Source organism: Aulonocara sp. 'chitande type north' Nkhata Bay, linkage group LG2 (assembly GCF_057382095.1).
Source record: "Aulonocara sp. 'chitande type north' Nkhata Bay isolate Kocher_YH1m ecotype deep benthic linkage group LG2, A_spYH_male_GT1.1, whole genome shotgun sequence".
Lineage (NCBI taxonomy): Eukaryota > Metazoa > Chordata > Actinopteri > Cichliformes > Cichlidae > Aulonocara > Aulonocara sp. 'chitande type north' Nkhata Bay.
This window is the reverse complement of record NC_141345.1, coordinates 19,891,977-19,964,065: the sequence shown is the minus strand read 5'-3', so window position 1 is coordinate 19,964,065 and position 72,089 is coordinate 19,891,977. Positions and strand designations below refer to the sequence as shown.

Sequence of the window (72,089 nt, the reverse complement as noted above, 5' to 3'; positions counted from 1 at the left end):
ATACAAGACTAAAAGAAAACAAACAAAGGATTTGGGATATGACAGGGTACCTGAACACAACACTACATGTGGTAACTTTTTACACTGTGCAAGTTGGGACGACAGCTCGTCATGAGGAAGTTGATACTGGTAAGAGCCATATGAAAAATCAAGTCTGGGCTCCTGCTGTCACTCTTTTGTCACTGTCCTATTTTCCAAAGAATGGCAGAAACAGTGAGAGAATGTTTCTGCAGAGAATGCTGCAGATGGATGAGAAAATAAGGTAGGTAGGGTATAAGAAAACGAAATCATGGTGGACTACAATCACAAAAAAGAGATGCTTACAAAAAAAGCTTTTCACACTGGATAGATTCAATCTGGGATATCACTGTGGTCAGTGTGTTTGTTGGCGTCATTGTGAAAAAGATTTAAGAAGCTAGTGCCCTTCCTGTCTAAATCACCGAATCGGCTACAGCATCTCAACTCTGTGGCGCTTTTGCGTGTCTCTCAGTCACAACTGCATCTCTGTATATGAGAGAGAATTGCTATTAAAACTGTCCTCATCAGTCTGGGTTGCAGACAGTGGCAACAAAAGGGCCACTCTGAAATGTGTCAGCCCAGAAAGGCTAGAAATACAGTTGATAAATGCAATCCAGCAGAGTTAAGTGGCAGATATTAACCACAATTGCTGGCCCATATTACTTGTATTTGAGATAAAGTTGTCTCTGCTCAGTGAATATTCATTGTTATGTCTGTATTGTTTTCTACATCTAATAATTTGGGTATGATAGCCCCATAGGCGTTGGGTGGACAACGTGGGTTGGGAAATGCACAGGAAAAAACAATCAACAATCCAGGGAGTGATATGTTTAATAACCCAGGATGTGCTTAAATGCCCATTTTTCCTGCTAAAATACATGCTTAAAAATGTCATGATAGTAATCACACAGAAAGAAAGCAAAACGTGTGCTGTGTGCCCTTTTTATTTCCACAGGAATCCATTTATCTACAAAGATAGCTGACATCCTCATACAAGTGTTATACAGTGCTAACAGTTCAAGTGCCAAGACCAATTATGTGTTGTTTCCTTGACGAAAGGAGCAGCTTTGCAGTTTGCCATGCTTTCCCAACATACCCCTTCCGTGCCAAAGTAATGTGTCTCTAAGTTGCGGGAGCCATTTAACCTGTCAAGGCAAGAGTTTCGTTGTCTGTTTGGAAGCAATCCAATAAATTAGGCAGAGACGAACCCTCAGCCAAGAAATCTGATACAGCTCTCTTTTGCTAAACGTACAAAATTGTCAGTCTAGTGTAGATGCTGACATGTTTGTTTCCCCCCTTATATGCTCACTCTACACAGCCTCCAGCCTTCTCCTTTTCAAGTCTCACTTCACATGAGTGGCTCTCTTTTTTTTTCGCCCTAAGGTGCAAAAAAGCCAAGTGAACACGCACAAGACGTTGACCTTTAAATCAACAGCATAAATGTTGACTCTGTCTTGTTATCATTACCACAAGACAACAGAAAAACCACGAACGTCTCGCTATTCACAGTGATGTGCGGGTTCCATCACCGAAGTGTAGACATTAAAATCACCGCTAGGTGTTTGCAAATACGAGTGAAGGAAAACTGGAAATCAAGCCAGTAAAAGCTTCGTAGTTGAAGGCATGTTTTCTATCAGGATACAGCTGCATTTTTTTATTAGTACAGCACGCAGGACACGGTGCAGCTCGCAGATGTGTAAATCAAGACTACAAGCACTTAGTGTGTTGACAGTGTGTTGGGAGACACTTGTGCTTCAGAATCCCACTTTAATGGTTTTCCATATGAGGCCGTATATCTGCGGCGTTAAAGTCCTTGTCGAGGGCATGCGTGTGAGGTTTTCCGTGGGTTTTCATTACACAGCTTTAGTTGTAAAAGGCCTTCGTGCCAGAGGCTTCCCTGATTGAGAAGGCGGCTTCTTTTACGGTCCGAAGCGCTCTGAACTTTACGAGAGCGACAGAGGCCCTTCCGTCCTATGGCTCCCGGCTGAAATATCATGTTTGTTTATCTCTGGAGAGAATTTATTCTGCTGATTCATTGGCTGGCACTCCTGCAACGGCTGAAGGAATTCGATTTTCTCTTTATTTATTCGCTTCATTTTTCCTCCTGTGGAAGAGCAGTCTCTTGTGTGATACCACGGGAAAACTTCCTTCCTCCTTGCTCCGGTCCCCTGAGAAATGAGATTAGAGAGAGGAAGGGAAACGGGAGATAGAGGACAAGGGACATAATAGAGTTGTTATTCATTGTAATCTTGCTTCTCCTGTAGTTGCTTTTGAATTCACCTTCAAAATAGCCTATTATATTAAATAAATACGTCAATATAGCAATTCATCAGTGATCAAATTTGAATAAAAGAGCAGTTAAAAGGAACATTCTTAGACTTTTTCGGAATATAACTGAATATATATTGTGCTCCACAAAAGGATACAAAAATAGCCATCTTTTTCTTGGCAGGGGTTGGAACACATAATTCAGATGCATTGACCAATATATTACAATTACATAGATGCTAACAAGCAAACCCCGACTACCATGAACATCTATTCCAACCTATTATGGAGGTTTATAATTTGAGACGGATATGACTTGATGTGGTTTAAAATTCATTCAAAATGACATTGAGAAATGATAAACAATGGGGTGTGCATATATGTGAGCTGGCGAAACAGAAAAAAATGTAAAAAATAAAACTGTTCCTCCGACAGGTGCAGGTCAGCCGCTTTGAATGGCTTCAGAGAGAAGTTAGTCTAACTGTGAAGTGGCTTACAGACCTGTGAAATAAAATAAGTCAAGGATAGTAAAGCAGGAGGCTTGCTGTGAGTTACAAATCCAACACATTTCAAACTCAGGCCTCTCTAAATCCCTCTGTCTGGACTCTGTTGACGACAGGATACCAAAGCATCCGGAATGTACAATCGATATCCCCCCGCCAATTTGTCTGAAATGGTTTGGTTCAGCAGAAGGACAAGCCCAAAGTGCTGGTGTCAGGGCTGCAGGGGAGAGCGCGACACACCTTTGTCATTTTCTCACTCTTCCTGCAGTTTTTCACGCATCCGATGTGCAATCAGCTTGACGTGTGACCACTTGGCATCATGTGTCACATGGACAGCCCTTAAACCGCGGAGAACAGACCCCTTGCACGACACGCTCCCGGGAAGCAAGAGAGGATAGACTTTACATGCAGGTCACATGGTCCCGGCATGTCTCCTGCCTGGTTCAGTTCCACCTGGAGTCACAAAGCGCTGCATTATCGAGGAGGAGCCAAAGTAACACTTTATTTTTGTGCCAGAAAGAATAAGGTTTCTTTTTTTTTCTTCCTCCACCCACACCCATAACGTGATGCTGTTTTGTAGCACAGCTGAAATATGGCATCGCAAATCAGCTAAATAATAAACGACATGCTTGTTCCGTATATAGCTGTCAGTTAAATATGTAATTTATGACATAGCAGGTTTTTTTCTTGCCTGGAAATTACAAAACTCTGAAAGACTCTCTAAAGCATTTTTTTTCTGCAAAAAGAAGACTGGTGATAAAGAGATTAAGGCAGGTTAGGGAAGAATGTCAGGAGTGATTTATGACAGGAGGATGCCAGCAAAAGTGAAGGGGAAGGTTTACAAGATGGTAATATTTAGCTTTGTGATATAGGCTGAGGTGCCACTGTCCTTTTGTCTGTGGCACGGGGAGTGACAGCGAGGGTTAGCAATGAGTATATCACAGGGACGACGATATTTTGGTTACTTTAGGGACAAAGTAAGAAGGTGAGGGAGTGAGGGAGATGCAGGGGAAGCATCTGATCCACTGCACAGCCCCCCCCCCCCCCCCCCCCCCCCCACACACACACACACACACACACAGGAGCTTGCTGAATAACAAAAAGATCCACACTGCCTACTTTTGATGAAATATTTATGGCGTTAAATAATGATACAAGGTGATAGACATCAATGAGGGTTTTTGTTTTTCTCTGGAGGGAGCTCAGAATCTCCTTCCCTGAATGAAGCGAATGTCATGCTCTGTTTATTATGACAGAACAAACTGTTCACGACAGAGATGAGAGGAGCTGATTCTCCGCAGTTGCCGCAGGTCTCTACGCAACTATTGATAATACTATATTCCTATTAATTTATCCCCATGTACTTCTTTGCCGGCGGTGCATCACCACCTCTGGTCAAGAATTACCGAAGCTCCATATGCTGTGTCATGTGGAAACACTTTAGCATCAGAATTTGTGCCGTCTTCCTGCTGGCTCCAGCAGGAATGCGACAGATTAATCAGCGTGTCCTCTGCAATTATTGGAGCAGTAGGGGTGACTGAAAATTTTGGCTCTCGGTCCAGAGCTTTCACAAAGTTGATGTGCTCCTCTGAATATATATTTTTTATTTAAAAAAAAAAGTAATTACAGCTCTTAAATGGATTTTTTGCATCTACACTTCGTTAAGTAATATCTTGAATTTAAAACTGGTGACGATATAATCGCAATACATGACGAAAAGTTTTGTTTGTGAATCGTTCAGGTGTCTGAGTTTCTGGCTAGTCCTTTGCTAGGATGGATTTAGCAAAATGAAACAAATCTTCATGCATCTGTGCTCTCTCTTCTTTTTTGATCTTCATTTCATTGTAAATCCAGTGGCAGGAGATTCTGGTTATTTAATGTTCTATGAGCCAAGTACCTGTAGTTGGACTGTAATTGTACCCCAGGGACAATTCCACTGTTTCAGCTAGGTAAACGCTTTGTGGCTGTAAGCCTATTGTGAATTATATCAAAGCAAATTAGATTAAAGCAATTGGATTTTCATGGTAAATTACTCTTTACCCCTCAAATGACCCACTGAATGAGAGAACAGAGCCACAGGCTCAACTAAGTAACTGTAAACTACTATGTGACGCTGTTAGCTTTTATCAGCGGACATGAGAAGGAGAGACGGGACTATTTATTTTAAAGATGTGTTCGCTTCAGTGGGCTCATTTATAAACAGATTTTAAAAAAGAGACCGTTTATGGTTCATGTAGAGGTGTTCTTGCAAAGTCGTCACGGTTTCTCGTGACAAATTTAACAAGACGGATAGTTTATTTTGATGAAAAATAAAGAAAGGAAGGGGGAACTTATTTGTTTTAGGATGAAAAAGTGGTTATAGATGCACCACTTGATCAACAAGCAACATGAGAAAGTAATACGCCATGAAAGTGACTTTTCATTTGCTGGCAGCACACATAACCACATTACACGCTAAACACAAGAAAAGCAGAAGGACAAAATTAAGGGTTGTTTTCTCTGATGGCTGCCGATCTAATTTGCATGACTTTGCATAATATAGTCCATAAAGGCAACGATAGTTATAACGTGACAGGCAAATCATATTTTCCTTGATAGGGAGTCAACGGTAATTTTAACTTTTGATGCAGGGTATAAATAAAGTCTTCCCCGGTTTGGGACGGAGCACTTGTACGACAAAGGAAAAACAGAGAAAAAGACAGCCTGACACCTTGGTTGAGTTGTGATCATATCTTTAGCACCTCTCTCTCAAGGTCTACTGATTGAATAACTGAAGTTAATAATGTCTGTTGCCATCAAGTCAGCCAGAGCAGTCTTTAACATGTCATTAACAAAATTAGAAACTGAGAATTTAACTGCAGTGAAAAGTGGATGGGTGATGAGATTCTTTCATTCTGTATAATAGCTGTGGCCCTGTTAGCATTTCATATGCAGTGACATTTTTGTTAAAATTAACACCTTCTCGCTGTTCACTGTATCCTATCTGCATGTAAAAAGGGCTCTTACTTGTTCTACAATATTTGTACAATGTAAGCCAAGTTCGCTGTTTTCTGAAAAGCTGATGCTCGTTTCACTTGTTTAATTTCTTCCTCTTTATCGGTACGAGTCTATCTAAAACAGACAACACGGATGTGTGCATGAGATCAAGACCATTTGGTGTCTTGGTGAAAAACAGAAGACTAATTACCTCCTGAAATAATTTAATGTCAGCCCTGGTGTGGGCTCTCCTCAGCAGGACAGCTGAACAGGCCCAGCCCTCTGCTGGGAGATTCATCTCTGTCAGCTTAGATAAACCTGCTGGCCATCACAGAATTGGCACACACACCCTATTCCTGGACAGGCATGATGAAGCTGTCCTAGCTTGCCTCCACTTGAAAAAGACAGGAGCCGTAAATGAACACGAGGTTTCATTACAACTCCCCTTTGAAACACTTTGGAGGTGCATCTGTGTGTGTGGTTTTGTTTTTAATTTTTCCTTTTTGCAAATCACCTTCGTGCTTTTCAGGCATAACCGTCTGCCATCGCTCTCTGCATTGGTCCTCGGAGATGTCAGCTCCGGGTAAGTATGGATTTCCATGCTATGGTGCAATCTTTTTCAGTTCCCAGGTAGGTAACCAGTGGTACTTGAGTGCAGTCCTAGGAACATCTAAGATATTGTGTAGAAAACTCTTTGGGAATTAAAAAAAAAAGTTTATATCTGTAAAGAATTCAGATGCAAAAGCCTCTAAACGCCATCTCAACGAAAAAGGAGACAACAATATCAAGCAAAAGCTCTTGGTGCATAGGATACCATAATCAAATGCTTTTGATTTAAACCCTGTGAAACCCTACACTGAGCCTTTTCCAAAATGAGAGCTGTAGGCAGAAAACTGCCACTTTTCTCTATCAACAAAGGCATTCACCAATGTGATGTGAATCGGGTCATGTCTGTTATACACATCTTAGAACACAAACATGCACAAGGACATCAGTTATTCATCGCTAGCATCATCTGACCTGCTCAGTGTTTCTCTTTGATCACTACCTTTTAGTCTAAAGCACATGTATTAAGTGGCTACGCTGCATTATTTAAGACCAATAACTAAAAGGCACTGGGTTGCTGATTCATCCCTCTCACTTCAAGGACAAGCTTTTATGAGGTTTGAGAATATTTGATCTGAAGAAAGAAACATAAAGTCAATTTTTTGTTGCACTTTTGTAATGAGATTTATATGCAAGGTTTAGTTATGATGACAGTTTGACGAAATCTCTGAATAAAGCACAGTCAGTTTTTGCTTGCATATAAATCAGGCGCATAAAACATTTACAGGAACAGAAGCTAGCTGTTGGCAACGCAATTTTTTTGTTTTCTGGTCTAAGTGAAAATGCAAAAGAACAAACCTCGATGGTGCCTCGTTGACTGTTTGGGCAATAAGTAAAAGTAGAAACAAAAAAACAAGGTAAAGACTTTGGATTCTGTGGTTGATGGCGCAAGAAATTCAGTCATGCAGATGTAGCAGCATTTAAAAAAAAACATTGCTATCCATTCATTTGAGAGAATAGCATCTTGCTTTTTCTTTAATATCTCTCTCTTCCACTTAGTCTCTGGGTTTTTCACCCTTTTGTGCATTTCTTAAAGGTCAGACGAACTACCTTGTCTCTGTACTCGCGCACTCTTTTGTCAAATGTAGGGACTTAGAAAACACAGAGCTTTGACAATGCGACCACTGTGTTGCTTTTTTTTCCTTTAAAGCTGTTCTTTCCTGCTGTCCTTGGAGCTCCAGTTTCTATCAAAAGTTTACTTTCTCGGACCACATTACATGACATCTTAGTTTCGCATCTGCACTTTATGAATTTCTTCTTACTGAGCTCTGACATAGCAGTTTTCAAGGATACACAAGCCTATTATATCAATATATTCCAGTAAACAAAGGTAATCATGTCTTTTTTTCTTTTTTTTATTTCAGATCTGAATATTTCACAATTGCCTTTGGCTCAGCAGTTAGATCTCACAACATTATTTCCCCGGTGCATGATTAAAAGTCTTTCATGGGATACTTGGAAGCTGGGCAGAGACAATAACCTGGATTGCATTTCATGACACAAATGAATTTACCCTTTCTTTTCCAGCAGAGGAAGAATGACTCTCGCTCCATGGCACGCTAGCACGTAGAGATATACAGGAAACGTGCCTCAAGACTCCATGCCATGAAATTGAATTCTTATACTGCATGAATGAATGAAACAGATTCAAGCAGATGTCATTCAAATGCGAGAGGCCGGAATTTGAAATAACGCCCGCTGTCAAACACCGACCTATTCATCTACCCCACACCTCTTCATCTATTTATCCTCTTTCTCTTCTCTCCACAATTCTGTCTCTCAGTCTTTTTTCTTCTTCTTTTTACCAAAGAGTCCTTATTCCACGAATTAATCCCTTCATGAACAGCACACAGACGGCAAAAAGAGAGGAATTGAGAGGGTGAAGGATGATAGAATCCTAAGGCTTTAAGGCGAACAGTACTACAGTATCTAGGTGGTGTAGAATGAGCTCCATTATTGCTCTTGGGGCTCAAATTGAAAACATTACTGCTCCTATTCACAGTCCTCAGACACAGAGGATGGTCTTTATTTCCAATCTCAGTCTCCTTTCTGGTTGAGAGAGCACCCACCCTGTGTGTGTGTGTGTGTGTGTGAGATAGAGAGAGCGAGAAAGATTGTGTGTTTTTGACTTCATGACTGCATCTCAGTAAAGTCATCGCTGCCAATGCTGGTCATATAAGTGACCTCTCCTCAGCCTTTCTCATTACCCTCCACCACCCACAGATGGAGATCTCAGTGCATTTTGAATACCCGCTTTAACGTCACTAAAGCTGTGACATTAGACGCGGGCTCTGCGGCGTTGACCTTGGGGAGCTAGGACAGCATCAGTATGCATTGTGTTTCCCTCAGAAGGACATGGTGCTATATAATAGCTGGTTGTAAATGAGTGAAATCACATATTACTTTAAAAGACTTCAATAAATGAATGATTGTGTGTGGAGGTCTCATGTCTTTGGCTTTCAAGTTGCTTTCCACCTTTTACTCTTTAAATAAAAGCGCTTCCAATCTCTGAAACATGGTGTTTCAAAAACATGAACTTTGCATTTTCAATTTAAACAGAAAACTGAAAATCTGTCTAATCAGAGAAAAGACTAATAAATCTTGAGGAAAATCATGCATGCTCTCTCTCTCCATCTCTCTCTGAGGTGCAACACTTGCCAACCTGTCATTTTGCTCATTTCTGAAAGGCTGTTTAGCTAAAAACACTTCACTGGAAGTAGAAAGGTCACATCTCTCTCATCCTTCCTCCACCCTTGTTTCAACCCCCTCCCACCCCGCTTTTATACAGGGGAGGCTGCCAGATTGCTTTAGCCTTTTTAGCAGAGCTAGCTGACAGACAGACAAGGCGCTGACAAGGTCACTGTGAGGAAAAGCAGTCATGATGGAAATGCCAGCTTTAAGCAAATACACCACCGTGAAACCAGAATTTACAGCACAAACTTTTCAGAATGATCATCAATAACTGTGATTTAATCAAAAACTAAATGCATCCAAAGTATATTTAGTTATATGCAGCTCAAACTGTCTGTTTGTTATCTGTTTAGGAGTCCTGTTGGTGTCGCCTCACAGTACTAGTACACCATTGATGATTACACAGTAAAAGGTGCTCTGTCTCTCACAGTCAGCAGTGGTCTGTTGTAGTGCAGGATACTGAATCATTTACTGTAATCTAATGCAAAAGTGTTGCAGGGTAATGTGATTCCTTTTGTTGGGTAATCCAAAAGTTATTGCTAGATAACAGAAAAAGTAATCCTAAAAGTATTTGCTCTTGATGTTTAGGTGTCTCAGTGGTTCCAAAATATCACTATTAGGCTTTAGAGATATTATAAATCAACAAATGTTATCAACCACAGTTAGGTTGTTCCCAATGAATGCACAAAGTCCCTATTAATAAGCTTAGTTGAAATGGGGTGAATGCCATTCCTTGAGCCACTTTTCATTTATTCGTATTTTATTTTGAAGAGGCCAGACGTCTTTGTATATTTAAGTGGTCTGGAGCAATAGTTCTTCAGGCCTTCTGAAGGTCTTTCAAAGCCTCTGTGTGGACATTAGCTGTTTTTCCACTAATTTCCAGTCCAGTCCTTTCACTTTTTCAAAGGAATTTTTGTTTGTTAGTTTATTAAGCCTCTTAACACTGACCTATGAATATTCAAGCATAAAAAAACACCTCAAGGGATGAATCAGTTTTGTGTCTATACATAACAGACAATTTAGCAAAGCATCAATTTTAAATGGTATCTTTAGGCACTTTGTTACTAACAGCTTGTTACAAAAACACATAGTTTGTTCCCATGTCTTTGGTTCAATCTATGAAAAATGCCAACGATAACACAGTTTGACAGGCATAAAATAGCATTTTGCATCAACAAGGTGATTCCTAAAGAGCTATTAGCTATTTTAGAAAACTTGGTATAACTCGTCATGGTGTGCAGTGAGGAAACTGGACAAGTGGAGGACAAAGAAATAAGTGGATGGACAACTATTTACAGTGGTTGAACAGTTATCTGAATGTCATGTCCTTAAAAAATAGCAAAAGAAATTCAGCAAAGACCTGACACAGGAGCTGAGAGATGCAGCTGGCCTTTCAATTGATCCATCCTGTTCACTGAACACTTGCAGAAATGGCAATAAGCCATTCTGAAGGAAAGGGAGACAAAGCTGAGGTCAAATTACACAAGAACTCGACTGAAAATTAGTGGCAATACGTCTTCTGGAGTAATGAATCCAATTTGGAAGTTTGTGGTTCAATCAATATGCAATATGATTTGTTCCATCATGAAAAACCATGGTGGAAAACATTCCCAATCCCACTCAGCCAATACATTAAAATCATACCTGGATAGAAAAACACACAGTGAAACACCAGCGGTCATGGTTCGGCCTCCCGATACAAAAGAAATGTAAGAGCATTTTGAGAGATAACAGAAGTAAAGGCAGCCAACATCTAAACAAGAGCTTTGATTGTCCTTCAAGAAGCCTGGGGAACTTTTCCTGAAGACTACTTCAAAAAATGACAAGAAAGTTTCAGGCTGTTCTGAAGAATAAAGGTGGTCATACCAAAAAACTGACTTTAAAGCACTTTTGGATTGTTTACAGTATTATTTACTGTATATCTATGTATGTTTGCAGATGTTTCAGTCAATTGCTAGTTCCCATTTCCCCATGAAGGAATTAGGAGTGGCTCGAGACTTTTACACAGTACTGTATCTTTGTGAATGGGGGTCACATTTTCCCTTCTCATCACATCGATTTATATACATATATGTATGTATTTGTTACTACAAATACTCTTGACAGTTATAGAATGATCGCGTCTGATTTTAAGCAAGCATGCATTGAATTTTAAACTTTGTCATTTAGAGATACTTCTTGATATTTAGAACCTTGGAAAAGTTTGGTGGAGCCGCTATAGTTCACAGTTCAGAAAACAGACTACTAAATGGCACCGCCATTAACTTTTAAAACTTGGATAACCCAAATATTTTTCTGTGACAGTTTCACTGCATTTGTCACTCTTCAGTCACAGATTTCTTGTCATAATTTAGAAATTCTTCATGCTTGTCTGGCAGTCAGTAGCCGAAAGAGGCACGTCCTTATTGGGCCCTAAAGCAAAAACACAGTTTGCGAAGGCTAAGCCCCGCCGAGTGACAGCTTAGATAGAAGTGCGCGCTCTAGAAGACAGACTAATTGGGCTGAAAGGAAGATTTGCATTAAGAAATGGCAAAGGTGTTGTGCAGCCTAATCACATTTAATCAGAGAAAGGGGAAAAAAGAGAGAAGAAGAGCATCTAAAACAAGATTAAATTATGCCGTTAAGAGTCTCTTTCACATCAGCAAAACGACCTCCATGCCATTTTTCCTTTTTTATTACACTGCTGAATTGAGACTGATTGTAAAAGTGTAGTTTGCTGTTCTTGAAAATAACCTTCAGTGCAATTGTACTCTGATCCACAACTGTGTTTTATACTCTGCACAAACAAAATAAAGTGAATTACAGTAAATCAGTCAGTGCCTGAGACAAGTTAGTGAAGGAGGGCTGTGTGGGGTGTATCACTTATGTGTTTTACAAAGTTACACTTCTCCTTGGAAGGGGGAATGTTTCCCACAATGAAAAATGATGTTAACACCTATCTGTGGGCAATAGCTAATAACCTTTGGAATGCTCTTAAGAGAGAGATTCTATTTTATTGCCCTGCTTTTTGGCATCTCTGATGTTTCGGGGGTTTAAGGCAACATCATTCACTGCACAGCAGAGGTGTTAAAGGACTGAACAGATGTGCTGGCATTGTAAAAGAGGGCGAAAGCTGACAAAAAGATAGATGGCGAGATAAGAAGGGTGAAAGAGAATGATACAGTAAAGACAGAGAAAGACTCGAAAAAGACAGAGAGATGAAGCGGCACAATGCCAGTCTATTGCCTTACCTTGTTATCTTCATCCCACTCTGTTCCAGATTTATCCACACTTCAGACAGGCATCAAATCCATCACAGCTTCCTGTGTTTTGTCCTCTGGCCAATACACACCACTGACAAACATCAAACAACATTAGTTGTTAAATACTTTGTAGTAACTTGTACTTGATTCATAATGTCATTAGGGGCTCCAAACAGGAAATCAATTCATGTAATCAACAGCTATCCTAGTGTGCTATCTCATCTTTCTCTGTGCTAAATGAGACTGAATTATTGTACTCACACACGCTGGCAGAAATGTTTGGATTGATTTTTGAGGAAACCTTATGTATGATGCAACATACTGTTATCGATCAAAATCGCTGTTTTAGACATGTAAGGCAGACAAAACCATTAAAATGAAATGTGTTGTTCATACAGGCTGCATTACAATAGTGGGTTTGCACACTGGTTTTATTAAGCATACTCTGCCGTTGTTATTTTTCAGTTGAACGATCCCCTTTCCCATAAACAAACTGAACTTGCTATACGCTGTCAGAGCCTCCACAGCCATTGTGGTGTGGCAATGCAAATAAACTGCGAATCTGTGACGTTCGTGAGTTCACATGCATTATTTGTAAGAAGGAGATGGAGCGTGGTGTTCATATATAGCCATGTCAGAGTGCATTAGAGAAAGTTTCACTCTCCCGCTGATGAAACATTCGTTTAGCCATGGAGTCGAGCCTGTTTTACTGTGAGGCAAATGCAGTGCTGCACAGGTTGAAAGATACAGTTGTGATGATCACGGGTGGAGCGCAGTGTTATGTAAGCTTTGCTGGGAGTCAGGATGTCTGTACCCAATGAAAAGAGCCTTAGGGGATCCGCTGCTTTTTCCCCCTTTCAGTATAACAGGAAGGTAAATTATTTAAACAAATTTTCCCCTATACATTGCCTGCCACATAAAATGGTCCAATATCCAGTTTCAGGTATGAAGAAGTGTCATTTGACTCTATTTGAACAGTTAAGGTCAGGCAAGTGGACAGAAAGACGAAAGGTGGCGCTCAAGCATCCGTCCTTTGGGCCTCTTACTTAACAAGTGCTCTTTTTTCAGTTTCTGTTTTATAATTTTAGATTTTAATTTGAAATTTTGCTCATGGCATCAATTCCCAATTAAAACCATGCAATGCTAAGCAATTGTGTTTTTTAGAATTCTGCTGAACCACACATGCTCGGCCCCCTTCTGCAACTCTCTTTGTCACAGTCAGCTATACTCATTCGAATTCCCTGAGGAGCACTATCTTGTCTCTTCCCTGCTGATACTGGTGACACACAGGTAGCAATAGCATTTGCCCTAGACTCATCTGGTTGTCACTGGTATGAAATTAAAAAACTTAGAAATGCTGCAAACCAAATGTAAGCAATAACCAACCAACATTAGCTTATAAAAAGCAAGCCAGTCTAATTTAAAATGCAAAAGTCAACTCCGTTAGGCACTTTGTCTGAAAACAGAAAGAATTAGGTGATCATTAGTCTGAGCAAATATTTGGATATTGGAATAGTTTGCCATTGACCGTCTAAAGTCCTGCATGGCAACTTGTCCAGAATTTCCAGAAATCTAACAGATTGTTCTTTATTTCCATTGCTTACAGGCGATTATTAGATTATTATGAACTCACAAGCACACACTGTGATGAGAAGACAGTGCACGCATGCAGTCGTGGTGTGTGGGCAAGTGTGGAAAGTGTCCGACGATGTGGGCGCTCCACGAGACACAAGTAGCAGCATGTCGCCCGTGTGTGAGTCTGACCTGCTGCGGAGAGAAAAACAACAGACAGAGATGATGGAGTCAGTTTGTGCATGATGTCCCAATTAGTTTGGATAATTTGCACACCGCCACCTGACTGAAATATTACCACGCAGTCAGAGAGTGCAAAAATGCAAATGCAAACTTAATTGCACATTTAAAGACAGCTTGTCAGCATCAGTCAGTTATTTATATCATTTTTTTCCACCTTAAATATTGTAAGTTATTTTAATTTTCAATTAACCCTCATTTATCCTGTACAGTACTGAGTATTGTTTATGTCATATGTTTACAAAGGACAGGTTAAGAAAACAGAAAGGGCTGGCAGCACAGGGCAGGAGCTCAAATGTCCCAGCGTTTGTGTGTGCAACTCCTCTGCAACTGTCATTATTTCAGAGAATGGATCCATGTTTGTCTTTGTGGGCTGCTGTTGCTGTTTAGGTTTATGTAAATTCTTATTGTCATTTGCTTACACTCTTCACCTGTTAACATCTACACATTATAGTTTGATTGGCATGCACTGCTCTTCATTTGGAAGTAAATGCTGAAAATACAGCCAAGTCCTTAAAACTTCTATGAGCGAGAATTACGATTTTTTTTCAATCACCATAGGAAATAAATAATTACATCAAGCTGGTCACATTATGTACTTGAATCAAAGCTCTAGTACTAGTTTCAATACCAGAGGTCAGCATACACTCAACTGCCACACATTTCCAGGTGATCATGGGAATGTACTTAAATGCTCTGTGCACTATTTTGTTCCCTTGCCCGCTCACACTACCAGTCTGAAAGCTATTATATGCTTAGCCTTACCGCCACTGCTGTTACGGTTAATGCCCAAATAAATTTTTGCATATACACTATATTTCCAAACGTATTCACTCATCTGCCTTACACATATATGAATTTAAGTGGCATCCTGTTCGTTTTTTTCCTTTTTTTTTTTTTTTTAATGAAAGGTTATGTCGGTCCATCCTTTGCAGCTATAACAGCTTCAACTACAGGGAGTGCAGAATTATTGGGCAAGTTGTATTTTTGAGGAATAATTTTATTATTGAACAACAACCATGTTCTCAATGAACCCAAAAAAGTCATTAATATCAAAGCTGAATGTTTTTGGAAGTAGTTTTTAGTTTGTTTTTAGTTTTAGCTATTTTAGGGGGATATCTGTGTGTGCAGGTGACTATTACTGTGCATAATTATTAGGCAACTTAACAAAAAACAAATATATACCCATTTCAATTATTTATTTTTATCAGTGAAACCAATATAACATCTCCACATTCACAAATATACATTTCTGACATTCAAAAACAAAACAAAAACAAATCAGCGACCAATATAGCCACCTTTCTTTGCAAGGACACTCAAAAGCCTGCCATCCATGGATTCTGTCAGTGTTTTGATCTGTTCACCATCAACATTGCGTGCAGCAGCAACCACAGCCTCCCAGACACTGTTCAGAGAGGTGTACTGTTTTCCCTCCTTGTAAATCTCACATTTGATGATGGACCACAGGTTCTCAAGCTCATCTTTGATGATACCAGCCCAAACCAGTACTCCACCTCCACCTTGCTGGCGTCTGAGTCGGATTGGAGCTCTCTGCCTTTACCAATCCAGCCACGGGCCCATCCATCTGGCCCATCAAGACTCACTCTCATTTCATCAGTCCATAAAACCTTAGAAAAACCAGTCTTGAGATATTTCTTGGCCCAGTCTTGACGTTTCAGCTTGTGTGTCTTGTTCAGTTGTGGTCGTCTTTCAGCCTTTCTTACCTTGGCCACGTCTCTGAGTATTGCACACCTTGTGCATTTGGGCACTCCAGTGATGTTGCAGCTCTGAAATATGGCCAAACTGGTGGCAAGTGGCATCTTGGCAGCTGCACGCTTGACTTTTCTCAGTTCATGGGCAGTTATTTTGCACCTTGGTTTTTCCACACGCTTCTTGCGACCCTGTTGACTATTTTGAATGAAACGCTTGATTGTTCGATGATCACGCTTCAGAAGCTTTGCAATTTTGAGACTGCTGCATCCCTCTGCAAGATATCTCACTATTTTTGACTTTTCTGAGCCTGTCAAGTCCTTCTTTTGACCCATTTTGCCAAAGGAAAGGACGTTGCCTAATAATTATGCACACCTGATATAGGGTGTTGATGTCATTAGACCACACCCCTTCTCATTACAGAGATGCACATCACCTAATATGCTTAATTGGTAGCAGGCTTTCGAGCCTATACAGCTTGGAGTAAGACAACATGCATGAAGAGGATGATGTGGACAAAATACTCATTTGCCTAATAATTCTGCACTCCCTGTATTCTAGGAAGGCTTTCTACAAGGTTTAGGAGTGTTTATGGGAATTTTTGACCATTCTTCCAGAAGCACATTTGTGGGGTCAGACACTGATGCTGGACGGGAACGCGTGACTAGAAGTCTCCACTCTATTTCATCCCATAGGTATTCCACTGAGTTGATGACAGGTGTCTGGCCAGTCAAGTTCTTCCACACCAAACTCACTCATCTGTTGGAACAGGAAGTGGCCATCTCCACAAATTATCCCCTAATTTTAAAATTGTCCAAAAATGAATGCTCAAGAAATCCCCCTAAATCCACCCTTTTCACTTCTCAGTCAAACCCCTCTCCTGACAACCAATTAAGTCCAGCGGTGCTATGCTTTACATCACTACATCTTGAATTGTGCATCATCTTCCATCTTCCACCTCAGAGATCTGAGCTGAGCTTGACAAAAGGAAGTTTCCACATGAGGAATGTGGTGAGGCAAACATTTACAGCTGTCATCCCTTTCAGTCTTGCCATTTCCATTGCATTTTAGGATCTCATAAGATGATGTAACAGTTTTATAACAGCTATAGCAGAGTTTTTAATATAACCACGGACAATAGAGGTGATTTCTCTGTGATTTCTTGTATTTTGCTTAGCTGTACTAACTTTAAATGCCCGTATTTAAACGTGGAAAGGCAAAGATAGCTGTAAACTAACTAGTGACCTTATGTCTGAGAAGCACCAACTCTACCTACATGTAATGGTTTAACATCATTAGGGCATCTCAGTGAGTGATAAATCCCCCACCTAGGTGTCACTTTTATCTGTCGCCGAGCTCTTCAAGGTTATCTCAAACACACGACACAAAGTACTCCCACCCAGCAAAACTGAAGAAGCAGAAAAAGAACCTAAACCATCAGTCACCAATTCTATTTCCCAGCTCGGGGAGGTGGTACAGCCGGAGGGGAGGAACAGTGACTTACACACCTCCACTTAGCCCCAGCTGAGGGCCCCCCACCACCCCTGAGATAGAGTTACCACAGGGGGGCACTTGGAGGCTAAACGCCCTTCTTCAGCAGGCCCCTTAGGGCCCCATTGTACATTCGTCCCTCAGTGGGAGACCTTGCCACTGCAATCTCCAGCCAATCATCTTCCCCAGAGACAGTCTCATTTGTGTAGACCCTGAGTGAACTTTATGTGGATGTGTAGCAAAATTCACAAGCCAAGGACTTGTTCAATAGTGGCTGGTACATTAGATATCTGAAGAAAGGTTTGATATCCTACAGTGTGTCACGGCTTTGAACAGGAATGAAAGGCGAACTCCCTAATATTAAACTGCTGCGGGCTTGTTAGTTGGTTTAACATCATCAACTGAGTCACATTAAATGTGCCATTTCACGTCAGTGATTCACTGCCTCTAATTTAGGACTATTCCCTGCTGTTTGTCATTACATGAGAGATTTATCAGTGACAACATGGGTTAATAGTGGCAAAGCATTGCCTTTCTTAAGGGAACACGACTTTGTGTAGGAATTTGGCATCAAACCATAGTTTTGCTTTTTGAAAAGGGATCTGACCCTGCAGGCTGTGCACCCTGTGGCCTCCAGCAAAAGGGCAAATCTGTGTGGCTTTTCTCGGAGATAGAGTCCTGAGGCAGGGGATGGATCAGGCCTATCCCCTGTCTCCCCTGTGCTTTCTAAATCTAGTGATAACACTGGTGTGAGCTGACATGTGGTGTTCATCCTCCCAAGTCCAAGACAGGACAGTAGCTCCACAAAGCGTAATAAGCCAATAAACCAGCTTTTCTTTTCTATTCAGCATCCTTATCATAATCTGATGGGTGGAAAAACTAAAATGAACCAGTGGCAATTGCTAAATTTACCAAATGTGATTTAAGTCCAGTGGACTGTAGCTGCTTTTCTTCTATATAGTTATGCAGTTCAAAGAATCCAACTTGATAGAGTTGAAGGATGGATGAAAAGTTCAACTATGTCACTTCTTTATTCCGTTGGTGCTTTTGTTTTGATATAAGCCTCAAACTTCTGCCGTAGCTCAATTGAACACTATATTCCAGTGGGGTTTAGCTGTTTCATCTCCCTTCTGTCTAGTTTTCCCAGACTGTAGGGTCTCTGTCTATCAAACACTATGTTGTACATATGTGGATGTGGACACAAAAGAATAATTCTGACAGTGTCACTGCAAGACTGCTCCCTTGTGGACTGAGACAACTAAGTATCTTACTATGGGTCGTGGCAGTTGCTGTCGTTCCCTGGAAATCCTTTTGTCTTTTTGTCTTTTCATCCCGCTGCAACAAAACCCATCATTTTTCGTAACACCGAACTAGTTCTTCATAAAAAAAACAGAAAGTCCCGCAGGCCTTGCGATGATTCTGATTTTTTTGGGCTTCCAGCAGCTATAAAAGAGATAACTTAGATGCGTTTATCTTGTTTTGCCTCATAACTGTCCTACTTTGATTTTTTTAGTGTTTTAAAAAAAGAAGAAGGACAAAAAAGTATATTTTTTTTAAAAAAACACGCAAAGATATTCACTGCTCAGAGCAAGGTTCCTGTGAGTTGACTTCCAGTGTTTTCCCAGACTGAGCCTAACACATAACTCACTACCTTCACCATTTTTCCCATTTATTTATTTGGTTGACAGTTGACTTATAGTCATTATAATAATAACTTTTTCAAGTGTCCTATATTAAATATTATTATCGTGTAAATATGTATTCTCTTTAACTAATTTTAAAACCTCAATATTGACTTAATAATGTTAGAGGATATGTGGGGTTTTCCCTAATGAGGCAGCCCTGACGGCACTAATATTTTTCAATACATTTCATTGAAAAAATTTTTATTTACCGTATTTCCCGGACTACAAAGCGCACCTGAATATTAGCCGCACAAGCTAAAATCAGGGGAAAATCCTGTTTTGTACATACATTAGCCGCACCTGACTAAAAGCCGCAGGTGTTTCAATGTTGACTTATCATATGTAAGAGAATATGCACAAAGGGAATTGTCAGGAAAGAGATGGCTGTTTGGAGACACACCCCTTTTATTAATATTTTGAAAAACAAGTTATGGGTACATATTTGCACATGTAGTACATAACAGTAACCTACAGCACACCAGAAAAATAGATTCGGACTACCTTTTAGGCTCAGGTGCAGTGACACGGCTTTAACAAGAAGAAAAGTCAGTCATTCACCATCTTTCTCTTCTTCCTGCGCTCTAAAACCACCAAAGTCCTCTTCTCCAATGTCGGAAACGAACAGGCTCAGGATGGCTTCGTCATCCACTCTCCGCTTCTCTCCTTCATTGTCACTTTCAAAACCAAAGAAATCCTCGTTGTCAGTGTCAGAGTCGAACACCCTCAGAAGGGCCGTGGCGGTGTCCTCCTCTCCATCATGCAGCAGTCCAGCCCTTCAAAATCCGTTGGTGATCGTGGATGTTTTCGCACTTTTCCACGCTGTCAGAATCCACCGGTGGAGTTGGGCATAACTTGCTTTTCGCAAGTTTATCGCCGCTCGTCATCCACGCCTCCCGCTGAATGCGTAGCGCTACTTTGAAGTTTGTTTTTCGCGCTACTTCGTACGGCACTACGTTGCCTGGCGGACGGACATGTGACTAACATACCACTCTTGAACCCCGATCCTTCCGCCAGGCAACGTAGTGCCGTACAACAGCGGAACAAACAAAACAAATCGTCTTACGATATCACAAAAATCATGGAAAATCCATAGAAAAGCCGCACCTGACTAAAAGCCGCAGGGTTCAAAGCTTGTGCAAAAAGTAGCGGCTTATAGCCCGACAATTACGGTATATACCATCAAATCACAAGAACAGTTGCCCCAAAGGGTTTTTGATAGTAAATACAGTGGGGCAAAAAAGTATTTAGTCAGCCACCGATTGTGCAAGTTCCCCCACCTAAAATGATGACAGAGGTCAGTAATTTGCACCAGAGGTACACTTCAACTGTGAGAGACAGAATGTGAAAAAAAATCCATGAATCCACATGGTAGGATTTGTAAAGAATTTATTCGTAAATCAGGGTGGAAAATAAGTATTTGGTCAATAACAAAAATACAACTCAATACTTTGTAACATAGCCTTTGTTGGCAATAACAGAGGTCAAACGTTTACTATAGGTCTTTACCAGGTTTGCACACACAGTAGCTGGTATTTTGGCCCATTCCTCCATGCAGATCTTCTCGAGAGCAGTGATGTTTTGGGGCTGTCGCCGAGCAACACGGACTTTCAACTCCCGCCACAGATTTTCTATGGGGTTGAGGTCTGGAGACTGGCTAGGCCACTCCAGGACTTTCAAATGCTTCTTACGGAGCCACTCCTTTGTTGCCCGGGCGGTGTGTTTTGGATCATTGTCATGTTGGAAGACCCAGCCTCGTTTCATCTTCAAAGTTCTCACTGATGGAAGGAGGTTTTGGCTCAAAATCTCACGATACATGGCCCCATTCATTCTGTCCTTAACACGGATCAGTCGTCCTGTCCCCTTGGCAGAAAAACAGCCCCATAGCATGATGTTTCCACCCCCATGCTTCACAGTAGGTATGGTGTTCTTGGGATGCAACTCAGTATTCGTCTTCCTCCAAACACGACGAGTTGAGTTTATACCAAAAAGTTCTACTTTGGTTTCATCTGACCACATGACATTCTCCCAATCCTCTGCTGTATCATCCATGTGCTCTCTGGCAAACTTCAGACGGGCCTGGACATGCACTGGCTTCAGCAGCGGAACACGTCTGGCACTGCGGGATTTGATTCCCTGCCGTTGTAGTGTGTTACTGATGGTGACGTTTGTTACTTTGGTCCCAGCTCTCTGCAGGTCATTCACCAGGTCCCCCCGTGTGGTTCTGGGATCTTTGCTCACCGTTCTCATGATCATTTTGACCCCACGGGATGAGATCTTGTGTGGAGCCCCAGATCGAGGGAGATTATCAGTGGTCTTGTATGTCTTCCATTTTCTGATGATTGCTCCCACAGTTGATTTTTTCACACCAAGCTGCTTGCCTATTGTAGATTCACTCTTCCCAGTCTGATGCAGGTCTACAATACTTTTCCTGGTGTCCTTCGAAAGCTGTTTGGTCTTGGCCATGGCGGAGTTTGGAGTCTGACTGTTTGAGGCTGTGGACAGGTGTCTTTTATACAGATGATGAGTTCAAACAGGTGCCATTCATACAGGTAACGAGTGGGGGACAGAAAAGCTTCTTACAGAAGACGTTACAGGTCTGTGAGAGCCAGAGATTTTCCTTGTTTGAGGTGACCAAATACTTATTTTCCACCCTAATTTACGAATAAATTCTTTACAAATCCTACCATGTGGATTCATGGATTTTTTTTTCACATTCTGTCTCTCACAGTTGAAGTGTACCTCTGGTGCAAATTACTGACCTCTGTCATCATTTTAAGTGGGGGAACTTGCACAATCGGTGGCTGACTAAATACTTTTTTGCCCCACTGTATAAGGACCTACAATAATAGAGAGAAAATCTATGAACAAGCACCAGGCGACAGTGGGAAGGAAAACTCCCACATAACCAGGATCAGGGAAAGGCGGCCATCTGCCAAGACCAGTTGTGAATGGGGGGGACAAAGGCAGTATGAAAGACATGCTGTGGAGGAGAGCGAGAGATTAATAATAATTCATGATTAATGTGGTGTATAAGCACTTTTTCCAGTAGTAGCTTCTCACTTGAATCAACTCAGTTTTTAGGGTTTTTTATTAGGTAGCAGTATCTGGTACCAGGTACTTTTTTATTACTTGTTCAGCTGCTCCAAGCGAGCTAAGTCAATCCAAAAAATGTGTCACTCTAAAATGTGTCCCAGAAAAAGGATTCTACAAGTCATGAAAATGACTCTTTCACAAAAATCAAAACCACAATTTTTAAACCTGGCAATGAGGGAAATGACTGCTCAAAAGTGAACACCACAGTCCCTGAGTCTGACAAAAAACATCAAGCAGCAGGTATACCATTGCCTTGACCTCATCCATTGTTTTGTTGTGTTGCATACAAATGGCGCGAAGGGTCTTTCGGCCGGGTTGCTATAACAACTAAAGTAACATTAGAGTTGAGTCGAGTCGAGCTGGGTAGGTGCTAGTGTATGCCGTTATTTTTGTGCCACTATTCTGAATGCATCTAAAAAAAATTCAGCGCATGTAAAAAACATTTGCAGGTGCAAGTGTTGTATTTTGAGGAGAAATTTATTTTGAGCGAACAAAAGCTAAATATGAGTGAACAAAATTCATTCCTGCGTGCAAAAAATGTATTTCAGTGTTTGCTATTATCCATACACACACACACACACACAATAGCAGCCCCTCTCGCTCAGCTTTTGCACTTCTGCTTGCTCGCAACGTGTTGCTCGCGCTCGCAACGTGTTGCTTGCGCTTGCAACATTTCTGCCCGTTCGCGCTCAACTCTTTCTGTACACCGTTATATTTGCGCCACAAAACCAGCCAATCACATACTTGGATGCAAAAAAATTCTGATTGGCTGTTCTGGGTCACAAAATAAACTTTTCAGATATTTTCATGCGAGAGTGGTGCTGTGTAAACTTCAAATATCTGCTCGATTTATCAAGATATCACATATTTGCATAAGTGCTCTAACGTTTTTGGAGATGCCTGTTACCCACCAGCTGACCTGGCCATTGGGCCACCGAGCATTTGCTCGGTGGGCCGATGATGATTTTTCATTTTTATGTTTGTTTGTTTGTTTTTGTAATGGTATAAACAATGAAAGGTGGTGGAGTAGCCAATTGGTGATGATCAACTCTGGGCTGGACCAAGGAACGCGATTCGTCCCGGACTTCAGCTAGAATGAAAAAGACACAAAGCTGGAGTTATTCTGTCTTTGCTGCACAGCTGCCTCTTCTTCTCTCATTCTCTCTCCCTCCCTCTCCTGTTGCTACTTCAATCATGAAACCAATCAATGATCAGCTGATCCTATAATACCTGGTGGTCGGTGATTTTTTTGTCAGTTCAGCCTTATATATTATGTTTAACCCGAGTGACCCCCTGATCAGCTGGTGGGTAACAGGCATCTCCAAAAACGTTAGAGCACTTATGGAAATATGTGATGTCTTGATGAATCGAGCAGACATTTGAAGTTTACACAGCACCATTCTCGCATGAAATCTGAAAAGTTTATTTTGTGACCCAGAAAGAGTAATATTTCAAACTCCGCAACTCTGTGTTCCTCCGCCACTGCGCTGCCTCGTTTGAGTTTTGGACGAAATGGATTCTGGGATATTGCATTTCGTCATTTCAAGCTGATTGGAGACCAAAACAGCCAATCAGTTTTTTTTTTTGCATCCAACTCTGTGATTGGCTGGTTTTGTGGCACAAATATAGCGGTGTACAGAAAGAGTTGAGCGCGCACGGGCAGAAATGTTGAGAGCGCGAGCAAGCGCAAATGCAAAAACTGAGCGAGAGGGGCTGCTGTTGTGTGTGTGTGTGGATAATAGCAAACACTGAAAAACATTTTTTGCACGCAGGAATGAATTTTGTTCACTCAAATTTAGCTTTTCTTTGCTCAAAATAAATTTCTCCTCAAAATACAACACTTGCACCTGCAATTTATTTTTTTACGTTTGCTGAATTTTTTTTAGGTGAATAGAATAGAATAGAATAGTGGCACAAAAATAACGCCATACTTGTGGAAAAGAAGCTATGATGAGTGCGAAGAGGTGAGCGAATAAAAAGTGTTGCAGCCCCAATTGCAGCATAACTAAGGAAGGATTCAAGGTCACCTGATCCAGCCCTAAATATACGCCTTACAAAAAAAAGGAAAGTTTTAAGCCTGATCTTGAAATTAGAAAGGGTGTCTGTCTCTAGGAACAACAAGTAAACCAGCAGTCTGAGATTGAAGCGCTCCACTGGGGTGATATGGTACTAAGAGGTCTTTAAGATAAGATGAGGCCTAATTATTCAGGATTTTGTATGTGAGAAGCAGGATTTTAAATTCGTTTCTGGATTTAACAGGGAGCCAGTGAAAAGAAGCCAATATAGAAGAAATACGCTCTCTCTTTCTAGTCCCTGCCGGTGACCTGCCTGTTTGCTGCCTTTTCCAAATATAAAACAAAACACTTACAAGTACAGTGGCTAAGGTCCATAAATCTAGTGTTTCTGACAGACTGAACAATCCTTAGGGTACATGTGTACAAATAGGTTATGAGAGCCCTAGTTATCAGCTCTGCAATATTTGCAAAGATAAGCACTGTGCCGACTAGCTGCAGGCCTGATTTGGTGTAAAAGGTTAGCAAAGTCATTGAGCTGCAGCCCGTGTGATGTTGCCGCTGCAGCATCCATCTTTGTGAGAGTAATGTGAGTGCTGTGACATTCTCCTAGTTTTAGTGAGGGCACGGAGAAAGATCTGTCAGCATGACGCAGATTGGTTGCTAGATGCCAAAGGTGGGAGGCTGTAGATGTGTTTCTCTGCGCTCAGTGCCTCTAATTTACATAAAGTAGTTTGTATTCCAAAGTGGTTTGTAAAAAGATGTGCAAGCAAGAAATCTGTGTTCAAGCTACAGTATGGTAACCAATTATATACAAGAAAGCATTTGAAATCCCCTGGCCTATTACAAATCTCTCTCTGTGTCTCCCCTGCTCACCAGAAACAGATGTCCAAGTGACCTGCCTCCATTAACCAGAGCTCCTCCAGAGTATAACTCAGCACCGCTCCAGACCCTGCCCAGCCTCCAGACAGCAGAACCAGCCCACCATCATCGCCATCCCTCTGCCCAGATGTGACGATTTCAAAGCAGACTCGGATTGTGACAGCGGGGCAACGAGCCAAGACTGGCTCTATCTCCATGTAACTCCTGCTGGAGGTGAGAGAGTGTGAGCTGGACTTGGCCCATCCCTCTGCTGTAAGTGGTCATTAAAGAGCTGGCTGACAGCGCTTTCCTCTGAGTAGCGGTGGAGTTGTCCTGTTCACTGCACTAGCTACTCCACTCAACACCACAAGGTTCAGTTTAATGGTGTCTGCTGGTTAGTACTGATCCATCTGTCACCGTGTGAGTGTGCTAGCTATCATCATTCTCTGTAGCCCTGTGCTGTGCAGCGTGTGTCATCTATTCTCTGACAGTGCTAATCTTTAGGATTGGATTCAGTTTCGTGCACATAGGACAAGAAAAGACATGTGAGAAGATAAGGTGAAGTAGTTTCTTCACTCACTGTTTTTCAATTTCCTCCCTTTTTTTGTCTTATTTTGAATATGTTGCTATCATTCTCCCTAAAGGAACCTTCGTTTTAGAAGGTTAGAAATGGAGAACAGAGCTGGGTTACAGATTGTTCCTGGGATCATCTCAATAAAGGCCCACAGTGTCTCATTTCTGAAAACTGAATTTGAAGCTAATTGAGACTGTCTGACACGAGTGGTCTACAGATTGCTAAAAAGCTGCTAAAATGTTTAAAACAGCATTCCTTTCATGGAATAGGCCCCACAATTACCATCACTGCATGCGTTTGCTGGCTGTCTTTACGTGTGGACGGCAGAAAACACTTTTTGTCCACAGAGACCTGATGTGATTTCAAGCAAAACTCCCAGTTTCAGTATAAATATTAGGCTAAGACATGCCCCACACTATCACACCCCGCTATCACTAATCAGGTGCCATTGTTTTTCCTTCTACCACATAATCATCAATATTGATGAGGCATCATTTGATTATCATGGCAGTATTATGCTTAGAGTTAATGGCAGATGTAATTTTATACCCATCAACTACAACATAATATTCTATTTCTTTTTCATCCTTCAATTCCACCGAATTGTTCTCGCTCCAGGTATTCCAGCAAATGGTGAATAAATTACTTGGAGACGCCCAGAAGCCTTTATGGTTTTTCATTGTTATTCATTCAATACGGTTCTGGGTTTTATTTATCTATCTTTATTTTATGTTGGAAAATCATGGCAGATAATCTTAGGAGCAGGCATAGGAGAATTAAGCTGCATGGTGCCTTGGTTGGTTTCCCCAGCTTTCTACTTTCTGTCTGCCCCTTCCTCTCCCCATGCCTGCCTCCCAATCCAATCTACGCATTTATCAGATGGAAGTGATAAGCTTGGGGAGCACACGCAGAGGCACTATGGTAGCTAAGCTCTCTATGTGGCTGTGGTATATTGCAGTAGCTGGATCTTCTTCTTGTGCATTTCTTTATGTGCAAGTTTGTAGTAAACAGTAGCAGAGGTCAGGATAGGACAAAACAGAAGCGTATATTAAAAAGTTTTTTTTAATCACTTCTGCAGCCACAGCGGTTTATTCTTGTACTTACTTTAGTGTTTAAACAGTTTGCAATCAAGAAGTTGTGATGTAATTAAAAGCCATTTAAATGTGGTCATTATTATAAGATCATCTTTTTGTGTAGCCATACACAGCTTGCAGCCCTCCAACTATGTGTGTGCTGTGGACTGTACTATTTTCTTCCCCTTATCCAAAGTTGAGTTGTAGTAGGAGGACAGGGCCTCAGTCACACAGCTCTTTCCCACCCATGAGGGGCTGCTGTAGGTTGTTAGCGGTCGCTATAAAATCAGTTGCACACAGTTACAGTTCCGTCAGTGGCTCCCTGGCAACCTGGTGGATATACTTGGACCAGTTGGTGAGTGGTTGCTAGCAGTTGCTAGTGTGAAACTGGTCACAAAGAGGTACAGTTTGCTGCACCAGAAACCTCCTTGCTATTGCTTTGGTTACTGACAGGATGCTACGGATGCTAGTCGTTTGCATGGAAGATGCCGCCTTCACTTTCCAAGCAGTAGTGAAACTGTGAAAGGTGAGACACAAAGTGAAAACTGAGACTTTAGCCTTCAAAGTAAAATACCAAACATTTAAAATGTGTTTTAGTGGAGTGGTAAGGCACAACTTTTACTTTGAAGGCAAATGTTCATTGTGACCTCACTAAAACCCTAATGCAATAATTAGGGTGTAATTGCAGGTTGTTTGGAATCACTTCTGCTCAGTAAATGCATATCTAAGTGTATATTTTAAATTATCAAGTGTTATGAAATATGTTAAAGTGAGTTAATAAGTATACATTAAATAAAAAGTAGAAAACAACTTCCTCTGTAGCCATAAAATGCATTGCCTTCATCCTTTCCCTCAACACTTTATCTTGCTTCTATTCAACTATTTATCTATCTGGGTGAGCATTCATGTGTCACTTTCTCTTATCCTTGGAGACGAGCATGGAGACAATGGTTCCACAGCAGCATTTCCTCTCATTCTGTCTCTGCCCAGCAAAACATGACGGAACAAATGAACCAATTAAGTGTGCTGGTGGCTGTGTTGTCCCATGGGGGGCATCTAAAGAACTGAGACGGCCTGATTAGCTCAGAGGTAGACCTGACTGGAGACAGCCAGCTAAGACGACTCGAGTGAGAAAAGCTCCCATTATCTGAACACACACCGCGTGACAGTACACATGAGTGTATTGTTTCCTCTGCCTTTGCCGTTTTGATTGGTGTTGATTGGTGTCAAGGATGTTTTAAATTTGATTTTTTTTTTCTTTTTTATAGTGGGACATACACAAACAAACAGGTCTGTGTCAGATTAGCAGAGGGAGCAGACTTGAGAGATGTGCTCTGGATGTTAACTGCATTTTGCAACAGAGACAGACCTTACAGCAGGTAATACACTCCCAAAAGTGAGCCACATGGTACGGCAACAAATCACCTCCATGACTGACATCTTCAGGTGGGGAGTCTGGGAATGTTTAAGCCACTCTAACTTTATTTCCATTGATCCAATGTGCTAAAAGAACACCTAGATGGGTTCCAGTGGAGTTGAAACAAGAATAATCAGTTAATACCTACAGTATTGAGCTGACCTAACCCTATAATACTGAATCTCTTTTTAGAGACTGTTAAATCTTTATGTTATCATACACTTGCAGACAGTGAAATTGCCTCTTACAGTGAGAACTGGGTGAGGGTAGGGTCTCCTGGTGCCTTGGATGGTCCGTGCAGCTATATGAGAAAAGCACTGTTGCATTTTTTCCCTTTGCTGTTTTATTTCTTTGTTCTATGATACAAAACTATAAAACTCTTTGACGTTATATAAATTAAATATACAAATTAATTACCGTATATTTTCATATTGCAGATATTTCAGTGACTGCGCTACAAATTTTCTTTGATAAAAAAACAAACAGGCACATCTGCTCATCTGTTGCATTGAAATGTATCTAAAACGTTAACAAATAATTCTAATATAAAAAAAATCCAATTTTCTTCTACATTCTGTACATTTTTTTCATACCTGATTTGATACATTGTGATTCAACAAAACAGTGGTAAGTGAGACAATTTATTTTATTAAAAAAAAAAAATTCTCCTACTACACACCTGCCAATCATTCAAGTCTCCAGAGAGTTTAAACCATATTCTGTGTCTTGCTATTATTGTAAGGCCAGATGCAAGACAGGCTAAGTACCTGCAAACCAAAATGTTTCACATCACGTATTTTTCCTGCTGTATGGACCAGTGAGGCCTTAGTTCTTTTGATTGGTCCAGTTTCTGTCAAGGTCCCTGTGAAGTTGAAAAATGATGGCCAAGGATATTCAATCTGCACAATTTAAATGCTCAAATAAAAGAGACGGCATGTTAAGGTGTCATTTTGCCTTGCCTAGACCTGTTTCAATGCTCTTTCCTGAACAAAACTTTCTCCCTCCTTTTTTCATAATCATTTACCATCCGGCACACCAACATTTCCATTTGTCCTTTCTGCCAGGTGTACCCCTAATTTATTTTCAGAAAGCAGTAAACTCATGATCACTGACGAACCATATTAACCCAGGTATTTTGCATATTCCATTCTTACCCCTGTTTTTTTGTCCCTCCCTTTGATGAGAGCAGCAAATGCACCTGCTGCGGCAGCTTCCCCAGTCCGCGGTTGTTTGGTGCAAATGGTCTCAGTTTGATGTTGCGTTTCGACCACCCCTAGATTGGGCATAACACTGCTCTCTAGCTGGGGCAGGCCGTACTCCAGGAGCAGCATTGGTATTATATTCAAACAGGCAGCTGAAGCTGAAGCATCAGCACCATTTTCATTAGCCGCCTGCTCAGTCTCGGTGCCATTTTCCATGCTCCCCTAAACTTTTTTGGCAGTGGAACCAAAATTACTTTGTCACATTACATTAAGGTGGATAGCAGATAGAACCTGTATGTACTTATAAATTTAGCAGCAGTTCTCTTGAATTTGTAGCAAGTGCTGAGTGGCGCGCTGGAGATTACACTCTCTTGTGATTATATTTAAAAGCAGTAGATGTTTTGATTACAATTACACTCTACATTTAGAAAGGCTATTATTTCGACAAACGCTTTTTATTTTTGTTTTTCGATTTTTAGTGGGCTCCATCTGTTTGTTAAGGTTTCCGAGACCCGTGAGAGCCACTGTAACTTTTCACCCACCTTGCAGATTCACAGAAAATGTCTGTTTTTCAGTTTTCTTTCTTTATTTTTAAAGTTAATCCTCCCCCCGCGGAGGTCATCTGTACAACATTTTATCTTAGTGACACAGAATATTATAGATGGATTCATTCCACGCCCTTTGATATAACATGCTGAATAGGTGACTACACTATATCAGGTGTTCAGTACAGGCTTTTTCCTAGTCTATCAGTTTGGGACTTACTCACCTCTAAAATTGGCTAAGCCCAACTTTTCCTTCCTGTTTTGCTTATTTTCTGACATTATGGCATTCGCCCTTTCTTTTCTGTCATTGTGATACCAACAAAATCTGCAGTTTCCGGTCCTTGGGGGAGAATGGAAAATTCAAAACCTCTTCATCTACGTGGCAATTTTAGGCACCTTGTCCCCCATGGTCAATTTGTTACCATGTGGAATGCCAGGGGGTGTCCTTGGGGCTGACCAGTGGTCATTGCTCTCCCTGACACTTAGAGGGAGAAAAAGAAGGAAGTAAAGGGAGAGAAAGAGAGTGTAGTAGAGAGAGATTGAACCTGACAAAGGCCCTGAAACAGATCTGTCCCACTCAGCAGAGCCAAGGGAGTATGCAGTGAGGTTGTCAGCACCTCTCATTAGTCAAAGGCAGGCTCCCTGACAATGTGACACTGATTACTGAAAGCCCTGATTCAGACTTTCTCTCCTTGTCTGTGTAGCCACAAACATCGCTAAAGCTACATGCACATATTCGCACATAGGCGCGCGCACACACACACCCCACCCCACACACACACACTGCTACTTCAATCCACTCTCTTTTCTCCCCAAAATGCTTGAAGTGCATTTCATTTCATTTACAAATTTCCCTCCCGTTTCCAAAGGGACTAAAACCTTCATTAAAAAGAGCGATAAAGGGCAAACTGGTGTCTTCCAGCTCTACTTAAAATCTATTTATTGATTTTCACTGGGTGTAAATAAATATTAAATGGCATATGGCGCACCAAGGCTTTCACACTAGGAGGAGTGGTGGAATTATATGGGATGAAGAGTGGCCTTCATTAAGAGTTTGTCATTTTTATTGATCTGGCTGACGTGTCTCAGCAATGAGGAGGATCCGATTGCTTTGCTTTTATTTAATCACTGCATACAGCTGAAGTGAGGATTAAAAGAAGCTATTGGTGCATGCGGAGAGAAATAGTAATTGTCTCTAAATACTAAATAGCACAGTGCCAGTGCACACACTTTTTGTGAGCCTATCACTTCCCTTCTGATGATTTTACTATCAAATACTGCAAGACAGCATTAATGGACTGTCTTGCCATAGCAATATACGATACAAGCAATATTATGAAATTTGTGTCGTCATTTTTTTTTCCAGATAATCTTTCTTTAATAATAATCAGGGGGGAATGAGAAGCTCCTTCTCTATTTGATGTCCAGAAATTATTTACAGCTCTTTTAATTCATGCCCTCACCTGTGGTTGATTTCCGATGTTGAACTTTCGTTTGGTAGCTGTTCATTGGAACTCTGAATATGAGGTCTTAGGTGAATAAAAGCAAGTCCAAGAAGCCATAATTAGGCTGACAAAGAGACTTTATGTACACTTTTTTATGTGTACAGAGACAAAATTATTCTCCAAATGCTTAGAATTTCATAGAAATGTTATTAATGTGTTAAGGAAATTCATACATTATGTTATAGATGACTTTATGTAACATTAAAAGTGTGGACTTAAAACTAAAGTTTTGTTTTGTTTCTTATATGAATTGTAGATTTGTGGCTAGTTAGCTTCTATATTGTTAATATTTAATCAAAGAGTTTCCTTGATTGTAAAGCCCTAATCTGACAATTCCTTTTAGAGTCGCATATGTTGCTGGACCATTTCTTGGTAATTTAATGCAATTTATATGTGAAGTCTTGATAAGTGTCTAACAAGCCCTGCGTTAAAATAGCACACTAGAGGGAGTTCTAATAAACAAAGTAATTAACACTGATAACAATGTACAACAGTGCAAAGAACAGACTTTCATCTCTGTCCTAGATTTAAATGTTTGTACTTGGCAAAATAGCACAGAACGTGTACAGAAACAACACAGGGGAAAGGGCTGTGAAGCACAAGGGCAACGATGTAAATATGAAAACAACATATGGAAAAATAAGTGCTTTGTGATTTTAGTTAGTTTTAGTGCACTTATAGTTGTAAGGTTCATGGAAACATCACCCGGAAGGTTCTCCAGCTGTGAAGAAGATATGAAGGTGGGAAAATCTCCGTGCTTCTGCAAAGAAAAAAGGTTGTTTTTTTTCATGAGGACGTCCTAGGGCAGGCAGCAGGAAACTTGACCCTTGTGAGAAGACTGTCCACCCTGCCCTTCAAGCAGAGACACTGCTGTTAGCCTGACCAGGCCAAGGATTAAAGGGAATTTGTAGGGAGTCCTCAGCCCTACAATTCCGACTTCTAGACTGTTTCCTAGTTTGTACCACCTGTGGACTTGCCAGTGGGAATGCAGTCTGTGTGTCTTTGATCCACATGGCCTTTTGACCTGGAAGGGCTCCATAGGCTCCAATCTTTATTAGAGACCCTGCAGCTAGCTCCCACTGAAAGCCGAGAGTCTTTCCCTCCAAGTCTCCTGTGTTTCAGCCTTCCTGACATGAATTCTAAGTAATCTCTCTTTGGCCTCCTTCATTTATCCGCACTTAACCCTCTGACCAATTGACTACTTTACTTGTTTGATAAATCTGCCCTCAAAGAGATGCACATGGTGTGTAGCATGCCTCCTATTAAGAGGGCTGTTATTCTAACTTGTATAACTGCACACTCGACAGTGTACAGGCAATATATTATATATGAGAGACTGCAATCCTTCCCTCTCAATATCTAGGTTCTAACAAGGCCAGGATTGACAGCTGCTGGCATTTTAACAGGCTTGGTGTTAAACTGCTAAACTCTGAGAAGGCATATGAATGACTGGCTGCCAAACCACACAGTGCACAAACCCACTGCCTCGACTGGTACAATTTCCCAGCCGACCATAAGCTTTCACAAAGAGTGAAAAAACAATCTTGGAACCCTTTATTAATTGTTGTTTTTTTTTTAATACATACAAGCTCACATTTATACCGGTCCCATTAAACAGCAGTTTAATTGGACACGCACAAAAACACGGAAAGTTAATCATGAGATTTTTCTTTCGAGGCATTGTTATTTTATTGGTAAAGATTATGTGATAGTTTGAAGCTTTAGAAAGAGCTACAGGAGCTTAAATTCGGGGATTGTGTCAATCTTAGTACTCTGTGTTTGACAGACTTGCGCTCTTTTAAAATACAGGCTCCGTGTTCATTGCATTAACACTGTCAACTTGTCCCCCATTGTTTTCACTTTCTTTGTTTTTCAGTTGCCTGCTTAGAAAATGTTCTATTTTTTATGATGCTGTGCGGGGGGAGAAAAAAAAGAAGGTTGTGTAAGTGTGCTGATTTTACAGTGATTGTGAATTTACAGAAAGCGCTGCAATATTAGTTTAACAAGTGTAACTCTAATGCGTGGGGAGCTGATTCAGCGGGAGGGAGCAAAATGTGAGCACTAACACTACGGTGGAATTTGCCAGTTCTCTTTTCTATCACCTCCCTTTCTCTCCAAAACAGAGGGGAAGTCAAAAACACCATTTGTCAGCGCACATTACATCTCTGCTGTTATATTCCCAAATGAAAACCCAGTATGTGGCTCTTTTCAACAGAAGATGGTAACAGGCTTTGTTAATTGGACTTGGCTTGGTCCTCCATGAAGCCCTATTGTCAGCATGACTGACTGAGGATTGCTGGGCCAGAAATGCACCATACTCATAGAGACACAAACGGAGGACAGAGAGTATAACAAATGTCTGCTTTACACGGAAACTTTTGTTAAGTAAAATTATTTGAACTCCTCAAAGAAACCTGAAGGAGAAATCTCTTTGCATCTCATTTGTTTTGGTTGATTCTGAATTTTGATGTTTGCTTTGTCTGTTACTGATTGGTGCACTGGGTTAGGATTTTTAGCAGGAGTAGAGTTGGGCAACAAAATGAAATGTGTACACGGGAAGAAGGTTTAAGCGAACAGAAGTCGTAGTTGCTGGTTTGTGACTCTGCATCAATTTCACATTACAATTTGTGCAGTAATGTTGCAATCATGAACCACATAGCAAGTGCAATTTGGAACTGATCGTGTTTAATCACAGCTCATAAGTATAATTCACAGGTCCTTGTGCATATCTTGGTCTCACTCCCAATTAATTGTATATGTTAATTCCAACCGCTAACTTTTCCTAAACTTAAGCCAAACATTCAATGTATGTTACAGTAAATGAAAGTAGCCAAAACAAAAATATCCAGGGTTGCAGTCTTTTTTAAAGCCACCAGTATACTTACTACCTGCCAAGTTGAAATCGCTCATTACAACAAATAATATAAAAATCAGACACAAATTTAAATTATTGTTAAGATTATTGTTTAAAAAACAAGAGATAACCACCTATTGAGTATTAATACTTGCATTTTTGAGATAATATGAACGGAGCCATAACGATTGATGCGATTTTAACCGATCTTCACTAAAGAACCCTCGGGCCAATAAAGTGTAACACAAGGAATAACAACATCCCTGACAAATTCAGCGGTTATCTTAAGCTCGAGCTAAGCCAGCACTTGGAAACTTTAATTATAATTAATAATCCAGCTGCTTAACAGTCAGTCCCTGAATTCAGTAAACCAGCAAGTAGGCAAGACACTAAATGTGTTGTCTAGTGATGCTTCACACTACACCATGTTCTACACTGAAAAATGATCAAGATGGGTAAAGCACATGTTTATAAAAAACACCCCAAAAAATCGTAATAATCTGGAATTTTGTTACATTTTAGATCAGTATTCTTCAGCGCTCTAATGAATTTCACTAACGTCATATACATTAATGAGTCTTCTTAAAGCTCTACATATTAGCAGAATGATGGCGCTAGATTGTTTTAAGGATATCTGCTCAGAGTGACCTGACTTAGACTTGCTCAGCTCTCTACTGGCACACAAAGCGTCCACACAAGAAATCACAACTTAAGTTTGCCATTTCTATAATAATGCATTTTGTTTTGAGGCACTTCAGCAAATGCCACACTGCCTTGTATCGATTTTCATTTGGCTTTTAACAATATTCCTCCATATCTTGATTTAAAAGCTAGTTAAGTTGAAGTTAAATCCTTTTTGATTAAGTGGTACTGCTATTTTTATTTATTTCTTTCTATCAAGCAGGCCACAACAAGCGAAAAATAACACAGTCCTCTCTAACAGAGCGGCACAGGGGCTCCACAATGATGGAAGAGAGTGATCAGATTATGCCTTCAACTACTATTACTACTACTTAACTATTTATAATTATTGACTTAACTTTATATTTTCATTACAATAATACTATGTATTTTTGATTGATTACATATTTGTGTGACATTATTACAACATGTTTAACAGGATTTTTCAGCACTCGACTTTCGTACTCCTCTCCTAAAGCTGAAGCTAAACTTATATATTGCAGACACTATGACACCATATGTATATTTTTAAATATGTTATCAATTTTTAAAAAAACATGTTGTGTTTTTAGGTATTAACAAACACTGACAAGGTTAGATTTAGGCACTAATAACGGCGTGCATTTGTTTGGGCAAAAAAAACCTACTAGGTTAGATTTAGAGACAGATTTGGTTTAGAGTAATTATTATGGTTGCCATGTCTTGTAAAAGCTTTGTTTTCTCTGTTGGTTTTGACTCGAGCCACATTTTCATCAATGCGCACTCACAGGTGAGCCCGACATCAACAGCTACAAGTATTGCCGGTAAGATAGCAGTGACCATGAAGGGTGAAGTGAAATGGGACACTTAGAAGATAGGGAAGACTGTCAGCTTGTGAGTGTGATTTCTCTATTTGCTTTTGAGTGCTTTTGAATTTTTCCCAAATTGTGTTCACTCCAAATTGTTCTGCCTTTACAATTTGTTGTGCTATTTTCATATTTTTCTTTTGAATTGCATAGTTTTTGAAAGACTACCTTATAAAACGATCTCCTCATATAATGTGCTTTTGATTGCTGTTGATATTGCTTTTACAACAAAAACAATCCAAAACCATGCTGTGGTTCAATCAGTGCTTTACTTGAAAAGTTTTGTATGCACAACTGGATTTGTGCAACCTTCTAAGAGTGATGGCTTGGATTAACTCTCCACAATTGCTGTAAAACTGCAGTCACTTTGAAGTTTCTTTTGGATCAGAGGCAGTTTCAAAATTGCAGTTCAGTCAGGGTTGTTGCATAACATCGGGGCATCGTGAGCCGTGTTCTGTTTTTGCCTCTTAAACATTAGAAGTCTAAAAAAAGCAACCAACAGAAGAGACCCTTTCAAATTAATGCATAAACGTGACTCCAGTGACACAGTTGACTGAGTCTGTGTCAGGGGGAAAAAAAACAAAGCGGTAAAATATGCTATGAGGATCAATGATTTCCCTTGTCAAAGAAAAAAAAAATTGGAACTTAATGCAAAAGCTTTCATTTAATGCTCTATGTAATATACTGCAAGCACCATTAGAAACAAATCAGCTTCAGCACAACTCGAGCTGAAACAGCATATCTAACACAGTGCACTATAATTCTGCATGGCTAGCTTTCCACCCATGGTTTAAAATGCTACAGCGTTAGCGACTGAGCCAGGATAGCCCTGCCCAGCTGCAGTGAGTGAACGCCATTCACTGGGGCTGTCATATGATTGGATTGAGGCAGACCTAAGCATAGCTCGAGCTGCACTTATCAGCTAGCTGGCAGATAGGACTTGTCATACTGCCTGTCAGATCTGATGAGGGGACCACAAGCCACACAATGGAGCTAAAATGCAATCTCCTCCTCTGCAGAAGCATGGCCTGCCACCGGGACACGCTTATTAGACTTTGTAAACAGCCAAATGCGAGTGCTAAACTGTAAGAGTTACTGTCAGGGAGGCTGTGCCTTTCCCTGCCTGTGAATCAAGGCTAGGATAAATTTATAGAAAACTGCTGCTGCAATAAAAATTGCACTAGTAACAAAAGACTAAAGTGAATACTTAGGCTTAACAACATACTGTAAATGGCACCAGTAGTATTTTGGTCAAGGGTGACTTCATATTACTTACGTCCAAGTCTTCAAAGTGAAAACTTTGGGTCTCTGCAAAGAAGCAAGGCTTTAATTTGAGTGAGGCGCTTACCAATAAGGCACAATTCTGATGTAGGCCCGCCACGCAGTACACTGACGTGTCTACAAAAGAAATAATGAGGGACGGGGTAAGAAATAGAGGTCTCGACAATGCGGAGCTGATTATCCTTCATTAGCCTGTTCCTGCTTTTTGAATTCTCCCATCCCACTGCCCAGGTACATAGCCCTCAGCTGGATGTCAACGCTATTGAGACAAGCCTCGCGTGTTTGTTTGATTTATTTTTTTTTACTAGCTCCACGTCTAGAACTCACTCCCCTTTTTTAATATAATCCCCCTTTCTTGTTCACTGATTATGACCCTTTCACCAAGCGCCTCGCAGTCCCCCTGTAATAATGATATTTAAACAAGCGGATATGCACGGGATTGCCAGAGGAAGCTCGTGGACGTTTAATATCTGACTGAGTACAAAGAGCAAAAGAAGAGACCTGGTTGACATGAGACCCGTTCCGTTTTCCATGGAGCACACATTCTCAGCTCTGCTTTCCTGAGATCATTAATTTCTCCAAAAGAGATCTCCCCGGGTGAGACTCATTCACATGCAGATGGCACTTTTCCTTGGGAGCCTCTAACGCTCTTTCTCTCTCTTTCCATCAGGACATTTAGTGTTCCCTTTCTCTCTCTTTTGCTGCGTTGCTCCCTCCTATATTAGGCAAACGGTTAGCTTGGCAGCCTTAGGTGACATAGCACTCATATTTCAGCACTGGGGAACAGGAGTAATGCAGTGTGCTGCTATGGATACATTACATGAGAATTTGTCTCTTTTAAAGTGAGCAAAGTTGGGGAGGGAGTCACTTAGTGATGCAGGCATTTATCTATGGAGATCATTTCTCTTGGCTGTCCTCTGTTCCTCTCTGAGCAAATCTTCGGCTTCCTCCACATCATCGACACAGATATCTGCCATCTTTGTTCTGATGCATAATGATGTCACATAAGTTGTATCACCGTGAGAGACTGTTTGTTTTTAAGATTAAGAAGTGTTCACATGCTCTGCTGTCCTCGCATCAATTTCTGTGCTAATGTCAAACATGTCAAGCTAAAGGGCTTTGCCGTGATGCCTGTCTCATTTGCACCTTAACCCAAAAGCACCCCTTCTCTCTCACCATCTAACAGAAATTACTGCTTTGGTGTCTGTGCCATGGCAGTAATTAGTAATTAGTGACCTGTTACTGCATACATTTGTGCCATAACTCAGAGGCATTAGAAGCAATCTCTCCCACTCTCTCTAGCCTTTCTCAGTTAATATCTAACCTGATATACTTTGATGACACAGTTCTTTGAAGACCTGATCAAAGACGAGGGCCTTTGATGAGAGTGATGTTTGCTGTTGGTGAGGAGGTAAGGAGGAATACCAATCGTTTATGAGAGATGGACAGAAAGAAAGAGCGGTCGGTAGCGAGGACATCAGGGGGTTAGGGAATGAAAGCGCACATGTTTCAGAGAGGGACGGGTCACCCTCTTTGTCACGGTCAACTCCACGGTGCACTGCATAACAAATCCGAACTACTGTAGTTTTTAAGGTAAGTCACAACATACCCTTCGTAAATACTAATGTATAGAAACCCTTACCAGCAATTATTCATTTTTTGTGTGGCTTTTTTCACGGTTTGTTAACATGCTGTGTAGGTGTGTACTTGACTATCTGATCTCGACATAACGGGGAAACATCTGGTTTGACTATTCTTCACCTGTAGTTTGAATGCTGAACATTTGCCTGTTTAAATCATAAGACCAGTCACTATACAGAGATGTGCTTCTGAATGTGGACGATGTGTCTTCTGCTGCAGTAATGCAGTTCTGCTTGTGTTGAGTGATGTAAACAACTGATCGATCTAAACTCTTTAAATGTCAAAATTGATCATTAGATTTTTTATGACACAACAGCGGTGAGTGTTCCCACCTTCTGCTCTTTGTAACTTAACACGATCTTTCCGTTTTTGAGTTTTGGACATGATTTTGGAGTATATCTTCGCAGTAGCGATTGACCGCAAAGTAAAGCAACCGGAAATGTACAACCCCACATCCGGTCTCAAACCAGGAAGTTAGCATTTTCTCGTGCACAGGGTCTATTTCCATGTCTCAGAACAAAAGCGTGTTTTCCTTGGAAGTTTTGTTTCCGTGGTTCATACGAGAAGTGGAAAAAAAAGTAGTTCTTGATCCAAATAAGCGACCCCGTAACACCATGACCGCCCTGATGGTATAACACAACACAGTTGCCTGCAAAAGGGAAGATATGCACACAAAAAACGGAGGGAAAGTGGTCGCAGAGAGAAAATAGGACAGCGAGGTGGAAGAAAAAGAAAAAGCAGAGTGACATGAGGTGAAACAGGCGGAAAACGAGTAATGTCAAGATGCGGCAAACAACACCAGCATCCTGTCTCTCTGGCTGTCATATTGCCTTGTATGTGATTTTTTATTGTTGTTGCCCCCTTTCCTACCTGTTATACTTTGTCTGCTACGTTTGTTCCACTGGTGTCCACGTGCGTCAGGTAAGACCAAAGCACGGGGCTCAAGTCGGCATCTGTATTCAGGTGCACTGATGGAATCACTGAGGCTAAAATGGCAGGAGGTGAAAGGTGAGTGCACAGAGAACAGCACACAGCTCCACACCACCGCTGCTGCTGTCGCTCTGCCAAACCGCTCGACTGTGATGGTACTGGGAGCTTGTGTTGCGGTGTGCATGTGTAGGTGTGTGTTTGAGAGCGGGGGATTTTGTGTATGTTTGTGTGTCTATGGTGGGTATGGACTTTAGAGATCGATTCACTTTGTTCTCAGGCATTCATCTTTTGTTTGTAATGTTCTCCTGTGTTTTTGTTAAATATATGTTTTCTATTAGGAATGTGTTTTGGGAATAACTAAAAAAACAATAAAAAAAAATAGCTGCTGACTTGTCTGTAATATCTCAATATAACTACTAAAAATGTGGTACGGCATGCAGACAGGCTCCGGGCGGTTTATAGTTTGATATGATGATGAGTCATTTCTTCACACTCTATTTTTCTTCACTTTTGAAAAAAAGGGTTTGCATAGAAAATCTGTTATGAAATCAAAGGTCCGCAGTGCGAAATAATGGGGGGGGTTAAATACACAATTAGAAATATCCAACGCTGGCAGGTCTCTGAAGAAAAAAAATCAATCCTTTCTTTTGAAGGACAGAGGTATTGTTTCAGACTCTTTTAATGCAGAACTCACATGGTAATGGATTGCAGTCATTCGCCCTCGCCACAAAAAGATCCTCTCACTCTTTAAGAATGGGGAACAAAATGCTTATCCCTCGTTCAGTTGTAAGTAATGGCAACCCGGGTTAATCTATCTCCCAAAATTACAGTCGTTACAAAGTATTCTTAGTATCTGATGATCTTTTATTGGGAACAAACAATCATGACATTTTAAGGGGAGAACCATGCCAATTGCTGGTATTAAAATCCGGTTTGCTCATCTTGTGGAAAAATACTCTGGATTTTTTAATTAAATACGTATGAATTAAAAGGCAAATTACTTCAAAGATGATCCTAGTATTTCTCAAGTATTTCCGAAGCACACGTTCAAGGACTAGCTGTGGATGATCTCAGGAATCTCCCTAATTGACGCCGCACGGGTAATCTGATTTACTACTACGTGACGCGCAGAAAGTTGACCCCAATTACGCAGCTTCTTAAGATGTTGAATAGGTGTGTTTTGTTTCAACATTTTCTTTAATCATCTCTTTGCTTCACAATTTGCTTTTAGTGCCAAGTTTAGGGGAGCTAAACTCTTTAATACCCGAACATTTCTTCAGACACAGTCGCAGCGGGAGGAGTTTGAGATTTTTCTTTTTGTGTGTGGCTGCTATACTTGCTGCAGATATTTCTCAGAACACCTACTGGAAGAAGCTACACAGCAGGTTCAAGAAAAAAAAAAGAAAAATCAATGCTTGCATGTTCAAGCCAGAAAAGTGCAATTACAAGAATAGAAGGCAGAAGAATGAGCTTCAGCCAATTACCTAGTCTATGCACTGGACAAGAACTGAGCAACAATTTGAGAAATCGCAGGAAGAGGCCTAGGCAAGTGAAAAGCAGGTCAGCGGTTGTACAGAAAATCACCCGTTTATCTATTTATGTTTGAGCTTGTCCCACTAGCTTGAATAATAAACAAGGAGCTGGCATTCTAGCCACACAGCTAGCGGGGACAATAAAGATCAGCCAACTATTGTAACCAACAGAACAGGGCAATTATGCTGCAGTGATTTCACTGAGGATTGCTGTGGACTGGCTGAGTCTGTTTTAGACAGCAGAGCTGAGGGATTGAATGTGACAAGGGTTTAAAATAATTGGCTTCTCCTTCAAAAATGGACCGAGAAACAACAAACAGGAACTTGTGCTGTAATCATTTTCTGTTGCTTAGATTGTTCAGACATGGTCAAAAAAGGATATTATAAAATACGACAAAGGATCCAATCAATCTCAGAGGATCAGGTAATGACAACAAAACAGTTTTCAAAGGAGATATCTGAGCCATACGTTGAGCATGTCTTTCAAACTTGAGTTACAGTTAACTGGCAGCTGTCACCGGGTCTCTTGCTGGGCTTCACTTCACTTTCTTGACATGCATTTATCCACCAGCAGAACACTGATCAGAGGAGAAACTTCCCCAGTTCTCATTTATCTAATTTCACACGGTGGACTCACACTATCAATGTGGGCTCAGTTGTCTCAAATCAAATTTGTGACAGCTGACAATAATGCTTTAGTGACATTTCACATGCTGGGAATTTTAGGTTAAACCTATTTTCACTCCAGATGAGATTGCATTCAACTCAGACTGGGGTGGACTAGAGACAAAGGTATTCGAACTGATGTTCATCCTTGAAGCAGAAAATTGTTCGAGATGTAAGGAAATTCTTTTCGACTGTTCTTAAATTCAAATGTAACATTCAAATAGTGGTGCCACAATTTGGCCTTATCATAGCAGTGCTCAAAACTGAATAGCCTTGGCATTACTTTTTATTCAAGAGGCAGAAGTAGGACAAAGAAAAAATCCTTTCTATCTTTTCCATTTTATTCACACAGATTTCTCCAAACTGCTCCCTGTCTCTCTATATATAGCAGTTTATATATGTAAATGGGGATTGAACAGAAGATGAAGCTAAATCTGAAAACATGCATGTGACAACTGCTGTTTTTACTGTATGATATCTTGGGAATCTGGAAAATTCTATCAATTTCAGGAGCTTGTGTTCTTCCACAGCTGAAAGCCAAAGGCAGTAGAGCTTTCTACTCACTGTTAACATGCATTAAAACAATAAAAGGTGACTCGGCAGTGGGGAAAAAGAGTCTGAAGGCCACTATTACAGAGAAGCTCTATTTTCCACTTGCTTTGATTTCCTTCTTCACCACCCCAAATATCATCAACAACAAGACACACATACAAAGAGAAATTAGAACAGCTGTACAAATGACTTCCACTTGCAGACACACAATTACACACACACGAGAAATCAGCTGTGTAAATCAAATCTGCATTATATGAATACATCAAATATGTAACAGTAAAACACGAGGCAGTAATAAGTAATACGATCACACATGGCACTCATTTACTGCCAGCTGTTAAACACATTAATAGCAGCTGGAACAAAGGGTTGCTTAAACCTTATTGTTGTGACTGAGGCTTGCATTGTTCAGCCCCTCTGACTCAGCTTGAATACCTAACACAGAGGACGATTTTGGTCATTATAAACATCGCTGTGAATTTTTATTAAATTCAGATCATTCCAAAAATGTGTTACTACTTACGGTAGTTCATCTGTAATGACCTTATGTGCTGTATTTAGTATTTAGATGCCAAATGACTAAAGCAGAAAGAGCTAAGTAAAATGTTAATATCTTGTTACCTTGGCTACTACTGAATGCTCCTGCTCCAAACACAAACTGAAAACATATCAAAGGACCGAGTCACAGAAGGCAAATGCAGCTATTCCGCCTGCATATAAGTGGGAAGAGAAATTGGACTGTGAAAACTGAAAGAAACATTGGACACACTGAATGATTATGCATAGGGAAATATCCTACGTGATTCCCCACAAATAAAAGGCTATGAATATATACCACAATCTGACTCTTAGTCCTGTATAATGTTAACCAGGATCAACATCCAGATGCATTGCACAAACCATGGCATGTGGCTCACTGTCAGGTAAAAGGAAGGAGGTCAGGCCATCAGGGAAACATGTGACGTCATACAGCATCTCCAGACTGACTCTGGAAGTTACAATTCTACTCAAAAGAGGAGGAAAGCATGTGAAAACTGGATTGCAAGGGATATCTATGCAACATTCTGTGTGTCTGTGTCTTCGTGTGTATGATCAGTGATCTTTTGTATGTGGTAACATATACATGTTAAAAATTCAAGATAACATGTCCTGTGAAAAGGTATTCTAAAGTAAATGTTTTTCTCAGTATCCTTGGTACAGTAGCAATGCTACTTTTTAAGTAATACACAATTTTGTTGTACAACTGTAGAAATTCCAGCAAAGCTGGGATGCTGCATCAACACAAAACAGAATATACCATTTTGCAAATCTCATCAACACATATTTGATTCCCAAGAAGTCATACATGACATAGCAAATGTTTAAAAGTAGACATTTTACTATTTCATGACAAATATTAACTTATTTTGAGTTTGAGAGAAGCAACATGTCTCAAAGAATTCGATAAAAAGAGCAAAAAACCGCAAATAAAAGCAAACAGCTGGGAAACGTTATTGCAGCTAATTAGGTTAATTGGCAATCAGTAACATGTCAATAACATAATATAAAAAGAGCATTTGAGACAGAAATGTCTGCTGCTTACGCAAAAATAATAATGTGTCTACAATTTCAGGCTAATGTTCCTTACACAATATTATCAAAAGATTCAGAGACTCTGGAGAAATCTCTGTGCACAAGGACAAGAATGAAAATCAGCATTGGATTCCTGTGATTTTGGGGCCCTTAGGTGGCACTTCATTATAAATATGCATATAATGTCCAATCACTGCATGTGCTTGGGAGCAGTCCCAGGAATCAATATGTTTGAACACATTTCACCGTGCCATCCACGAATGCAGGTAAAGCTCTATCATACAAAAAAAAAAAAAACCTTTTGAACTTTTATTAAAAGAAGAAATGATGCTACATAGACACAAACATGTCCCTGCCCAAACTATTTTGTGATATTTGGCAGGGGCCATGTTTATATTAACCCATCAGATTCAAAATTACCTTTTTTCTTAATAATTTAATACATTTTTTGTTAACTGGAAAATAAAATATTGGTTTATGGCATTTAAAGACCACTGGATTCTGTTTATATTTACATTTGTGCAGAGAACTGAAGGATTTGAAGCTGTTCGTCCTTTAAAACCTGTAATTTTAAGAACAATTTAAGAGATAGCAGGAGAGGCAAATATTTCTGTAATGTCACACATAGGGGAGTTGCAAATGAGTATTGAGTATTCTGTTGGTATTTTGTTTTGTTAAAACTATAATTATTTTTTATCCCTTAAAGTGGACAGTTCAGTGCAGTTGGGAACCTATGAAAAGGAAATTTGTTCTCTCTCTCTGATTTATGATTGGGCAAGACATGCATTGCTATCTGGACAGCCTGCATCCACACAGTCTCCGGTCACTGATTTTTGAGTACCAGATGACTATGCATTGTGCTGGGGCAGAACTAGTGACACCCATACATGGGTCAGTGATATCAGATGCTTTGAAATATGAATCACTGGATGCAGGACTCTACCTTTTATGATCATGGCCAGCTGACAGCTTCCCAAAAGATATAAGAAGCACTCAAAACCAGCAAATCAGAACCAGTACTGAATTGGATAAACAGAAAAGGATGGATGGAACCTGTTAAGTTATACTGGTGTTTGTAGCAAGTATGTTCATTGTATTTGGGACACTGAGAGAGTTGCTTGTTCTTAATGATCTTTCTACGATTTGACATGACATTTAATCTAGCGTATTACTGTTTTGTGTTGTGTTCATGTACAACTGTTTATTTTATGATCATTATTATTTGGTTCAGGAAGTAGAGCAGGCCGTCTAGCAATCAAAAAATTGGCAGATTAATTCTTCCAAGTACTTCAGTCTGCATGTTGAGCTATTCTTGAGTAAGATACTAAACCTCAGGTTTGCCCTGATGGTTCTGTGTAAAAAGCACTTTGAGTGCTCAGTTTTAGCAGAAAAGAGCTATATAAATATCAGTCCATTTCTATTTATTTCAGACATCGCTCTAATCGGTTTAGTTCTACTGAACTTTATATTGCTATTACAGCAGGTTTTTGTTATATTTAATTCTATTTTTTATTTTATAAGCTATCAGAAAAAAAATCAAAAATATTAATGCACTTCTGAACTTTCATATATCCAAAAAACATCCTTTAACTTTAAACCACAATGGACCTCTCATGCTAAGCTTTCTGCTCGAACAATCTCAGTCACTTTAGAAGCCCACGGTTGACACACTAATTTGTTTTTTGGATGCTGTGTGTCACATTTAATGTCCTTTAATGTTTAATGACAGCGTGAATGATACCAGACCTTTAACTCACGTGCGACAGTATGTGACTGTATCATCAGAGCATCTCATTGATTTCCACTCAAGGTGTAGAATACCACAATTTATATTAAGAAGAAGTTTTCTCATATAGTGACAGCGAGTCGTAATTGTGAGATTTGGAAGTCATAATTACAAGACCTCTCTGGGTTTTTTTGCCCTGTTGAAAACATTGCACTTGCTTAGAAAGCAATCAAAGCTCTAGACTCAATTCAATAGCTCCAAACTGAGAACCACTGCTGCATGGTGTAGTAGGGGAAACACATTGTTAGCTGTGAATGACGAGGATCGTACACATATTGTATAATGACTTGATGATCAAAGCCAAAATGAGTAAATATTGCCAAAAACACATTGCAGTAATGAACAGATTATGTCCCATTGAGAGCATTTAAGTGCAGATGGACATGTAGTCTGATTACACTCAAACTGTGTTTTATTTGAAAAAAAAAACAACTGAAATGTGTTTTCTTCTGACCGACAGAAAGACAAACAAGAACAGCATGAGGTCTCCGAAGCTACTGTTAATTGCGGAACTGAACATATAAGGATAAGGAAAGGAAGAAAATACAAAATTATACTGTTTGTTCAGTGTTGTTGTGACAGTCACACTTGGGCACCGAAGTTTGGCAGCTCAGTGTGATGTTGCACTGTAATGGACTGTTTTAAGAGCTGACCAACTGCTACTTTGGGGAGATGCTAAGACCAGCCGACTCAGCAGGGCGATCCTTGTCCCGCAGATCTGTGGCTATAAAATGGATGCAGACAGTGAAAATCTAGAAAGAAAGAAAATGAATATGAGGACATTTCGTCTTAAATATGAACATTTTGAGACCTAATGTAAAGAGTGTAGACAAGGTTAACCCCGATTGTGCTGATCAGCCTAACCTCAGAGGTATTGTCACATTTCCCAGGTGTTTTTTGTGTTTTTTTCTCTATTAACCCAATTTTTCATTACTTTGTAAGTCAATTTGTTCCCCATGACTTCATATCACTGTTTTTTTTTTGGTTACATTTTTAATTTGTTATTTTTAAAAATACCAATTAACTGGGGTCCTTGAGGAGCACATTTTAATAGACAGAACAATTTATTTAGTTTATGTTTGCCATGGGTCCTAATTTAATGTGACAGACGCAGTCGGAGTTGGGATGAGGTTGGGGGACTTTTAGCAGTACACACAGATTTTTTCTTATTAAACCAGCAACCACAATTCTTGAAAACCTCACAAACGTAATTATGTTGCTATTTTATATGTTTGCTTGTATTATCTTATGCAGACTGAGTCCAAAACTTAATGTCCTATAATTCCAGATTTGGTTCAGTGTTATCTCATGCCTGTATTTATATAAACGCATGTAAAGAAATGCAATACCATCAAATAGCAGGACAATGTATGTAGAGCCTAACCTTGACTAACAACTGTAGCAAAACTGTAACACACTGTTAAATCTCTGCTTTGGTGGGAAAAACAATTTGTGCACAGTAAAAGTCAAAGATCCCAATAAATATGACTTTATTCAGCTGCCCAAGTAATCAGGCTAAGAAGCGAGTTAACGGTGTGAGTTCACCGAATTGCTGTTCCTTCAGTTTGTGAGCTCCCTTGAAATTTTATTATTTTCCTAAATCCACTGAGTCTGTCTGTCTGACCGCTGGTGACAAGCTTCCCCGTGGATCCCACAGAGGATTGCTCTCTCTCTCACACACAAATTTTCTCTCTACCTGCCTCACTATCTGTGTCTGTCATTTTCTTTTCTCTTTCTGACATGCACACATGCTCACACACGCGCGGACACACGTGCACACCTGTGTCCCCTGTGGGTCCTGTTTGGAGCGTTACTTTCTTTCCCAGTGAGGCGCCATTGTGAAGCCGCCGAGCCTGAGGGGAGATAGGCCAATTTAACCCTCCCTCTATCGCTTCTTTCTTTCCTTCTTGGGCTCTCACTGCATCGCTCTCTCTCCCTTTCTCTTGTCCCTGCTGACTTGTTTGTCCCACTGGTGTTTACCTCCTCCTCTCCCTCTGTTTGGCTCAGCATCCACCCTGACAGTGTAAGGCCATTATTTTTCTTTTCTCACTTGTAGCCTCTCTCTCTCTTTCTCTCCCTCTCTCTACTGCACCCACCTCCTTTTCTCTTTCCCTCTCGGCACTCTAATTGGCACGGCACTTTTCCCCCTGTCATCTCCAGTGTTACTTTGAAAGCTGCAGTCAGCCCAGCAGGAGACAGGAGAATGTTCCTGGGCCCCCTGCACCGACAGAGTCCAAACCACTGTTTTAGTGTCATCATTATTCTCGTCTTTATTTACACTACATGCTCCCTCATTCGCCCCTAACGACACTTTTTCATACAACACAGAATCTCAGTCAAATGCACATACAGCGTATGCATGCTTACATTCCGTTTTACGCACGCGGAGAGAGATACAGCATATGCTCGCAAAAAGTACTGATATGACTAGGAAACGGAGGAGGTGAAGTACAGCATATTATTTGAGCTGCGAGTGAGGTGGAGTGTGATAGACAGTACATGATGCTCAAGGAATTCTCTGTACATTTAAAGGTGTAAATAATTCAGTGGCTCCTGCAGTGTGCATATGCATGCTATTACCCAGCTGCAGGCTGCGTTTGGCAGGGTAATGCCTGCATGTTCTCCAGAGCTGAGAGCATACTGCCTAGCACTGCAAAACCACTTCACTGCCTCCTCAGAAGCCCCCATATTGAAAATGGCAAGCTGTCTTTAGTTATTCATGATCTGTTGCATTAGACTTTGTGCTGAGACCTTGCTTATATCGTGCATTGTACCTTACTCGAAGTACAGCGTGTACAATATTAAGAGTTGGACAGGTGCTGTGAAACAATGTGTGAGATTCATCAAGATGCATGATAACTCTAAAATCTTAAGATTTTGGATCTTAGCAAGCAACAACATGCATTTCTCAAATGCATGTACATTATGATTTCTTACTGAAAAGGGTTTGAGATGACAGTAAAGAAGAGAATTGTCCAAAAAGTGAGAGAAAACCCTTTCTCGCAGCCCTCCAGGTCTCGTTACTTAATTAGTCTCGTTAGCCAGCTTTAAAGTGGAATCTCCCCAAAGCCTTGCATAGATTTATCAGCAGTAATTGAAAGGTAATTCTAACTCGTGCAGGTGTAACTCAGCCAGTGCTTCAAAAAAAGTGAAGTTAAGAGGGCCAAATGGTAGACAGGCATATTTTAGCTGTGGTAGATTTTTAGAACTATACAGCATTTTTACTACCTGTTTTGTTCTTCTCACATGTCTTGATTCAGCGTACATCCTCCTGTCACCATCAACACATGCTTTGTTTCTGCAAAGTCACGTCTTACCACCCCAGTTTAGAACCTCCTCTTTCTCTGCGTTCTTTCTAGGTTCAAATTATTAATGCGGGAGAAAAAAAGAAACAATCCCTGCAACGAGGGAGACGAGAGGCCTACCCCTCCAATAACACCTTTCTGCAATGCCGCCACAGTTGGAAGCCCTAGGCATTTCTCTCTCTCCCCTTCTGTTTTGTCTTTCCGTGCTTCTGCTCATACCCCTTTTATGGCTCCCCTCTCTGCTGTCCTCCTCCCCTCAGCGTGTACACATGATTTTCTACCCCCAAGCATGCCCAAGATGCACCCCGCTGTGAGGAAATGTCAGACGTTTACCACCCACCACCATCCTTACTATGCGTGCACGCTCACACAGACACGCACAAAATACAAGGGCATAGAGTTCTTGCATGCACAAATATACACTGACACGCGCACACACATATGCCCACAACTTCTAGATGCACAATACAATGCAGGAAATCCCATTAGTCAGAGGGTGTACACCACTGATTTTTACTTCTCTCTGGTTTTGGTAAGATCTGGTCTGGTACAGTAGCTCACGCTAGAAAACCCACGGCAGCACCACGGGTTAAGCCGATTACTTTTTCTGGGTAGCAGGGAGACCCGAGGGGTAAAAAGATCCAGTCTTGTTCCCCAGCTCCTTGTGCCCCCACCCCACTCCTTATGCTTTATTCATATGCTCCTGAGGTTCTGACACCATGGGCTTATAGTTGCATTCATTGACTTGAGCTGGAAATGATTTCAAATTCAGTGGATTATATTTGTTTACACTGAATAAAGAGACAAATGGGGAAAGGGAGCTGGGCGGTTTACAGGGAGAGGGCACAATGGCTCACCAACACCTCGCTGTAAAAATAGACTTCACAGCAAAACCAAGATGATAGCAGTAGCCAGGTTGATAAGCCGATATCACCTTGCTGTTGGGTACATTTAAACACTTAAAGAGCTGGAAAACCGCAATAAATGTGCTATCGATAGCTGCCATTTCCCCGCCTTTTGTCCCCGAGCTTTGGTCTGGCATCAGGTGGCTTAATAGAAATGTTTGTATTGTCGTACTGAATAAAAAATAGATAGTTTTCCCCTAAAGCCCACTTGGTGTAAAATAGAGTAAGAGAATAAAAGGTGTCTATTTAAGATTTAAAAAAAAAAGAAAAGAAAGTGAGAAAAAAACCATTACAATGTGTCAAGTCATTTTATGTTTGCGTCCATTTCCAGATGGTGCAACGTGGGCCAGCATATGCAAGTCAAACTGAGGGAGAACCGAGGTCTCTCTGGTGTTGGCAACATCGTCCCCGTCGATTGAATCCTCATTATCATCCTTTTATAATTGTTTTTTTCCCCCTCTTCTTTTTTTTTATCGGATATTCTAATGGCTGCTGTTGCATGTAATTATGTAGCAATTATCTGCTTCCTTGCCTCAAACTGGTGTTCCATTGCTGGAATGCAAAGTCAGATTGTGTCTATTACACTCCCGCTGGCGTGGCAGGCTCACTTAGACTATAGTCAGACCTCCTGATCGGGGGACACGCTGAATGTTTGCCTAAACTTCTCCTGAGATCCAAATAATTTCTATCCTTTTCATTCCATTCATCGGCACAGTTTCAGCCATGTCTGCCCCACTCTGCAGAGTGATAATTAGTCTGCAATCTCAGAGTCAAGAAATCATTGATATGTATTTTTTTCTCCCTCTCTCTATTTTCTTCTCTTCAAGTCAAGTTGATTCTTTGAAGTCGGGGTGTGTATGAAATCACTTGATCTTTATTTCTTTAAGTTCATTACTTATTTTCCAGTTGTGTGCATGTCATGCATTTTTAACAAACCCTTTGAGTTGACTTTGTGATGTGTTATAGCAGAGAACATCAAAGGAATCTCTGTCTCTGTCTCCTTTTCTCATTCTCCCTATCTCATTCTTTCGCCTTTTCATCTCGTTTCCCGCTTTTTACAGTGTGAACCGCATGCCCAGAGAGCACTTCTTTCCATCCTGGATTTTGAGGGAAAGGGCAAAAACAAAAAAGAGAGAGGTATTTACTTGCTATATTGTTCTTTTGTTTGTTTTTCAAAAATCATTTATAAGTCCATTTTACAGTTTAGTGGATGGTGAACACTTAGATACCTCTAAAAGACAGATTTCTTTAGCTGCAGGTATAGCTGATATACATTGCTTGGACAAACGGTGCTAAGGACAGCGCCGTAACCTGTACTAATCGCACTTGCTTCAGAATTTTAATGATAAAAAAACAAAAAAAGCAATCATTGCTTCACCATTAGAAAAAGTCAAAACAGGAAATTAAGCAATCTCAGAGGCTTTTCCACAATTTTCTGAAAAACATGACTTTTTTTTCAACTGATGCAGCCATCTCCTACTTTGCCATCTGGAAATCCTTAGACTCCCACACTGCTCTATCGTAGAAATGCCTGTAGAGAGCAACCTGCTGGCAGACTCGTGCCTCCAGCAAGACTTCACTGGTTGCGCTGTGTGTGCCAGATTACATAAATTTGGAGGCGCACAACTGGATAAAAAGGCACCAAAGCGCACAGCGCACAATTGGCGATGATGTCACTTTTGGTGCAGCAGCAGTTGAGACAACTGCCTGAAAAAGACTGCATGAAGTAATCAATTAAATTTTTCGGTACTTGCCACAGTTCTCCAATGGCAGGGTCGGCACCAGAGCAGATGGTCTGGATGGGCAACTAACTTTGTGTGGAGCCTAATGCCTCCCTCCATTAGGCTCCACACACTTTGTTATTTTATAAAACACAAATAATAAAAAAGCAGAAGAAGAACAGTGCTGCCACCTTTACAGCCTACCTACATAAAAAAAAAAATACAAATTATAGCATAAACAACCTCCAACCAGAAACCTGCATATGAACCAGTATGCATAATAACCAGTCTGCTCATATTAAATTTGTTTTAGAAGATTCAAGCTGCTTTGAAGACAGCTTCATGAGCTGATGATGACCTTCCACTTCCAGACAGACATATATAAGAAGTAGCTGACTTCCCAAGCCCTGATTTACTTTAACCCATGCACTCCAAAAACCAGTGTCCTCCTCTGCCATGCTGTTATGATTGGTGGAGATTCAGTAAGCTACCATCATGGCCCTCGTTGTTACTACAATGACTTATTTGAGATAATAAGTGCCTATTTAACATTTCCATTAGAAAAATGTGTATCTTAATTTTTAAGGGGGCACAGTGACCTTTTTGGACAGGCTTGGACGCCTGGGACCTGTATATAAGACCGACACCATCCATCGATATTATCTGTTGTTCTAGTAACACCTAAATCCGAACTTTTTCATGTGACTGTTTTAAGTTCCATGTACATTTTCATATTCTACCTTAGGCAGCATATGAAAAGTTGTTGAAGATGACAGCACAACCAAAGTTATTGCTCCATCCTAGCCTAATGTAGTGCAAACACAGATATTTTTCATGACTGTGTCAAGATCTGTCTTGAACTGTGTCACCCCTGTCCTATAAAAATTACACACAGACATGGCACAAACTGAATGCGACTGATTAAAAACTTTGTACAACAATACAATATTTAAAAATATTTTCTTTTTTTGACACTTTAGGAAAATCCAACAGATTTCAAGCTAAAGGAATTTACGTTATTTTACTGCTGTCAAATACTAACATGGGTCAAACCTGATTTCAATATTTAATATCAAATAATTTCAAAATGTAACTATCAGTTTGACAAATAAGTACTCCACTGCAACCGACTGCTAAGAGCACAGTCTTCGTTAATGACAGACTTTTTCTGTTTTCCTGTGAAGCCGTCGTCTGCAGTATGTCACCCCTCTTTTACCCACATCTGCAAATCTCCCACAAGTGGAGGAGGCGACCTGTATTACATTTACTGAGATCAGCAGCAGACTTTTGGAGTTTAAAAGTCAATAAATATGTGAAAACGACTTAGCTCTGTAACCTGTTTTACAGCATCATGAAGCAGATTTTCTAACTTCAGAATGATCCAGTGAATGATGATCAGGTTAGGGATGATCTTTTTACATCTCTCTGTATCAGCCCATCACAGCAGCTGCAGCATCAGTTAGAAAGCGAACAAATCGTGCACGTAACATTTTGTCAGAGACGCCCTTCATGGTAAGACTTTCTAACTGCAGGCAGACAGCAACCCTGGTGCATAACTGAGACTGAAACAAGTTGAATTAAGAAGCCGCAGATCTCACCTCTGTATTTTGTGATGTACAGTAAATGATCAGACCTATTTTTGACACTCATCAGGAAAACTCAGTCTGCTGTAAAATCGAATGCTCATATTTTTAATTTCTTTTTTATTTAGACAAAGACGGACACAGAAAGAGAAAGGCACATTGGAAGAAGTCTGCAATTATTTCTTTTCCTTTTTAATTTTTTTTTATTGGCATTAAATATTCACTGATTACATGAGTCATTTAACATTGTAAAAATGGCCTTGATTTCACTTGCAAAATCCTAAGATATCAGGTACTTTACAACTTTCAGTAGCAAGTAAAGAAAACATAAACTCTGTGTGTATGTGCACGCACTCACACCCACAATAGCTTTGAGCTCTCACATAGTGGTCTGAGTGAGGAGAAGGACTGAGATCCTATGGAGAGGACAAGATACTGAGAAAAAACCATTAGAGACATCAGACAGCCTCAACGTACCGATCTGAAGCACTTGGATGTAAGTAAAACACACACTTCCAGAACAATGACTTTCTTGCCTTTTAGAGCTATTTCCACAGTGACATCACTTTTTTTTACGGGCAGTTATTTTGCAGAGAAGAGTTTGGTTATTTTAGCCTTTTAAATAGTTATTGTTTGTCTCTTTTACTTAGTATGTTGTATTACTTTTTAAGTTGTTAGCTTTTATTTACTTACTCAGGGGCATTTTATTGGTTTTGATAAATAATTTAAATGTCTTCCAGTGTTAGTGTGTGGTGCGTATTTATTTGTTAACGGTGCAATTATTGTTGTTGCTGATTAAAAAAACAAGAGCTTGCACTATGATGTCACAGGTGTTGTCAGGAAACATACAAGCAGGAGGCGTTCCAATGTACATACAAGGTTTTTACAAAGATGTAACCACTTTATAATTACAGTAATTTTGATTAATAAATGACCGTTTTCTACTTTTTATGTCATATATATTTATTATATTTATTTATGTATTTATTTATGCATGTTTACATATGATCACTGTTTTATTCAATGATCCAGCTAATCATTTGTGCTATGTTTAATGTGAGCAGTCTAAAATACACTGGTTGAAAATAGATCATTTTTTTTCACCGGATAATTGTGAATTTTCACAGACGGACATGTAATTCAGTTTAAGCACTTTCACTGCTGATGTAATGCTTTAACCCAGTGTTCTTTTGGTCAATTTGCATGCACAAGAGCACAGCGCATATATGACACAGGAGCAAAGATGCTCCATGTTTGAACATTTACATACCTTGCACTTATCCGTGACATATCCAAAGACCAGTCTGTGAGCGCCACAACACACTCTCTCTTCCATCTGTGCCAGGCCCTTGCCAGACATCTTGTGGCCTGCAGGGCAGCAGGGTGTGGTCTGCCCTCCAGGCACCAGAGGGGTGCCCTTCTCGCCTCAAGGCTCTCAGCAAGCCCAGCTGCGCCACGGATGGTCCGTGCCCCCGGGTACCAAAAAAGTGTGTGGCCTTCCTTTGATTCCTTTTCGTTCACTTGCTGCTCAGCACGCAAAAGTTTTCTTGATAACCTCTTGCTGACAAACAGATTCAAGCTAGCATCTGTGCATGCTTCACTTCACTTCTGCTGCCTGTCACAGCCATGCGGTCATGACTCTGCAGCCATGTTGGATTGTAATATTTTGTAGGCTGATATTTACAAAAAAAAAACAATACAGGGACAAATCTTCCTCAGCTCGTGGTTTGAAATAAAGTTTCATCCCCATGCTGCTGGAATATTTTGCACCTATACTTATTTGCAGAAATGTGTGTGAATAACAGTATTCTGACCGCTCAACAATTTTCCTCACTCTTGGGTTCCTCTCCCACATCATGCTAAGTGCACCAGCTACAGTCTATAATCAACCTTGTAAGTAATTTCCTCAATGCATGCATGTTGGGAGAAATGTGAATGTTAAAAATGGAATGGCTATCTTCAGAGTCAAGCTTTTTTTCTCTCGCTCTTTTGTTTTTTATTCATTTTTGGCTCTTCTGTTTCACTGCCTGCATCTTCTCTTGTTGAAGAGAAATTTTAAAATTTTGAAAGAAATGGGAGAAAGGAATGAGATAGCCCCAATTAGAAAAACAAGGGCAGAAATGGTTTGCTTCTTTTTATGTTTTTATTATTTCAGCCATCCCACCCAGCCTTGTGAAAGAAACATACAACAGCATAATCTATGCTTTTGGCAAGTCTTAGCGGTAACCCAGCGGTTTCAAATGTTACCAGACTGTTACATTTCTGTTACAGCTGTAACTGTTAGGCAGCCTTCTGATTGTGGAAGGTGTGTTATGATCATTTATTTCTATCAAACAGACAGTAACTTAGATGTCTGGATAAGAGTGTGTAAAATTTCCAGTTCTCTCACTCCTCAGCTTTGGAATATAGAGCTTTCTATTGTGATCATAGAATCACAATCTTGTCCTAAACTGAAAATGTTGCAGTGTATCATTCTCTGGTGTTAGCATCACAACACTGCAGAATGATATAATGAGAGCTCATCAAGCCTATTAGTGTCATGGTGCCTAGGACACAGAGATGTCTTTTCCTTCATCTTTTAGTTCTGTGCTCCTATAAGTCTTTAGGTTCATTCTAGGTTAAGATGAATTTTGTGTTTGAGCTCCGTAGTCTTCTGTTTGTGTTCAATATTCCTAGTGCCTCTGAGTTTCATTATCTATTTCTCTGGTTCATGGGTTCTTGTGTGATTATGTTATTTAACTTTTTTTTGTGTTGTCTTTCTGTCTCCCCAATCAGTCATGTCTCCATGTTTGTTTGTCTCCTGTCCCTGTGTCAACTTCACATCAAGTTCAAGTGTTAGTCCTGGTCTCAGTGTTTGTTCCTTCCTGTTTTATTTTGATAGTCCCTTATCTCATGTTGTGTCTATTTTTGCTTCCCCCGTCTCGTTAGTCTGATTTTGTTAAGCTGTGTTTCCTGGTTTTCCCAATCGCTTCCTTTGTCCTTTGTCGTTTGGTCCGTCGAGGTTGTGTCCTCCCTTGTGTTGAGTTGTAAGTCTGAGTTTCCCAGTCTTGTTTTCACATGTTATTTTGTAAATTGTTTAGTTTATTAAACCTGCCTTTTAGTTTATTCCTTTGTGTTTCTGAGTCCTGCTTTTGGGTCCAATCTGCCAGCCACACAGCCAACGTGAAAATTAGTTGCTGTTGCAAAAAAAGTAGTGCCTGAAGCTGCAGCTCCAGTTAATGCACTGGTAATATGCTCACCAACATATGGGCAGCCAGATGTTGCCTTTATGTCAATTTTCCCCTTTTCAGTAAGGAAAAAGAAAATCAGATATATACTGTCGCCTACACTAAGCATCCTTAATCCAGTGAAATTAAAAAAAAAAACAATTAATTGTATGTAAATCAATTTTCATTACTTTGATGTTGTGCAGAAGATATTGTGATCTGTAGTGAGAGCAGAGGAGGGCCCGGAGATGTGGAGGTATGCTCTGGAGAGAGGAGTAATGAATGAAAGCTAGTAAAAGCAACACAGAACACATATGTACAGGTGGAACAGTGAAGCTGTAAGAAGCAGAGGTAGTGAAGGTAGATAAATTCAATTACCTGAAGTTAACCATCAAAAACAATGGCCATTTCGCAAGAAAGGTGAAGTTGAGAATGCAGGGAAGCTGAAGTGGGTGGAGATGAGTGAAAAGGAAGCTCTGCAAAATGGTAGTGAGACCTGCTGTGATGTATGGTTTGGAGACAAAAAGACAGGAGGCTGAGCTGAAGATGGCAGAGATGAAGATGTTAGGATTTACACCGGGAGTGACCAGGATGGACAGGATTAGAAATGAGTGCATCAGTTGGACAGCTCAGGCTGAGTGGTTTGGAGACAAAGTTAGAGAGGCTTAGTGTGAGTCAATTTGGACATGTGCAGAGGAGGGATAGTGGATATATTAGACAAAGACTGTTGAATATGGAGCTGCCAAGCAGGAGGAAAAGAGAAGGCCCACATAGAAGATTCATGGATTTAGTGAAGGAGGACATGCAGGGGGTTGGTGCAGCAGAGGAGGATGCAAGGAATACGGTGAGTTGGAGGCAGATGATCCGCTGTGACAGTATTATGATCTCTATAAGAATAGTTTTACAGGCTTTGACATTAGCAAAACACTTCTTTTTAAATTGTATTTTATCTCCTTTTTTGCCCAACTACCAGAATTCCCAGTTTGCTCTCATCAGTCAACTTGCCTGGCAACAAAATTCCTAATAACAATATTATTTTTACATTTATATTTATTAACCACCAAAGGAGTCATATAGAAGTCACTGCAGTTCTAAGTTAAGTCTATTCTAAGTTCTTAGATGTTTACTATTATTAAAAGCTAAAAAAAAAGTTTAAAAAAAATGTTTATATAATTTAAACGCCTGGAAATAAAATGCAGTACAGTAAGTTATTGATGTTCAACCACCTAAATCGAGTATTCAGGAGAGCATCTGGAAAATCAGAGGAGTGTTTCCTCCAGCACGCAGCCTCAGCAGCTGTTGCTAAGAGACTGAGAAGTTGTGGGCATAAGTTTCTTTTGGGCACTGTCTTATCAGGTCCTCTCTGTTCTTTTAGCCTCATGTTTCCTTTCTGATAATTCCAAACACAAACATTACTACCACACAAAGACACACATTACATCCATGATAGATAATGGCAACAGTTAAACAAAAGCAAACCACCGCTGCAAAAAGCAATGCATGCATGATGAATATTCATTTAAACTTCTGTTTACAGTGTCCCCTGGATATGTGAATGGTTTGCTCTGGGTGGTGCAAATTGAGGTCACAGTTAGAAATGGATCTTTCTATTTAGTAAAGTATTACCCACAAATTTGAAATATGTAACAAATATGTTTGTTTGTTGTAAAACAAACAAACAATTTAAGGAAAGCCGACAGTGTACTTGAAACAAAAAGATACTTACTTAACCTCTTAATCAGGGGGCAAAAGGCAGGAGATCAGTTAGGCTTGGTAAATGTGTGTGTGAATGGGTGGATGACTGATTGTGTAAAGCTCTTTGGGGTCCTTAGGGACTAGTAAAGGGCTATACAAATACAGGCCATTTACCAGTTAGGCTTGGGGCGTAAGAGGTTAATTAATTATTATAAACCTACTTATTTTCTGAATTATAACATATCAAAGACATGGATATGGTAATCTCAAAATAATTTATATAGCACATTTCATTATACAGAAGCTTAATGTGCTTAACAGAGAAGATAAAAACATAACATAAACACATTAAAAAAAAAGCATTAGCCGGTGTGAATAAAAAGGTTCTAAGTTTGTTTAAGTGTTCTGTGATGTAGTTAGTCTCAGGTTAGCAGCATACTTAGATCCGATCCTAAGAACATTTAAAAGAGTCCTGACTGGGTTAAAAAGGGTGATCCAGAGTCAGAAATGTACTCGAAGGCCAAAGGCCAAACCATTAAGAGCTTTAACTGTACTAGAAGGATTTTAGATGTAACTGTAATGCACTGCACTCCAGTGAATAACATTGGATGTTTTCTGTAGTAGACTTTCCTTAACATGGAGAACACTACCTGGCAGGAGGTGTCCAGAAGCTTTGCAACTACTAGTGTAAGCGTGTTTTACTTTGTGGGCCACTCCAATCTGAGAGAACTCTTTTCTTTGACTGTGGATGGTGAAGACATGAAAGAAAATTTTTTTTCCCTCCCACCACATATATATTTTGTCAGAATGAATCTGACAAAATAAGCCAAGAAAAAAAGACTGTGGGCCATGGTGTTGGACAAAAGTAGGGCAGTATGCGCCACTGGAAGTATTCTTATGTGTTCTTAGTCTGTCCCACTCTGAAGTATTTGCGTTCAAGTTGAAGTAGAATAGAGAGGCACATCTATCAGAAAACACTCGGTGAGATCCATAGCCCAAGGCAGTTCGGTCTGAAACTTGTAAGAACACAAACCGCAGTCAAACTCCTGCTGGTCCTCTAGTCATCTCGTTGATGGGGCTGTGCAGTTAGTACAGTTACATGAAATGTAGTTATTCCCTCACTTCATTAGAATAAAAAAATACTTTACATTCAAGCTGATAGTGGTTTGCAACAATCCTTTCCTTGCACTGTAAATTTGTCTGACTTTAAGATAAAATTATTTCTGCAAAGTGTGAGCGTTAAAAAAAAGTATTGACTTTATTTATAAAAACTGCTATTCAGGGTCGATGTGTTAGTAAAAAGAAGTAGAATTTATCCTATTGTTCCTGTTGTGTACGTTGGAAATTGCACTACTTATATCAGAATGCCACCATCAGCTCTGTACTTGGGAAATAATATTTAGGAATAAAGGCAAAAAATAAAAACCAAAAACAGAAGAAGATTAATTTTTTTGCAAAATTTTTATGAGGCAAAAATCAGACAAAATAGAAGCAAGTATGAGAAGACCGAGTAAAATTTTAACACAAATTTTAAGGAGGAAATGGAGTCGGGAATAAGAGAAAGATCACAGTCCTGTCAATATGAAAAAAAAAGCAAATTATAAGTTTTTCTCGAAATTCAGACACATACCAGTGACAGTGAAGAAAGAGGAAATAAGATTTTGGGGAGGTTCTTCAGAGGCTCTCCAATTTCACACTATCAAATTAAAGTGTCCATGTATCTGAGGATGGATGAGTGATACTCCTGCAAGGTGCTAGGTGGTCTGCAATTCCCATGAATAATTTGAGTGTGTCACTGTGGGCGGTCCCCATAAAGGAGATTGTGCAGGCAGGGGGCCGGGTAATGATAGATATACCTGGTTTCCCTTTCATCCCCTTCTTCACCTTATCATGAGTTAAAAGACAATATGGATCCTAAAGGTAGCTGAAAGAAAAAACAAGTAATTGGCTTCATTTTTTAAAAACATTAATCTTTAAATAGATAAAACTGTAATTTTTTTCTCCCTCTTTAATATTATCCTTCATCTGTGTTAATTTGGTATGCAAATCGAGGCATTTGAGGACAAGAGTTCAGGAGTTCCTCAAACACTCATTTTAGATGTTTGATATTTACATAAAAAAATCCAGATCTGTAGGTCTCATTGGTGGAAAAAGAAAATTAGCCTGAGACATCGTCAGCACCAGAGAACTCCCACACAGCTTCACACTATCACTTGCTGCCAAGGTGGCAGCTATGGTGACAGGGGCTAAGAGGGGAGCCTGTCATTTGAAGAGAGGTATGAGAGAGACGACACAGGGAGCAGGGACTCAATAAAACTGAGAGAGGGAGCCAAGAGGGGGGAAAAAAATAAAATGATATAGGGCTGTGAGAGGCATAGTGGTGGTTTGGGATAGAATAAATGGATTAGTAAAAGAAGTGGTCAGTTTTTTTTCTTTTTTCATGTCCTTTTAGAGTTCTGTTTAAATAGAGCTTTTATGTGGATAAAAGTAAAGACATCCAATGGGAATTTCCAGGGGCTTTTTTGATATGTTAGGAAAAGCAACAAATGATCCTTCTATCAATACAAAAAGCTTCATATTCCTACGAAGTATTTCCCCCCTTTAAGCAGAGACAACTTCTTGGAAGCGTTTTGCATAATTGTCCACCCATCGTTAACACTGGCTTGCTGAAGTTTCTGATCACTGTTCCATATAAAATTCCTTTTCGTATGGAAGAGCGGTCAAAAACGCTGGAAGAGTCGCAAGGTATTTGAAGGCAGGCTTTTTTTGTACCGTTTTGTTTTTTCACACATATTGTCCATTTTAAGTACCACCCCACAACATTTCAGTAGGATTTACACAGCTCTCCATTTCTGCTATTTGAGACTTTCCATGGCAATTTTTCAGCTTTCTGCTCATCAAGCCTCATTCACACACTGAAATGTTTCTGTACCCAATCGCTTCACACTAAAATCTGGGATTCATCAATGTTTTCTTACCTGAATTTTTTTTGTAATCCATGAATCAATTGAGAACGGCCTCAGGCCATGTGTATGAACAAATGATGAAGGCCTGACGGCCTCTGAAAACTCAAACACACATTTTTAAACCGAATACTGCTTCTGCAGTCACTACAACTGCTAATTATTGTTATTTCTTTTTTGGTCCTTATTTAGTTTTCCAAAAGGCCATAAGGCAAGAACTAATTAGACTTAAATGCATGAGAATAAGATAATAAATTACTTGTAAACAACACAAAACGCAACAAATGTTTTTAATTAAATCCTGCTGGATGTCATCAGTTGCAGTCTGGTTTCCTCAGAAGAACCTGGATATTTGTCAGTTACCCCTTTTCAGTTTTTTAATGAAAAAGTTGGAACATGTGTGATGTGTCAGCCTAAGTCTTTCCATTTAGTATTTTTTTATATGCAATTATGATGTTTTCAAATACTTTAAATAATGACCAAAAGGCTTTAATAATACAAATTATTATTACTACTACTAGTAGTAGTATTTTTTTTTAAAAACTTGTGTGTTTAAATTTCCCAAGACAGCCAGGCTTTCATTTCACCACCCCTGTGGTCATAGGTGTGCATGTTTCATGAATCCAAAGGTAATTTTGCATATACACGTTTTCTTTTTTGTTTTTGCACAGAGTAAGAACATTTCTAAACAGATATTAGTAAATGAGGCCTATTGTCCTTTCAAAAATGTCCACTTTAAGTTCAGCTTCATCTTATGGCCACGTGGACTTGCATTGTCTTCAAGCTTTCTTTGATATAATGATGAATTCATAGCTGTTAGGACTGCAGCAACATCGAATCATAGAATTTCTACCACAATTCATAAGTCGTATGAAGTTTTTCTGAAAAGCTGTTTTTTTGTCTGTGCCAACAACTGTTATCATTGCCAAATAATGTTATCTTTGATTCATCCGTCCAGAGCAAATTATTTGAAAAGGCCTTGTATTTGCGTGTTTGTTCACTGGCAAACTCTAGTCTTCCTCTAATGTTACTTTTTGCACAACAGTGGCACACCTCCCACGCAAGTCAAATTTGTGCAATCTTTTTGTGATTGTAGCCCCATGCTTTTTGACACGAACATTTGCGAGAGCTGGCAGATCTCGTGATGAAATTTGGGGGTTTTGGACACTTCTTCAACAAACAGTCTGCTCTGGTTAGGAACTAAAAGAGGTTGGACGCGGAGAGAAGAATCACCACAGCAAAACCAGGTTTATCCTATCACTGCAATTAGTTCCTTGGATCTGAGTATTATTGGAGGCTCTCTATTTTACAATACAAAGTACCTTGAGACGACTGCTGATGTGATTTGGTGCTATATAAATAAAACTGAATTGAATTGAATTCAATCCGAGTCCTGCTTAAGTGGCTGTGGGGACTGGCTCAAACTGTTTCATTTAACTTCACCTTCCAACTTTTCAGAAGCACAGAAAGAAGAATTGAGCTGCACATCAAGAAAGTAAAAAAGTATTAATTCATGTGAATTAATTTTGTGTAGATGTTTTAGCCCTTCTTTATTTTGTGTGTTTTCTATGTGAAAAAAAAAATCCATGGACAAGATAGAGTTTTTATAGAAAAAACATTATAAAATAAAAATCCCTAGAGCACAGGCCCAGAAAGGGATCGAGTTAGGCAGAGCAGACGGGCAGGTGTGTAATACAGTGGTGGAAAGCCTGAATAGGCACTGTTTCAAAAAGGATCAAATGCTGCTTCTTGTAAAAGTCAAAAATTTCCATGGGGTGTACTTATTTTGTTCACATGGATGTAGCTCACCATTCAAAAGTCTCACTAAATGTGTTCTGCTTTTTTTTCCTCTGCACTGCTCTGTGTCTCCCCAAAGGCTGAGAGTTGATGTGACTGACAGACAGCCACGGACAGCTTGGTTAGACACACTACACTCATGGGAGGCCACCAAGACTGAAACTGAGCAGAAAGCAATGGAGGAATACAGTGAGGGAGGGGGGAAGCTGACGAAAGGACTTTTAGCGGTCGAAGGAGTGCAAGAGAAATAAAACAAGATAAAAAATCAGAAACAAAAAAAAAACACTTGACATGAAGGAAAAATAACCAAATAAACCATAAAGATTGCGTAAGTTTGAATAGCTGTGAATTTGTCAACTTCTTTATGTTCCTGCCCACTAGGCTTATACGTGTGCACATCTTATCAAGGTCATCTTCTGATCTTTTCTCCGTGATGAACATTGATTCAAAAGTCAGGCAAGGATTCAGGCATTTGTTCAATGTGCAGGGGTAAAAACACATTGTGGAGTTCACAGAACTGCTTAATACTTTATTTGCCCTTTTACCTGACAAAGTGGCAAAGATTTAATATAATGTTGGTCTGGAAACTATTAAATACCCATAGTTGGCTCTCAAAGGTAAGAATCAGTCTTTTAAAACATATAAGACTGAGGATCAAAAGAATAAACTTTTATTCAACTTGCTTCCAGTAGGCTCTGCTACATTAAATGTAATCTTGTTTCCATGCATTTGTTTGTCAAAAATGATATTTTTTGTTGTTTACAGAGCACATAAGTGAGGCAGCAAAAATTCAAAGAAGAATGAAGGTTTGTAGCACTTCCCCTACTTCCGAAGTGTATGGAGAAGAGCAAGAGTCTAAGGAGGTCAAGCAACACTTGAAGAATAAAGAACAGCTTTATTACTTGACCAACACATTTTGGTCTGTGGCCTTCATCAAGGTCACGATGACTGTGATGACAACAGGCAAAAAAAAATTATATTAAAAGTCAGATTAAAAGTCGTTGTGCAGAAAATAAGTGTATCTACAAATAGGCAACACAACGCATCAGCCTTTCACCTACACAAGGTGTGAAGTACTAGTATTAGCAGCTACTTATTAGCAGGTACCAAGTAACTAAGGACTAGGAAATACACTCGTTTCCTTATTTCCAAAGTATTATTTATGCAAAGGATTTTCTGTTTTTCATGGGTTAAGATGAGCAAGAGTAAGTATACCACATGATTGATGATTGACTCCAGTGATTTTGATTTATGTTGCCAACATTTCATATTATCATCAGTTATGTAGGGACAGAATCATAAACTAGAAGATGCTAATGAAATTTTCTGATATAGAGTATAATATCTTTTGCTGAGAGGGAAAGACCATCAAAAAAAGATTTTGCTTCAGTTTTGTTGGGTGAAATCCTAGAATTTTATTAGTCTCTTATTTTGTCCTAATTAGCAGATGCTAAGGAACCAAAACCAATGCTTCCAATCTAGAGTGGACCTACAGTGTTGCACAGGCATGTCAACTAGGAAAACCATTCAGCATCCAGAGCCTAAAACTCAGGGTAAATGATATTCACCCCAGGGGCTCTGCCACTAGGCCCTCTTCCCTGATAAATGGCAAATAATCCCTGATATTCAGAATCTTTTACTTTGCAGAGGAACTGACGAGATCCTCAAAACTCCATCACTACATACAGCACTCATCTCTTCCTGCCTTCAGAAACAAGTTAAGTAAGCTCAATAGGACTCGATAACTATTGAGGCAGTTTGATAGCTCCCTTTATACTAATGCTTTTGGGTGTAATCCCAAGTGCATACATAATGTGGACACTTACTGGTGGGATCCTCCTAAATACAGAGAACACGAAAACTATCAATTATTTACCCCAACACAGATTCAAGTTCAATTATAAAATGTCTGCAACAAGAACAACATGTATCCAGGTGTATGATTTGAACTACCCAAAGTACCTATCATCTGTAAAACATGACTGACCACATCACACACCTGACAGGTTTTTAAATTCATTTCGAGCCAAAGAGACCGTGACATGTTTATTCAACCATTATTGTTCATAATGATTCTTAATAAAGAAGAATAATGAAAATGAAGACTTGGATTATGCTCCACATGGACTATGACAATTTGATGCAGACATTTTCCTAATGTTTTGCTGTTGTCAACCATCCCTGTTAAGAAGCACTATATTCAGAAACTACAATAATGACAATGAAAAATAAGATCATTCCATAACAAATTGTGACTTTCTTTTGAAACATTATCAATACGGGATTAGCAACTGATGAAAAAGATGATTGATTTTAGTTAACAACAACTTCATGACATATAGAAGAATCTATTTAAGTGGTGTAACAATGGTAAACAACTAAAATTATAGACATAAAAAAAACACAAAGATTTTTCTTAATGTTTACATCACTTACCCATGACTCTCTACCATGTCTGCCACAAGGATGTTCACCATCTTTCTTCTTGTAGTATCAGAGAGGCAGTTTGTTTTCTCATATTTCTTAAATACTTGATCACCATCTGGATTTGAATACAAGGCTGCTCTGACGATCTGAAATAACAATTGGAAGAAATTCATAGAAAGCACCTACCAGGAAGGTATAAAAATGATCAGCATCAACTGCTATAGCCTTTGCATTAATCACTACATCTCATTTAATCATGAGAGGGACCATTGTTTTGTTTTTATAATTTTCAAATTTAAAGATATTGAGTATTGATACAAATGAACAGGTAATTGGCAATCTTAAGTTACAACATATCATATCCTGAAGATCAGTGCTTTAAGTGGCCCAAAAGAGGTGCCGGTACTCTATTTTTTTTCCGCCTCCCCTGAGGTAACAACAACTATATTGAATGGGTTTTATATACAACAGTCAACAGACAACCTTATACAAAATAATAAATCATTTTATTAGTTTGTGGATTTGCTTGAGCTAGAAAGAGCTACTGAACATAAATAAAATGTGCAAAAAGATATTGAATTTTTTTTTTTTAAACAAAATGTACATAAAATAAATTATAAACTAATTTGTATTTTGCTCTCTCTTGAGTCCCTGCTGCTATCAGCAGCAGCACTTGTAAAGTGTACCTGCAGAGCTTGGTAGTTCTCCCATACTGCTTTCACTGTTCTCTCACTTGAAGCAACCCAACGCACTGATAAAACACAGCCTATCACAAGGAGACGTTGTCCAACATTGTGAGCACTCTCAGTTAACTCCCTTTGGTTTTTTTGGTGATGCATGGTAGAGGGAGTAAAGCTGATCTAAGAATATTTTAAAGTGGTTGATTCCTCCTACCTCCTTCAAAACATCACAAACTGCCAGTTCCAGTCTGTGATTGGAACAATGCCAGACAAACAGGTAAGGGAATTTAGAACAAAGCTGTGCAGCAACTCCTGCTTTCCTCCCAAGCATCACCGAGGCTCCATCACAAGCAAATGCCAACAAATGTTCCTGTAGGTAGTGAGGGTCAAAGCCATTATTATGAAGACATCCTAACAGTGCTTCAGTGATGTCCTTTGCTGTGGTCCCCTGCAGCTCAATCAGTTCAAAAAATATTGTCTGGATTTTCACTGGAAATAGCTGACCGCAGGCACACGACAAGCACAGACTTTCCACTTATTGTAGTGGATTCATCAATGAGCACACACAATTTTCTTTCATTCATCACTATGTCATTGACTACCTTCTTTTTCATTTCAGCTGCAATGTGATCCAGTATATTTGCACATGAGTTATTAGAGTGCAAAACTCTGCCCATCTTGACACCATTTAAGACTTGCAACTGGACATCTATTGGCATGTCTGTAAAGGGACGCCCATGCTTGCCAATCTTATAAGCTGTTCTAAACACATTGCAAGTTGAAGCGTAGTCAGCCTTTCTCATATCTTCAATGTGTTTTTGCATTGTATTTTGTGTTGCCTTCTCTTTTATTTCAACTGCTTTCTTGTGATACATTGAGTCTCTGTGCTCTTTTATTTTCTTTCGTAGTGAGTTTTGTTGTGCAGCCTTGTCCCTTCCAAAAGACGAGATTAAGCACCCACTCCACTCCTGCGACACTCTCTGCCCTTGCTGCATATCCACGCGAGCACAAACTTGAGTACACACACTACAACCCAACTTTTGATTTCTGCTGATCAGCCACTTGTAATTTGTGGAGAAATACGGGACTTGTGCTTGGGACCAACATTCTGGCCACTCATGCTCGCTAACGCGGCTGTTGTCATCGGTAGAAATGGTGTCATTCTCGTCCTCGTCGTCGCAAAAAGTGCCGTCGTCCGCGGCTGCGGCACTAGTGCAGCTTTCATTAGCTTGCGTCTGACCTGCAGCGATATCATTCTGGCTTGGTGGGGTGTCAGCCAGCGAGTCCTCTGATTCTGACCTTGTTCTTTTACTACTCAGAGTCTGATGCCAGGAGAGCATATTAAGTGTTCATTGTTTTTGTATTTTAACCGAGCAGCTGTTTGCGCGTTTTACACACACTCTCCGGACTACGTTGAGTTGTTGACATGACAACGGCAAAAGCGACGCATGCGCTTTTCACTTGTAAAACACATTGGTGTATGGGTAATGTAGTCTCTGCTCTCGGTGGGACGAATTAGGAAGCGTGCTTGTGAAGGGCGCTCTGAAAAGCGGCAGCGCAGCCAAACAATTATAACAGATGTGCAAATGAGAGTACCGGTACGCTAAAAGCACATCCTGGGCGCATGGAGAGGTGGCGGTACTCTCAAGAGCTATATTTAGAAGTGGCGGTACTGAGTACCGGCGCGTACCGGCCCACTTAAAGCACTGCTGAAGATTACTTACATTTCTTGCAGTGTTGCTGTCAGGAGGTCCTTCAATTAACTGTCTTTTCCGAGCTTTGGTAGATTCAATTATTATTGTTGTGTCTGAACCTGATGATGATCCTCCTGATGCAGGTGATGGTGACAACTCTAATGAAGATGCGGCCTCTGAAGAAGACCCTGCAACACTGTTGTCTAACAATACAGACAGCCTCATAGATTTAAACATGATTACACCAACTATAAATTAGTAAATTTAACAACACGTTTTTAAATGAAACATACGGCTTAAACTTCTTACCACTGCATTCTTCAGTGAAGACACTGAAAGACACCTGAGATGACTTCAAAAGTTCATCAAATATGTCAGAATCCACTTCCACTACTGCAGAATCCATCAGGACCAAATTGGTAGAACCTGGCAAACTGAATTTCACCAGCACTAAAAAAGAAACAATCAATAAAGTTCTATATGAATTTATAATTCATAAATCCGTAAATCACAGTTTTACTTTGATAATATTTATAAATTCTTTATTCATTCGATTACTAAAATAATTATTCATTTAAATTAGCAATTAATGTAGTGAAGTAAACTTACAGTATTTGCCCTTGGACTGCAGTGAAGGCTTTGGGTAAAGTACAAGTAAATCAAAACAATACTTACATGAATAGTATATGAATAAATTTACTTAGTTACTTTTAATCACTACACTCAAATGACCTCCCTGCAAAAATTCGGAGTAATTGTAGGCATCGTCTGTCTTTGGTACCCTGACCCATTTGCTCACTCCCTTAAACTCGACAGGAATCAGCATATCGCCACCTTCCAAGAGTAGAAAGCTATATATAATAAGGTCAAGCATAGAACATCATTTCTTCGCAAAATATCTTGCATGTCTAGTCCCTTTGGACTGAGCTAAAATTCATTTCGTTATGAAAGAACATCCTTGGTTTTTAATACCTACAAACTGCGTAACTGCACTGCACTGCAATACAGTAGTCTCTTGATTATCGCGGTGGTTAGTAGAAACCATATTTTTATTTTATTATTTTTATATACTTTAAGCCATAAAAACTCTCCCTGCACTCTAACAAACCCTAATATAAACCTATTATTCATTTTTAGGCTAGAAAATGCTTATTTTACCATGAATAAAAAATCTAAAAAAAGAAAAATGCCTACTTGTCACAGAAATGCATACCATATGAAATTACCATAATTAACAAGATGTAGGGGGTATACTCTAGTGTAAAAATCTTTCCATCAAGACATCCTAGTTCACCTAAGCCAGGGTCTCAAACTTCAATGAGCTATGGGCCACTGCTGGCACTGTCACCTCATTGGAGGGTCACTTTTGTTCAAGTAGTACAAAAAAATACAAAGAAAACACCCACAAATATTTCCCAAAATGTAGTGCCTTGTTAGTTTTTTAAAATTGCAAATATTATATAACAAGGCAAAACCGCAAACTTGAATGCATTTTTTCTCACTCCAAACTAACCAAAGCCCAGCTCCACGGCTCTGAACCGTGGTTAAAAAAAAAAAAAGAAATTCTGGCTAATACGTCGGGTCCGGCGTCGGGCTCGTGGCCGCTAACCAGCTTTACTGTCAGCGAACACAGTGTACACTCGAGTATAAACAGCTTACTTACAACTGGGCTCGTCAGCCAGTCTTTTTGGCTGCAGTGGTTATTATTTCATCTTCCGTTTCTCGCGGGTAGCAACTCATACTTTCTCCCTCCCTCGCACTCAAACACACACATCAGGAGAGGGAGTCCCACACGTTCTCACTGCAGCACGGAATACGCTGCCCACGAGGGCCTGTAATACTCTGCTCACATTACATTCGAATTAAACCATTTTCGGCAAATGACAAAAAAAAGTCACTTCAAGGGTCAAATTGCATTAAATTTTATCACAGGCTGCAAGTAGGAGTGACATGGGCCGTGGGTTTGAGACCCCTGAACTAAGGATTTAGCAAGTTTAATTTGAAAATAAATAAAAGGTGTTTAGTGTTTTTACTAGTTATCATGTTACTTGTTCTAATATCAATCTAAAACTTAATATTTAACCGAATAAAACTTACCACAGCAGCAAGAAAAAATGGCGACCAAAGATTCTGAAATGCGAAGCTCCACAGGAAATGAAGGTGTGGTCTAATTTAACACCCGCAGTGTTAAAATGCAGTAACGACTAAAATCCACACTTACATTTTTCAGGAATCAACTCCCGATGTGTTATTTTAACTCGATTAAATGTTGAACTAACTCGGAACTCTGTTGAAATCTACTAACACTGAAAAAGCAACACTGGCATTTTTGCTGTGTAGAGTCACTAGCACACCAGAAAACAACAACAGCATCATGGCTGCAACTTATAGAGTCCCATCAGTGGGACACAGGGTCCACTTGGACTCTATGTCAAAAGCTTCCCTTGAAATGCTGTCAAAGAGCTTTTCAGTTGCCAACTCAGTTCCTCTCGTCACCAAAACACACGTCCACAGATGTCACGGTGCAATTACAAAATTGATCATAAACCTGCAAACTGGTGACACCTGCTGCCAAGTGCAGTTGTAAAAAACACTGTTGTGCTACAGCATTGTGTTCATTATGGACAAACTATGATTAGCACGAGTCTAAAAGCAGATCAACACTTGGGCTCAGATCGGGAATCTCCTCAAGGTTTATTACTATTACCCATGCGAGTGTTGAAGGCCTCCCGGCAATACAGTGGAACTATGGTGAGGTGGAATACACAAATCTGGTACGACCCATCCTCATGTACCCCACAAGAAAGGTGATGTTCCACGTAATTACAATCAGTTTTAGCAACTTGTGATCGATGCACTAGAGCCTTCACCGCATAGCACATGATCAGTTTGCTTCATCACCCAAAGATGTGCCCAAGACCCCTGGTTACAGGAGAAATACCTGGGTGCTGATTACATGGTGAGATACTCGTAACCCTTAATATTTTCTCTTCATTAAGGCCTTGTGAATCACACAGTCCCTGTCATCTAGCATCAGTTTGTACTGCAAGATTATTCTAAGTGTACATTACCCCAGACAACATTGTTTCTGTCATAACTCCCACATGCAAACTCAGGCATCATGGTAAGATGGTTTGATATATTTCATGATGTATGTATTTTCTGTTTTTATCTCCATTACAGTATGAGATTGATTTTTATTTTTCTGCAACTGTGTTTTCACCAAGCTTACGTTTTAGTTTAAGTTAAACAAATTATGCGTTGGTCTAGTGGAGGAGTTTAAGTGTCTCTGGGTCTTGTTCATGAGTGAATGAAGAGGGGAGCTGGAGATTGACAGCTGAATAGTAGAGTCACTATTCCTCCACATCGAAAGGAGCCAGAAAGGCAAGTATTAAATTGGATAATGTATTTAGCTGGAAGAGAAAACAGAAGTGGACAGGAGGGTGCTAATTTTTTTCTCAGTGTGACAAGATTCACTTTTGTGACTGAGGCCCTGTGTTCCTTTGTTTTTTTTATTTCCAGCCTTGACAGTTAGCTAATATTTTCATCAGGTTATCCACGTCGATATAGCCAACTTGAAAAAACATAGGAAGAATGCACAGTGTGACGCAACCAAGAAGCATTTCCATATTCAGAATTATATTTGCCATGGCAAACCCATGTCACACAAGTAGTTTAGTGTACATACTGTACATATGCTAACATTTAAAATGAGAAAACTGACAAATCTTGGGCTTTCCCTCCTGTACATGTGCATACCAAAGCTTTGCATGTGTTTACATACATTATTTGGAAACAGAACTATAATACATATCGCCACACATCAGTCTGCACAAGATTTCCCAGATCACCCACTTCAGAAGCCTAAGCTGTAAATCACATTCAGAAATGTGTCACTTTTACAGCCAGTGTCAGACCTTGGCCTCTAATCACCTTTCCTCTGCGTTTCCCTTGCTTCCCTTCATCTCCTTATCAAAGACCCAGGGTTTTAATCCAGCATGCCTCTATGGTCACAATCACTCATGAGTGTCTTGGAAATCCACCCCATCTCCTCTTCAAATCCATGCAAATCACAACATCTAAGCGCAGCGGAGCTTCCGCTGAGACAGAAATATGCACATATGGGGATTGGACAAGTGAAAGGCATCAGGGGGTGCATGTGCACCCCTCCACTTCTCTTCTCGCTTCTCATCCATAGCAATGTTTATGTCATGCTTCTCTTCAAAAGATCTCATTCGTTCTTTTAAGTCCATTCAATTTGGCACCGTTTGGCAATGTTAGGAAAGCTGGAGACAAAGTAGGAGAGAGAGAGGGCAAGTCCCAGGCATTTTGGAAAGAGAAAATATTGCACTCGTGATCCAGGGGAGGGGGGCTGACTAAGCGCTGAGCTTCAGAAAGTGTGTGAGGAGGGTGGTGGTAAATTGGGCTGGGGTGATAGAGGGAGGGGTGTTTCACAGTTAAATCTGGGTGCAGAGAGGATGAA

The 72,089-nt window shown here is 40.0% G+C and overlaps 1 long non-coding RNA gene and 1 pseudogene across 1 annotated transcript; one reads left to right on the top strand and one right to left on the bottom strand.

The window, feature by feature from the left end:
• The first annotated feature begins 26,978 nt into the window (after nucleotides 1-26,978).
• LOC147337676 (uncharacterized) lies at nucleotides 26,979-50,950 on the top strand. Its single transcript, XR_015124881.1, has 4 exons — nucleotides 26,979-27,144; nucleotides 27,609-27,745; nucleotides 27,887-27,997; nucleotides 50,902-50,950. It is a non-coding gene; the product is annotated as an uncharacterized LOC147337676 (long non-coding RNA).
• Nucleotides 50,951-65,846: 14,896 nt separating this feature from the next.
• Nucleotides 65,847-67,252, bottom strand: LOC147337675 (E3 SUMO-protein ligase KIAA1586-like; annotated as a pseudogene).
• Nucleotides 67,253-72,089: the final 4,837 nt, after the last annotated feature.